The sequence below is a fragment of the Melitaea cinxia genome, chromosome 13 (assembly GCF_905220565.1).
Source record: "Melitaea cinxia chromosome 13, ilMelCinx1.1, whole genome shotgun sequence".
In the NCBI taxonomy this organism is placed as follows: domain Eukaryota; kingdom Metazoa; phylum Arthropoda; class Insecta; order Lepidoptera; family Nymphalidae; genus Melitaea; species Melitaea cinxia.
The window spans coordinates 10,184,712-10,256,800 of NC_059406.1; the positions used below are offsets into that span (position 1 = coordinate 10,184,712).

General features: G+C 34.2%; 2 protein-coding genes across 2 annotated transcripts; both read right to left on the reverse strand.

Annotated features, from left to right (window-relative positions):
• Positions 1 to 2,319: 2,319 nt before the first annotated feature.
• Positions 2,320 to 55,451, reverse strand: LOC123658894 (serine-rich adhesin for platelets). Its single transcript, XM_045594184.1, has 18 exons — positions 55,350 to 55,451; positions 27,888 to 28,079; positions 27,515 to 27,650; positions 21,525 to 27,423; positions 21,251 to 21,444; positions 18,884 to 19,010; positions 18,067 to 18,232; positions 15,118 to 15,274; positions 14,698 to 14,798; positions 14,007 to 14,351; positions 13,110 to 13,446; positions 12,621 to 12,847; positions 12,348 to 12,447; positions 8,341 to 8,489; positions 6,726 to 6,983; positions 5,209 to 5,378; positions 4,817 to 4,919; positions 2,320 to 2,804 (listed from the first exon to the last, which is right to left on the reverse strand). Exons 1-18 carry the CDS (start codon positions 55,449 to 55,451, stop codon positions 2,595 to 2,597), a joined length of 8,973 nt encoding a protein of 2,990 aa, XP_045450140.1. The 3' UTR covers positions 2,320 to 2,594.
• Positions 55,452 to 65,489: 10,038 nt separating this feature from the next.
• On the reverse strand, positions 65,490 to 69,133 carry LOC123658895 (nucleolar and coiled-body phosphoprotein 1-like). The gene is made up of 4 exons (XM_045594185.1): positions 68,876 to 69,133; positions 68,400 to 68,484; positions 66,520 to 66,587; positions 65,490 to 66,059 (listed from the first exon to the last, which is right to left on the reverse strand). The coding sequence occupies exons 3-4, from the start codon at positions 66,583 to 66,585 to the stop codon at positions 65,490 to 65,492; spliced, it is 636 nt and encodes a 211-aa protein (XP_045450141.1). The 5' UTR covers positions 66,586 to 66,587; positions 68,400 to 68,484; positions 68,876 to 69,133.
• Positions 69,134 to 72,089: the final 2,956 nt, after the last annotated feature.

Below are 72,089 nucleotides of genomic sequence, written 5' to 3' on the forward strand. Positions count from 1 at the left end.
ATATATTTATAAAAATTACTAGAACAACTAATATTTTCTAAAAATCTTATCTTAATATGTATGGGTATGCTTTGATAATCATAAAGAGTACATTTTTCACTAAACAAGGTTGTTTAAAAAGGGTGTGAAAAGATTATTATGGGGTCGGCAATGCGTCATCAGGTGGGCTGTATGCTTGTTTATTGTTGTTGATATTAAAAAGGAGACTGAATGTAAGTTTTAAAAAATCACATATAATCATAGTAAAAAAAATACACAAAAAATAATATGTACCAAATGAGGAAATGTCCAACTAATTATAACATTCCTTTCTGGGCTGTCTGGATGTACAAGATGAGTGCGGGCCCGCAGAATAGATATACCACAAGCAAAGCACACATTTCTATGTCCAGACACGGGCGATTGGGCTGGTACACCATCGGGTACTTGTTGTAGCATTCCAAAGCACTCCAAGCATATTCTACTATTAGAAGAAACCTAGAAAGAAATTAATATTCTTAATACTTAGTTTATTTTTAGCTACTAAGCTTATTACATATAAATACCTAACTCACTGATATTAATTGGATGGATTGGAGCCCAGCATAATTATCAATGTTTTTTACTATGTCCAAAATAAATACAGCACTAAGCATGCGCCATATTGTAATATAAAGGCTTTGTAAACTCCAATTAGTAGTTTCAGTTCCCTCTTCTAATGAAATAGTTGCCTCAGTCATAAAGTCTACGAGTTTTTTAATAATTGCGAGGCTGAATAGGTTATAAAAATATGTTAATACTTTTAACTTACCGGCGTTGGTGATACCCAGACACGAAGAATATTCACCATAGGCTCTGTTGCATCTTCCACCATGCGCCAGCGCTGGTGCGCCAATCTCATAGAGCAATTGATACACCGGCGAGTAACATCCATTGTCGTAGATAGGTATAGGTTTGGTTCGCAAACACACCGAAAGTAAAGAGTCTCTGTCTCAAATATATTTTCAATTTCTATAGTTCTAGGAGGAACACGAAGCTCAACTCGACAAAGAAAATAGAAAGAAAACAATAAAAAGCTCTGACACAATAACAAACGAACTTATTAGCACGAAAGTAGGTACGTCAGTAACAGTAAAACGAAATAGTTACACATTTGACTTATTTGATATCTTTTAAGTGAATATCGCATTATTGCCAGTTGTAGATCGATTATTGATTAATCGATTATGATTGACAAAACACTAAAACAGGATACTTTCAGATAGATTAATCAAATAAACTCATATTATTATCAAATAAAAATTGATTTTCTTTATTATTTAACATGTTATTATGAACTGCCAATTCGATATTTTAATAAAATAAATATAAGTGTATCGATTATATTTTGGTGAGTCGATTCGCTCGTACGAAAATTGCAATACTGAAGATTCAAATGTCAATAACAAAAAATACTTGGGAATTGCGAGTAAAACGGAAATGAATAAATTACTGCTTAATATGTGGATTCTTATCCGTCGAAGTTATGGCTAAGTATTTTACAATGGCTAGTGAAAATTAAAAACTTAGTTTTTAATATTAATTTGGTTTAGGCACAACGACGTGGAAGGAGGAAACCACCTATGGGCATTCCCCTTTAAATAAGAAACGAATCACATTACCCATGTTTGTAATGTACCTAATTTTATAATGCTAATTGATACTAAAAAAATTCTAACCTTTAAACTACACAGGCCTACAAAAAAAGTGCAAAATCGGAGTAAATAGCAAAAAACCAATTTTAATAGTTTACTAACGAAAAAAGTTTATTTAATCCATAGATATATAAGATGCTTGTGCTAAGTATACGGTAAGTCATATAAGAGCCGTTTGAAAGACCATAACTTAAAGTCGCTATAATATCGTTACTGATTTGGTGCTATATTTCTCTTGCACTCTGTCGTTTATATTCATAATATCTATTAGTTGTTTTTTTTTAAATATATATATGTATGTTTATGTATGTATATATGTAGTTTCATGCCTGTAAGTATGTCTATTTAAGTGTATGTATAGTTATATAATTATATGTGTTTACATATATTATTTTAAAGTACACCTCTATGCCGCTTTATTCAGAAGAGATCGCTCTTTAGAGATAAGACCGCCTTTTGTACATTTCTTTTTTATTATTATTATTTTTTTTTTCCTTGCTTGTTTCTTTTTCTTTTGTGTCACATGTATTGTTTCGGGTTGTACAATAAAGTATATTTGTATTGTATTGTATTATGCTAGTTCAAAAAAAATTCATTTGCATAAATGCATTCTTACGATTTTTAGCCATTTTAACGTTTTTTTGGAATTTACTCAAAATTAGGCAGTGTAGGGACGAAACGGACCCCAAATTCTGATTCGTCAAAGGGACAGAGAACTTTTTTATTTGTGGGCAAATGTTATTAATTGATTTTACTACTATGAGTCATTATAATTTTAACTAGTTTTTTTTAACGTTCATTACATTTCATTAAGTAATTAAACATTAATTCATTTCCATTCAGAAAAATTAAACCCTGTTTAATAAAATAGAGTAGTAATTTTTTTTTCATTTATTTAAGGTGACAGTAGAGATCCAAACGTTACAAAGTAATATGTGTAAGATGTACGACATAGCGACTCACCGCGTAGGTCCGTGTGAGCTTGAGGCGCGTCGGGAAGTGGTCGAAGGCGTAGGGCTTGGTGCAGAGCGGGTACTTGGGGCGCGACACGCGCGTGAACAGGCGCGCCGAGCGGTCCACGCGCAGCTCGCAGATGTACACGTGCGCCTCGGACGCGCCCACCGGCCGGCCCTGCGCACGTATCGATCTATTGTTACTACTTTCTACACTAGCTTCCTAAGTTCCTAGGCTTTGTTTCTTTTTTTTTTACATACCATAAAAATGATTAATAAACGCATTAAGGAACATACTAATAACTACGTGACCCGTTTTTAAAATTTTTTAATACCCTCCCCTCACCTTCGTAGTGGCGTACAAATATGGCGTAGTATTTGCTAAAACCCCTCCCTTCCCCCTGAGTTTTCACGTAGTAGTTCAGAAGTGTGGCTTAATATTTTTTTGCAAACAGAAAGTTTAAACAAAATATTTTGGCTCACGTTTGTCTTTAGCAATACGAAAAAGCGTGAGATTTTTCTAGAGATTAGTCAACTACACGACGAAAATCCAAGAACACTCTTCCCCCAACCAAGCGTGGTATTTTTAAAGACCTCTCCCTCCCTGATCGGATCACGTAGTATAGGTACATTCCCTTATCTGCCAGATAGTAAGTGATTACCGTAGCATATGGACAGTTTGGATACTTTAAAATTATTTGACTGTAATCTTCTATAACTTTGAGCAATTTTCCGGCCGGGCGGCTCCAAATTTTAAGCAAGATATTTCCTGCTGCCTTCAAAACTGTACACGTAATTTTACATAGTACTTTTTGATCCCGATATAAAAATAAATATAACTATTCATTGTAGACTTGAGTTATACAAGGTCTATATTCTATTTTTTTGAGTCTTATTTAGTAAACAAATATGGCGTACTTCCCACCACAGACAATAGAGTAATATTGTAAGCTTAGTAAAATGACACAAAGAGCAAATGAGTGAACAATATTAATAAGCCATAGACGAAAGTAAAATTCGTTTTATGTTCAAATTAATATTGAACGATACCATATTGCTAAAATTATTGCAAAACCCCATAATATATTGAATATTTTTGCTAAGAATTAGTAGAGGTACAGAATTACGAATATATATATATATATATATATATATATATATATATAAATCGAGTATCTTTATAAAACACAACAAATTTATATTTCGTTTATGCAAAATGATCGGTAAAAAAGACGTCACAAATAAAATTACATCACTATAGGGCGGCCTGAGTCTAGAAAAAAAGTCGACCCTGTTAATATTATTGTCACATTATTTGTATTTACTATGAATAAAAAACCTTGCACCTGCGACACACTCTCTCTAACATATAAAAGGGACTAATAACATTGTTCTCCACGAAGCTTTCATTGGGTAATCCTGTCTCATGCTAGTCTCAAAAAAAATCCTGTGAACTACAGTAAACTTTTATGCCATTGCTATGTGGTATACTTTAATATTATATGGGTTAGCGTTAAAAATGTTCAGGGTGAAATTGATATTCAAAAATATGCATAATATAAAAAAAAACCTTTACAATGAACACTGTACCATAAAAGATTGACATTTGCAATATTTCGTAAGCATTTTTTTGCGCTCAACATAAAAAAAAGAAAAAAAAATTAATAAGAAATCGCTTTACGGTAACATTATTTAACAAATCATATTTTGTGAAAATTTAAAATATAGGTACAGAACATGGCCTATTATAAAGCTCATTCTGTTCATTCACTTATACTTATTCACCTCTAAAAATATTATGACCACATCCCTATTAGCCTTTTAAAAAAAGATATTGAAATGTCATATTCAAAAATATTAGTTATCTGTACTCCCGAAAATCGTATTTTGGTAGTTTTTATGTGTTTAAAACGATAAATTGATATTTGTTTTTAGTGAAATAAATAGTAAATGGAGTTTTACAAATGTCCGTAAGCTGATGTGTTGTGAAAGTGAGTGATACATGCGGAAAAAACGTGATTACGAATGATAGGGGTTTGTTTACCAAATAAGACTCTTCCAAAAAAACGGAATATACGTAATTTGTGATGAGCAAACCAGAAAGAGTAAAGATAATCTGTACTAGATGTGTATCATATACATATATATATTTCTCTAATTCAGTAAATAATATTCAAGAAAATAACAAACCTTGCAGTAAGTATTTAGATCCATAACCCAACACTGTGACATTACGAGTTCTATGGGCACAGCCTCATACAAAGGGACTCTCATTACTTCATTATGGAAGAATCTGGAAAAGATATTAATTTTTTTATATACACTTTTTACAAACATAATTACACAATTCATTATCATCTAGAAAAAAAAAAGCTACCGAATCTGAAAACATTAAATTCATACACTGTTTAAAATATAATAGAAAGTTTTTAAACAAACATATTAAAAGTTAATAAACATACTATACATACATTGAAAAAAATACTTATATTACATACTTTGAAAAAAAATTAAATTAATTAATTAATTAATAATATTTAAATGATAATTGTATAAAGTTGAAACTTTTCTACTGTACTCACTTTCTAGTTGGTTCGTGGAAGGTCTCGTGTGGCCGAAGATAGTGATGTCCGTACACATATCTCTCTTGCGTGTCCTTGTGCTTCCACAGGCGCTCGACGCGAAATATGTCCAACTCGGACACCGGCACCTCGCCGATTGTTTGATACGTATGTTTACGCACTTCGCCTTCCTGCACGATTTAGTTAAATAATCAGAGAATTATACAATTTATTTAATATTAATTATAATTTTCTGTATCCAAAAGATAATAATAAAAACTAAATATATATTCAGTTCAGCCTATCGCAGTCTACTGCTGAACATAGGTCTCCGCAAGTTCGCGCCGGACATCCCGGTTTTCCGCAATCCTCGCCCAGCCTCCACCGGTAATCTTACGTAGATCCAGCGATTCAGCGGGTCAGAAGAAGTTCCACACTGCGTTTTCCAACACACGGTCCACTCCAGGACACGTCTGCTCCAGCGGCCATTGGTCGTGCGACACAGACCAGTCCACCCACCACTGCCACTTCAACTTGCTAATTCTATGTCGGTTACTTTCGTTGTCTCGTGGATAGTCTCATTTGTAATCCTATCTTTGAGAGTGACCCCAAGCATAGTCCGTTCCATTGCACGTTGAGCAACTTTAAACTTGTAAACTAGTCCCTTCGTCAGTGTTCATATCTCGGCATCGTATATTAAAACAGGCAGGATACATTGCTCGAAGACTTTCAGGTGAATGGTATAGCCTAGGTAGACATAATCCTAAACAACTTTGAAAAGGCTACCATCAACCGATACTGGTCTCGGAATTTATTGGTTGTAAACATAACTTTCGTTTTATCCAAGTTTGCCGAGACTGATTCGTTGAGATAACTCGCATATGCCACCCAGGTATTTGGTCTAGCTGAGAAGATGAGAGAAGGTTTTAAAGACATATTCGAGAGGTCGACAGGTCAACCTGCGGCCATAAATAGCTCAGTCGTACTCCGTCATCCCCCGGGTATCTCCCGTTCTTAAGCTGCTCGAGCGCCGCACTAATCTCGTCGACTTCGATATCGGGATGTCTTCCGAAAAATAGAGCAACAATGGTGCACGTGGATCTTCGGTGTTTCGAGTATCAATGTTGTGTGCGCTCGACACGTACAACTTTCCATAAAATATCTCGACCTTTTCTTAAATCTGAGGGCAAGTAAACAGTTGTGCCATCCGCTTTACTGAGCTTCACATGAAGGATTCTTCCCAAGTCTTTGGAAATTCTTGAACCCCTATTATGCTCTATAAGAGTTCTTATAATATATAAGTTTCCATATCCTCTTGAAAAGAACCTTCTATTCTAGCAAAGCTGCTTGAACAGCAGGCACAGCACTTCGCGCCTTGCCACATCAGATCTAAGGCTTCGGGAACCATTTTGGACTGCTTTGTTGACTTCAGCTAAAGAAAAAGCTACTCACAATATACGGCGAAATCAATCTAAAGGCAAGACTTGTTTGTCACTAAAAAAAAGATTACCATAATTCATATATTTACAAGTACATACCTTGCTCTGAGTAGACTCATCATTTTTGTCTTTCCCTTTAGCGATCTTAAGCTTCTTTCGATCCATCCGTTTAGTTTTAGGCGACTCGTTTTTATCTCCATTCTTCTGACTCACGTCTGGGTGTTTGTCATCTATGGGTATGTCTCGAAGTACGTACACCGTATCGCCTTGTCGTACTTGCAAGTCACCACGCATCAATGATAGGTAGAATTGATGACCCTCTTCCGTGTATTCATCAAGAGGAATTTCACGGTCAACCTAAATAAGACGATTTATTTTTTAATTTTATCACAAATAAATTATTGGAAATTAATATTCAAATAACCATAGTTATAACCATATACTAGTATGAGTAGTGTAGATCTAATATTAGTATAATATTTACTGACTGTAATTATTCTATGTAATATAATATAAAATAATAGGGGAAAACTATACAATTAAAAAACATATTGGGAAACACGAAGCTTTAATATAAACCACGGTACGACTATTCTTTAAAATCAATTTTCTAATATCGATAAAACTTATGACTCATAACTAAAAAAAAATGTCAAAGACGAAACGACGACAACAAGACAACTATTTTAATAACGGGCGTAATATCTATAACAAACGAAAAAACTAGCCAAAAAAATACTAAATTAGTAATTTGGGTAATAAATAATATTGTCAAAATAAATCGAAATATGCGAATCTTTATTGCTACATGCCAAAAGTTTCTAATTGCTGACGTTCATGACTAGAAGTTGATAGCAACAGAGCGAGAGAACAACGTCATTTATCACGAGTGACAGAAAAATAAAATACGAAGTCAGTGGTGGGGTATTTTATTAAAAAACTTTTTAAGCTTTGCTACTGGAATAATACTGATTAACGATTTAGTTAATAAGAGTTGAATAAAAAAGACTAAGCGTAATAAATAATATAAAATATTTTACTTTCTGCCATATATAATTCTTTTCGATAAAATTTACTGGGATCTAAAAACTAGATTATTAGAAAGCATTAGCCGTATGTGAAAGTAATATTATCATAATATCCTTTGTATTTATTAGTTGAACGCGAGAATCCTAAACCCAAAAAAAAAACAAACAACCTGCGACCTTGATCTGTCTGAATTTTTTTTTCCGATGCTTAATTTTCCGAAATTGAAGCAGATTATACCTCTATTTAAAGATAAAGATTCTGAAAATTTCAATATACTTTGTACAAAAATTACGTGATTTTTATTTATTTTAGTCTAAAACCTCAACACATTTTACCAAGGATGCTTACGGATTAAAAATTGGCACACAAAAACATGACTTAATTTATGATTTATGGACAACCTAAGTCAGTGTTTTAGCCAAGTATATGAAAGAAAGAAAGACGTTTATTCGGGACATCACACAAATCGCAGACAGTTTTTACACAAAAAGATGACAACAATTAAATAGAAATAATAATAAAGAAATAAAAAAAATTCAAGACCAGTAATATAGATTACAAAAAAAATCAATATCGTCAAAAACACAATAAATAAAAAAATTTAAATCTAAAATTTCCAAACAGTTATTTAAAAAAAAAATAAGCAAGTGTGTGTATGTGAATAAATATATGCGAGTGCGCGTACCGGCTTGGGGCTGCAGAAGTGGCAGTGGTGCTGGCGCTTGGCGTCGGCGAGGCGCACGCAGCGCGCGTGCTGCCACACGCCGCAGCGCCCGCACTGCACCATGAGCCCCTCCTCCACGTGCAGCCCGCACGCGCACAGGATCACCTCCTCTGGAACATCGCAGTATAACAGCCTTTAGGAAAAATATGGTATTTTCTAGTGTGTCTATACCAGAACAGACTTATCGACTAGGCCGTTGGTGCAATTTATAGTGAACCTGCTTTCTGCTCTGGGGGTTGGAATGGAGCCTATATATATCTAATAAATATATATATACGGGCCGTTTTCTAACATATCAGGGTTTCGATTACTATCCATCTTCGTAGATATATAAATAAAACACGCAGGACTCAGGAGATATTCTTCTTTGATTTATTCCAAGTTAAGGAGGTCCGATCGTTTCAACGGCTCGAACAAGAATTATCAATACCGGCGGGCGCTCGGTTTTTCATAACAAAATTGGGTGAGGCACTATTCACTCAACATAACACCTATTTATGGACCATAAAATATTTCACACTAATTTAGTATCTGTAGAATTTACTCAATTTTTTCAATCATTAATTAATTATAATAATCATTTCCGACCACGTGTTTTTCTTAAATACGCGGTTTCCCGCCGACAAATACTATAAATCAGAGGTTCAAAAATAAAGATAGCAAAAATATTGGTGGCGATAACAAAAAATATGTTCAGTACACTATATAAAAACTTCACTTTTTATCGGCTGCTTTACGTCGTTCGTTACGGTTGATTCGAGCTATTATTAGCAGTTATAATAACATTCTAAACTGTAGGTAGAACGAACATATGCAATATTTTAGAACTTAAATTCACATATCGATTTTATTACAAAATTAATATGCTGTTGCAGTCATTCAGACTGACTATAGTCGTCAGAAATAATAGGCCCGTTTGGACATGTCATCGGGGGTAAATAGCGAAGTAACCATACGACTCGGTATTCGATACTCAAGATAAATCGATTCAAGTTTGTATGAGTATTTAATCGATTTGATTATGTAAAGTGCATTTGTTTAAAGTTTTGATCCGATATTTAACTTAAACTTTAATATTGTAGGTTATTTGAAATATTACAATGGTTCAAAAGGTCCATTTGTATTTATTTTTAACCGACTTTAAAAAAAGGAGGAGGTTACTCAAATCGACCGTATATTTATTTTATGTATGTTCGGGGACAACTCCGTCGTTTATGAACCGATTTTAATAATTCTTTTTTTTTTTCTTGTTGGAAAGGAGATATCCCTAGTTTAGTACCATGATAAGGAAACCAGGATCTGATGATGGGATCCCAGAGAAATCGAGGGAAATTCTCGAAAATCCGCATAACTTTTTACTGGGTGTACCGATTTTGATGGTTTTAATTTAATTGAAAGCCGATGTTTATCATGTGGTCACATTTAAATTTCATCGAGATCTGATTACATTTTTTGACTATTTTTATTTACTTGACTATTTTTTCGTCTACCTACATTGTATTACTTGTCGATATAACCGAAGTCAGTTTTTCTACGTTTGTCTGCAAACACAATTATATATTTTTATGTTGTTTTCTAATGTTTAGACTAATTTTAATCATTATAATGAAACATTTTTTTCGGATTTCATCGCGATTTATTAGCCAAATCAAAATTTTATTTACGCCTTTGAGCACCAAGCTCTTTTTTCCTTAAAGATCACTGCGCAATATTTAATTACAATTAAAATCGAATAATGCTGGTGAAATTCAGTTATTAATTAATTACAGCACACATTAAAAATTTATATTTTAATTTATATTTATATACGCATTAAGACAATGTAACTGTTTTTGAGACATTTCATAATAATTAGAAATTGCATGCTACTATAAAGTAAGCACGAAAAGAATACTCCCAATATATTCTATCATATTATTTAACGCGCCAAGAATTGTACATGTTTTTTAAAAACACTTTATGTTATTATTATTAATAATAATAATAATATTCTTTATTGCACACCATTAAAAGATACAAACAACAGTAGTATTATAATTCTTTATTATTAATAATTCTTTTATTGTTTCTTACAGTTTCGTACCAAGTTACGTTCTAGGATATTTGTCAAATGTCAAAACGGGCTTCTCATTTTGTGACGACTATACAAAAACGAATTTTTAATTAAAATACTACGCTTTAGCCTGTAATATCCCACTACTGGGCATATGCCTCTTTCCCCATGTAGGAGAAGGATCAGAGCTTAAGAGCCATTTCACAAAAATCGGTAACAATCCGCGAAATTGTAATATTAAGACGTCGTTAATCTCAGTGTTGGATGCAATAATGTAATTTATATTCTTGAAATATAATAAAGCAACCTTTGTTGTAGTCCATAGTCGGATCAGAATTTTGATTTATATTATGTGTATAAAATTATTAACCTTTTCATCAGCCTCCTCCCTAGGTAAACGGTCGCAATGTATACTTTGAAGTCCTACTTTTCAATAACCTCTACGTTGAAACCATTTTAAAAAAATATTATAATATGTGGAATATAATTTTGTTGCACACTATCATAAATTTTTATTCCATTTGTATCTCTATTAAACGATAAAAAAAATTTAAAGTTACGAATATTTTCCAAATAAGTACAATTTTAAAAGCGATATTTCTCTTAGAAAACTAAGAAATTTTAACGTGATACAAAAAAAATAATTAAAAGATGTAATTATTTTTAATACATTTTATATTAAATAATAAAAAGATAGTATATATTGCCACGCATCAAGCCCAGTAAATCAGTCGAGCGCTAGCGCTCTTAGAGGTAAGGTCCACGCCAAATTCTGCGCAGCCGTCTCTTTCGCTCACACGCGCCAAGCGCCTGTTGTTATAGCGGATAAAACGCATTTGGTACTTTCATAATAAAATATAAATAAAATAAACATATTACGAAAATGACTGTAAAATAATATAATGATAATTTCTGTAAACAAATGTATAATTTAATTTTCTTTTCTCACACTATCAATACAAATGGGCATTTCAATCTGTTTGTCTTGTTATTTGTTAATTAATATGTTTGTCGGTGTCGATGTCATAAAATGCTATTTTATTCATATCGTAAATATTAGATTCATTCGTAAACTGAAAAAACTAAATCAATTTAAAAAAAATTGTTTCATAAAATTGATTTTTTATTTTTATTTTAAATTTATTGACTGTTGTTATATAACATACTTGAAATTTTTAACAAATTAATTATGTAAAAAAACATTTTATACCATAGTTATTAATTTTTATTATACATTAGAAAATGATCAAGATGGTCTTTTGGTTGTCACACTATACTTACTAGCACAAAGATCGCGCGGCTCGTACGATTCGCGCGATGCGACCAAATTTACCTAAACTTGCAGAGCGTAAAATTGTGAAATGGCTCTTAATCCACCACGCTGCTCCAATGCGGGTTGGCGGATATATTCCCTACTATGAGTAACGATCGCTATCAGGTGTACATGATAACAACCGGGACCGACGGCTTAACGTGCTCTCCGAGGCACGATGGGGACACCCATAAGGACTGCACAAACACCCAGACCATGGCAAATACCTGTATGGCCAATACAAATGTTTGTCATATGCGGGAATCGAACCCGCAACCGCCAAGCGCAAAAGGTACAATCCATGGCTGTAACCGTTGCGCCAACGCGGCGTCAATCAATTAAAATACTAACGTAAAGAAATTTACACGTTTTAGAAAGTGTTTACGACGACAATTTTGTTTTTACAAAACCTAAATGTTATTTATTAATAACGAAATATAAAAAAAGATTTAGTACAGAAAGTAACTTAATTTTTTTTTTCGTGCGATCTTAATAGCTTCGGTCTCGGCGTCTAGGCATTACGCACGAAGTAAAATAACCAAATACAGCATTTTTATAATAACATTTAAAATATTTTAATGTAAGAGATAACAGATTTCTTACCGGCCTTCGACTTTTGAATGAAACCACCTGGTAGAGGTTCATTGGGTCCAAGAATTTTGATCAAATACTCGGCGAAGTCCGATTTAGTGGCAGTATATACCTAAATAAAAAAATAGTAAAATTGATGATACTATATATTGTTTTCCGGTTTCAAAGCGATTTTAAATACTCTTAGTGAAAGTAAAACTATACATGCGCAAAGTAAAAATATATAAGAGCATTTTGTTTTAAATCTTAAGGCATGTCTACACTCACAGTTAATATAAAATTTACCTTTTTAAGATGTGTAGCAGCGGCACCAAGAGTTGTTAGTTTACCGTGCTCCCGTATAATACTAGAGAAGAAGCTGTTCATGTCGCTATCGAACTGTGCCACTGTTTCATACTGCCCGTTGTCTATATTGTTCTTTATAGAACTCAAATCTTGGGTACACACAGCATCCTTGGTTTGACCGAGTTTTAGCTTCATTAGTGGTGAGCAAACAGGTTTATCATCCTCATCTAAAAAGTACGTAGTATTAATTTTTTTTTTACAAAATATAATTTATAAATTAATACAAACAAATTAAGTGCTCTATAATAATTTGTTACTCTACTTTAGTTTATTCTTCTGAATGGACCGAATAATGTTATTTTCTCAATAGGACATTTCAATAGGACATCTCAATAGGACATTTTTTCAATAGGAAAATTATTTAAAAATATAGATGTAATGAACATAGCCGGTAATCATAATAAATACAAGTGTCACAGTTACACAAACCTTTAACGGCCACAACGGAATTGTAGAGCGCTTTGAACACTCTACCGAGACGCGTTTTCGTATCAAGCGTCGAGTCATCCTCCAATCGCGTTAGTTCCTTCACACTCTCCTCCTTCGAAGCGCGTAAGGTCTGCAGGCGCTTGAGGAACACCGCGGGGTTCATCGTGTCGGGGAGGGTCAGCGGGTTCACGTTGGTAACGACGGGGGCAGAGGGAGTGGGGGGAGCGGGGGGAGCGCAGGTAGGGGGGTTGGTTGCCACGGGGGGGTCAGGAAGCGCGGCCGGCGCTTCTGTGAAGGGGGGTAGAGGTAGTGATAAACGCTCGCGGATGCGACGAACCTAGAAGTTGTTGCACAATTTAATGAGTTTTCATCCATACTGATGTAAAACGACTGACAATTATGTTTATCTTTAAAAGAGGTTGTTTCAAGATCTTTTTTTTATGAATTTGAGATTCAATTTTCAAAAAACACAGTGTATTCTATTCATTGGTAAAAAAAAAACTATAGACTAAATGATATTACGCTACGATTCACATGAACGACGCTACAGCACAACACATTGTGTCTGTAAACGCGATAGGTGATCTACTTGCTACAAAATATTTAAACCAGTCTTCTTACATCTGAATACAATTTGCGATAAATAAGCTTTAAGTTACGTAACGTATACCACGTTTCAACTCTTGGATGCAAAGTCTTTGTTATTTTTATTAAATCATTTTGCAATTTTCTCTTTGGTGTAACGAAATTATCACAAAAAATAAAGTTCTCTATGTACAACTATGTCTGTATGCACCGATAGCGTACCTACTTTGTTATTTGATTCACTCCGTTATTCGATATACTTCGATATTACTTTGTTATTACAGTGCTATTTAATAAATACCAATGACTCACATTTTCCAAATTTCTGAATAGGAAACAGTGGCGTTCCTTGACTAAAGTCCTCTCCTTAGCCGTCAGAGGTTTCATCTGTGGCTCTTGCCACAGTTTATTTAGGTGTTGCTGGTATTTTAGTATTGTCATGTTTTTGATATCGCATGCGGACACACTGGGCTGTTCGCATTTCTTGTTACACTTGGCAGCTTTACGAGGGCGACCCACTCGAGCGCCTCCTGAGCTATTTGACTGGTTCGATGCATTTGATGGAGTTCTTGATTGCGTCTTGAGAGGTTGTTTTGTGATCCTCTGTGATTTTCCACCGATAACACCACGACAGTCTTCCGAGTCGCATTTGCATGGCTAAAACATTCACGATAAAGTAGAAGTAAACCGACATAATGCCTTATACAAAACGAAAGTTTTCAATTGGTTGAACCCGCAAAATTCAATAAATACCATATTATTTTTTCAAGTTATTAAAAGTATTAATCAACTCTGTCTAAATATCGATAGCAAAAATGTCAGACAGCTGGTATGTGTATGTAAAAAGTTAAAGGTTTATATTTAGCAACACAGGTAAAATTGCACATATTTTTTGGTAGTGTGTCTAAATGTGTTTGGTATGTCACATTACACAAACTATCAAGTTTAACTACTTATTATATCTATCTTTTATAACAACAATAGGTAATTTAGTTATACATACCTGGCCGACGGCTGGATTAAATAGTGAAAAGTTATAATCGTATGTCAGTTCCTCTTCTGGATCGATATCACGAAGTGCGAACAGCGCCATTCTAAATGTACCTGTTAAAAATGTATTATTTTTAATTACGTTTACTAATTATACATGTTGGTATATTTGTACATGCTAATCTCAGGAAATACTGGTTGGAATTGAGAAATTCTTTTTGCATTGGATCGTCCATTTACCAAGGAAGGCTATGTTATATTTTATTACATTTTCATTAAATTATAGCGAGTGAAACCGTGGGACACAACCAGTGTATGTTTATAAAATCTCCATTTAAACTTTAATTTTGTCACAAATTAGTGTCGTTATGAATAAGACATGTTATTTTTAAGACAATACTAAGTTTAATAAGTAACAGTTTACATATCTCACCATTTGAAGTCCACTTCTGCATTTCACAGTTAGGTCTGCAGGAGTGGTTTACGAAGCGACCGTCCCCTCCCATGCGGTGTCCGTCGATCACGAGCCCGCCGTCCAGGTGTAAGCAGTAGTGGTGGGTGTCGCGAGCGTAGCGTGTCGCCATACGCTCCTAGCGATTAAATTTTCATAAATACTAAACGTGTCTCGCGGTTTTATTACATGTTAAATTGGATAATCTTTATTCTTTCGTCTTAACTATAAGGACCTGTTCCACTGGTTTTGAGAAAAAATTATTCTGCAAATAAGTTACGAAAAGACTTGAACAGCGGGAGGTAAAATAGGCCAGTAGGACATTTTTTCTCCTCAATTAATAAGCCAAAAATTATAGATTCATATTGGCCCATAGAAATATCTCAAACGAAGTGTATATTTATGGTAAAAAAGAATAAAATATCAAAACACTTTTATCTATTGGTTATCGTCATCTGTCAAATAGCGTTATCCACATCTGATGAAAAATCCCAAATCAATGTCACTTCTGGATAATTTTGGTGTAGGAAATTCGCATCAATAGACATAAGTCTCCTTAACATGGTGTGTATTATAGAATATTTTGTGTTAAAGCCTAGTTATAGGTAGTCCATAGAATATAGTTGTCTATACCGGGTTAACAACACTAAGAAATTCAGCGTAAAGTTAGCTGCGTTACTTATTATGATTGGGAGAATCAGGCATAATCAAGAATTTCCCCTTCTCTTTTCTGGTCATAGCTCCCTATTATCTCACCTATTATCTTGGCAATGTATTTGTTGTTTCACTATTATAGAGTGTCTGTGACCACAATAACTCATGTACACACTCACATTTTACTTTGTCTTAAACTAGCCGACCCGTCCCCACTTCGTTGGGCGTTAATTATTATTATATTAACCAAATAACATACTTTAAAGAACAAATTTAATAGCACTTAAATAATAATATGTTGCTCTCGTGTATTTATTATTATTTTAAATTACAGAACCAAATAACAAACTTTAAAGAACAAATTTTATAGCACTTAAATAAATATGTTGCTCCAACGCCATCTATCAAAAATCGAGAAAACGTCGTCGATAGACTAAAATAAGACTAAATAAATAACGTCGAAAGACTAATAAATTGTTTTCTAATAGCGATAGATGGCGCTAGTTTATTTACCATTTTGATTTTTATTCATTTTGATTTTTTTTTCTAATAGCGATAGATGGCGCTAGTTTATTTACCATTTTTTTTATATTTTTACCTTTTTCTTTTTTACTGAATTTTTTGTTCAATTACAATAAAATATAGCCTATGTCACTCCTGAATAGTGTATCTTTCTGTTAGTGAAAGAATTTTCATTATCGGATCAGTCTTTGCGAAGATTACCCCCTACATACAAACAAAGTTATATACTTTATCTCTTTATAATATTAGTATAGATAATATTTAGTAATATTGTTCATGCACAGAATTTATATTGATTGATTAATAATATATACACCTACTAGCCGTGGCCCGCGACTTCGTCCGCGTGGGATTTATTCAGTCGTTACAAATAGTACTTCATTGTGATAATTGATTTGCAAAAATTAATATCTACACTACATATATTTGTTTTTTTTTTGTGCTTACCTATAGCTACTATTATATACTTTCATTCTGATGGCGGTAAAAGACTGCTTATAAGATGATAAACTTGGCACTCTATATTTACTTGGCACTTATAATTTCTTTTGCGCCAAACGATGTCATTTGAAATAGGCTATTGTACCTACGTATGTTGTTTAAAAAATGTCTAGATAGTGATAGTGGCGGCTCCTGAATATTGGGGAGACTGACTTTTCCTGAAGCACAGCACAAACCATTAGGTTCATCGGCCCATTTTTTGGCAGAACATTGAGAGCAGATCTTATTCATGGCTCTTCGTCGTTCGCAAATTTTGTTCAGCAAGCAGTTGTGAACGCTCAATACTTGACTCTCTTGCACACGATTGCGACGCGTATTCTCTCTGATTTGCAAGACGATTTTCAGATTTTGATGGAGACTCTCTATCACGACGTATTTTTATTGCCCTAGCCTGTAAACTATTTCTAGGAAGGTGAGATCTTGATCTTTTGGGCATTTTAAAATGATAAAAAAAAAAAACTAAATATTACAGAAACTAATACTAAATTATTTGCTTACATGTTGAACAGAAATTAGCCTTAAGTGGTGATTAAAAAATTATAAAAAATTCAAAATATTTTCAAGGAAAAATATTCGATATTGCACACAACCGCTGCGTAGAGAGGCGACCGCGCGAGTGAGCTGCGCGGCATTTTATTTTGTGACGTTGACGCGAAGTGAGACGCGACGACGACGGACAGTTGCTAGTTACCGAATACAAAGATAGAAAAATTAAAATATTTTGCTTAAATTATGTGGTTAATAAATAACGCTATAAAAAGTAGCCTATGTTCATCAGGGCTAATGTCGGCTTCTAAAGGTAAAAGAATTTTTCAAATCGGGCCAATATTTTCGGAGCCTATTCGAAACAAATAAACAAACAAATCTTTCCTCTTTATAATATTAGTATAGATAAAATACATATTTTTAAGAAATCTACATAATATGCCATGTGATCACAAACTTCTTACGTATTCGTTTATTGAAACATACTAAAACACAAAAAAAGAGACGTACAAAACCATACATTTTGAAGACACTAGACGCTTTTATCTCGTAGTAGTTATTAATTAACATAAATGCAAATTACTTATAAAATAAATCATATTAAGTTTTTAATCACCTATTTATAATATTTGAATATTTAAAAACAATCGTAATAAGAATTTAGTCAACCTTGAATTCAATTAGCATCAAGTATTTTAATGAATATATTAGATTAAATTATGTACGCGATGAGATACGTTATCAAATGTTAGTACAGTTGTATCTTACCTTAAACTCCTTATCGGAAACGACCTCACCGACGTACTCTAGTATGAAGTCTCCAGATTTTATCATGTGTTTCGTTCGTACGCCCCAACCTTTGTTTTCCGTCATGAATTTCTCCAATCCCGATGCCCATTCGTGACGTTGAATCCGCTGATTTTTACACTTATCACTGAAATAGCACAAAAACACTACATTAGAACCGAAAGTGTCTTATCTACTCACACTTAACCAGAGTTCAAATCTCTCGTTTAAAAAGGCATATTTTACTTTAAACTCGTTATCGCCAGTTCAGCTTATATTTTTTTACCCAGTTATTGGACATAAGAGAACATCATCATCATCACTTCGGCCTATCGCAGTCCACTACTGGACATAGGCCTCCACAAGTTCACGCCAAAAACGGCGTGAACTCATGTGTTCTGCCCATAGTCACCCCGCTGGGCAGGCGGGTTGGTGACCGCAGGGCTGGTTTTGTCGCACCGAAGACGCTGCTGCCCGTCTTGGCCTATGTGTTTCAAAGTAGTAGTTGGAAAGTTGTCCTGCCATCGGTCGGCTTTTTAAGTTCCAAGTTGGTAGTGGAACTGTGTTGTCCCTTAGTCGCCTCTTACGACACCCACGGGAAGAGAGGAGGTGGCTATATTCTTACTGCCGTAACCACACAGCATTTATATACACACTTCTGATCTTATACCATTTAAATTACTACATGATTGAGGAATTTCATTAAGTTGAAAGATTAATAAATAGTTTGAAATCTAGCACGAACAAATGAAAGACATAAAACGAGAAGTCAATCAAAGTAAATCACCCGCAAGGACACAGTTGTGGCGAGCACTCGGAGAACACGAGCCTGTTGATGCAATCCTCGTTGCAGCCGGACGAGGGCGCGCAGTTGCACGCGACACTCTCACACTCCTCGGTCGACGGCTTCACGTCGTAGTACACGTCTGGTAAATAACACAATTGTTGAAAATAACAGCTAATCTTCTTTTCGATTTTAAGCGTATATGTAAATATCCCGATCTCTTCTCTATAAACCAGTAGACTAGCCCCTATTGTGTCAATATTATTGTGTTTACTTGCAAAAGAAAAAGAAATATATTACAAGCACGATTTTTTCGATTAAAAAAAGAATTGTCAAAATCGGTACACACAGTAGAGTCAAGTAAATACGTATTATTAAATATAGCTCGAAAAGTACGGGTTAGATCTCAATTAAATTTGGATTCGACTAAATGACACGCACCACCTTTCGATTAAAAGAAAATCATCGAAATCGATCAACCCAGTCAAAAGTTCTGAGGTAACAAATAAAACATCGAATTGAGAACCTCGTCCTTTTTGAAAGTCTGTTAAAAATACAACATTTACAAATGTAGGCAAACAATAATCAATAAGACAGATAGAGCTGGCGAACAAAACGGTGAATACATCAAACTTATCTTCGTGCACGTTTTCTTTTAAATTATTTATTCGCGCGTCTAATACAATTTTCATTACAAATATCCATAGACACCACAATAGTTATAGTCTATTTCACATAGGATGGGTACGGTGACATTTGATATGTTCCAATGCACGCTCACTATTTTCAACAAATCGGATAAATATACATTTTTAAAAATCACCGATTAGTTTCCAAAGCAAATACTAATGCTTGATTAGATTGAAATTGTATTTAAATATGCGTTTTTACATTTTAAACAAAATAAAAAAGGTACAGAAAAAATAATAACCTAAAATTACAGGCATGAAACGAAACGTTTGATGATAGGGATTGACACGTAGTAATCGGCTAAAATAAATAATCGTAACGGCCATCTTGTGAAACGCGTCATCTCACTAACTCGAGATATCTCAATCAGTACTTTCGGTCTCTTGTATGCTTCCCGTGTTTTGGTTTTGCCAGTTGTTATAGTTGTATTTGTTGCTGTTTTATTGTTGTTAAGTTCTGTTATTATTTTTTGTTAGTTATTCATTTTGTGTGTGTGTTCTGTTCTGTAAAATGCCGAAAAGAACAAAAGAAGACAGTTTCAATCAATTGGTTGTCCGCTTTCGGGAATACTTTGAACGGGAGTGAGAAAATAGCGGTCCATTATTATCTGTCAACCACATAGTGCATCGAGTTGCACAGGCACTTGAAATTAGGCGTAATACAGTGTCAAAAATTACAGCACATTACAGCATTACACATACATTTCAGTCTATCGCAGTCCACTGTTGGACATAGGCCTCCACAAGCTCGTGCCAAAAACAACGTGAACTCATGCGTCTTGCCCATAGTCACCACGCTGGGCAGGCGGGTTGGTGACCGCAGTACTGGCTTTGTCGCACCGAAGACGCTGTTGCCCGTCTTCGGCCTGTGTATTTCAAAGCCACCAGTTGAATGGTTATCCCGCTATCGGTCGGCTTTATAAGTTTCAAGGTGGTAGTGGAACTGTGTTATCCCTTAGTCGCCTCCTACGACACCCACGGGAAGAGACGCTGGTGACTATATTCTTTATTGCCGTAGCCACACAGCTTAGTGTCAAAAATAAGTAAAGAAAAGTATGATGACACCAATATGGAAGATAATAAGTTATCGACTCCCAAAAAGAGGCAAAGGAAGGAGTTGCCTTGGAGTTGTTATGGCGACTTTTAAATAAAATTGGAATTCGATAAATTAAAGTAAAAAAACGGAAAAGTGCGTGAAAACTTTGTGACATTCTTAGAAAAGGCGAAAAACATTATGGATTGGAACAACGTAGTGTTCCTTGACTAGACATGGTTGAACGCCAATCATACTGTTGGCAAAGTATGGACATACGACACTGCTCATTCTTCGACTAAAGTACCGGAGGGTAAAGGCGGACGACTAATAATTTGCTACGTGAGCTGTGTAAATGAGTTTGTCGATAACTCATTTCTCGCGTTTAACACCACCCTTAAAATTCACTATAGCGGTAATTAATTTTTAATAAGCAGTTAATTTTTTTATTTTTTTTTTTTTTTTATATATATATAGTCGATTAAAGGTTAACCGCATTTGTACTCGATAATCGAATTACATAAATTAATCGTGCATGGTCACCTCACTATAGAGTTAATTTGACATGTGTCACTGTACCCATCCTACGTGAAATAGATAATAATATATTGCTATCCTTTTTGTCAGCCAGCTAGATAAAAGTAACGAAATTTTACTAACTTGTGCGAATTTTTTTATAATTCCAAGATGGTACTGGCTGATTATAATGTTGTTCCCACCAGATATCATACGGAAGAGTAAAGTATCGGGGCGATCGTCGCACCCAGCGCTCGCAATATGGCGGCGGCGCTAACAAACCAGGCGGGAACTCAGTTTGAGTCACCAGATTTTTTCCTTTCCCATCTGGTTTAGGACTGAAATAGTATTAATAGTAAGTTACTAAGATGTTCAACATAAGTTTAAAAAAATAAGTCATCGTTGATAAACCACTTACTCCTCTTTGTAATAGTCGGAAAATAGCCCAGCTACCAAAAACTTCTTTCTTAATCGAGGATTCTTTTTTGAGACTAGTGGTTTATCTCGACCGTCGACACCGTTGACTGGACTCTCATCACGCGACGAAGCAACGCGTTTCTTACAAATAATACTCTTTGAAAGTACATCGATGCTTTTCTCAAAATCAATTTCCTTTTCATTTAAAGGCAATGGATCGTTTTCATCGTGGTCATGAAGGGTATCAATGGAAGGCTCACGAGATTTAGACGTTATTCTACGACTAATCACCGTGTCCAATGAACTTTCCCGCGAACTGGAATGTATTTCATGAGTTTTTTTATTAACCGTACATGATCTCGATTTCCTTCTAGTAACTATACTCATCGATTTAGGGTTTTTTTCTAAAACGTTTTCTACATTTAATTTTTTACTTCCAATTTTTCTGGTCCCCGTCTTTCCATCATCAGCTGTATTATCAGAACTCCTTGTAAATCTTCGTTCGCTAGGATATAAAATAGCCAAACTTGACTTTGGTCTAAGGCCCACTTTGGTGTTTTTTTCGACATTTTTTCGCTTCGAAAATATTTCCTCAATTTCGTGAGAGGGTGACATGGCCCTCGTTTTTCTTTTCAGTCTTTCCAAATTATCCAAGCGACTATTACTTTTGCCAGCGTTCAAATTCAACAAACTTAATGGGATACTGTCTTCAGGATCGTTTCCAAGAGAACTAGTTAGTGATGGTATGCTGTCAGTTTCACTGAGAACTTCCCATTTGTTAACGTGACTTTTTACTTCTTTATCATTCTTAGTTTGTTTGAGTTGTAAAGATGGTGCTCTTAAAATCGACGAACCTCCGAGCTTTTTCTCAGTAGTTTTCTTTTCTGAAGACGTATTTATATTGTTATCTGTTGTAAAATCTTTTCCTTGTAATTTCTCTAGTGCAACAACTGTCAATCGACCTTGTTTCGGCAATTCATCTTTATTCAGAACAACTTTCAGCTCTGGTTTTTTAATTGTTGTACGTTCTAAGAAACTGCTCATAGCTTCACCATCTTTAGGTACCCTGTCGAAGACAGAATGGTCTGTATCTTCTGATGTAAAATGGTCAGAACTTATATTTAATGTACTACTTGGTTCTATTTTCTTCTTCTTCTTTTTAACACTAGGGAAACCAGTCCTGTTGATAGCTTTACGCCTTCTCGCTCTCTTCTTAGATGTTTCTAGAGTTTTATTTTCTGCTGAATTATTATTTTCAGCTATTTTGATATTTCCAGATGGTTTGTTAATTGAGTCCATTATAGAAATTTTTTCTGTTGAAATTTTGGATACTAACACTTTTGCCGGCAGTACTAACTTGCTTTCTCTTATCAAATTATTAGATATTTTCTTCTTTTTCTTGTCGTTGGCATCATCGCTTTCATTAATCAAATTTCTTTTAGTCTGACGTAGATTATGACCACTAGCAGTCTCTTGTATTTTATCAGACAAAACTGACGCTATTGATTCTCCTCGTTTAGGCCTGATGATTGGATCAGGTGTTTCCGATATTAACGCCAGAGGTATCTCCGATTCGGTGTCTATAGGAGCTAAAAATGCATTTGCACTTTTACTATCTGTACTTTTTACTTTGTTTTTACCTTTGGAACTGTCTACAAAAGCATTAACGCAAATTGATGATTTTGGTATTTGGTCTTCTAAATCAACTGAAGGTTCAAAAATACCAGTAGGGTTATCAACATTAACCACTACGGGCTGTTCCACGATAGGCTCGGCATTTTTTGATTTTTTAGTTTCTAGAACCTTACCTTTAGATACAGGTGACTTGATAACACTTGCTCTGGTATTAATCTGTGGAGATTCTTTACCTTTACTTTTTTCTTCTGGTGTTTTATTAACGCTATCAGAATTGTTCTTTTCTTTTTCTAAAATTCGGGATTCAATAGATTTTCTTATATTGTTATTTAAAAGTGTGTCTAAGACTTTTGTTGCTGCACTTGGATTAATTTTTGAAACCAAGTTGCTCGTGAGACCTTCAAGTCTATTCTTTTTTCTAGTCATTATTTCTGATTTCTGTGCAGGCGGGATTGAACTTTTATACAAAGAGCGGGCTGACATACTTTTAAGTGGATCTATAGGTGCAGTGTTAGAAATATTATTTTGCCCCGTAGACAGTTCTGCCACTTTATCAGATTTTTCAGATTCTTTTATTTCATCATTCGATGTGTTTTGATTGATATCTTTAGTAAGGCTTGTAGTAACAGTTTTGTCTTCAGATAGCTTTTTAGACAGAGACTGTACTACTTGATCTAAGCTAGAATGTGATATTACTCTATCAGCTTCCAATCTGTGACGTTTTTTAGGTGTCGCAATAGGTGCAGAATTCCGCAAAGGTGAAACCCTTTTCTCAGATCTAGGTGATGACATCCTATGAGGTTCAATTTTTGAAGACTCTGATTTAGTTTCACCCTCTTTAGATTTGGGTAAAGATTTCTCTAAGTCGTGTACCATTTTATGAACAGCTTTAAGTTTTTCAGACGTTTCGTAAATTTTTTTAGACAATTCTGACTGTTCTGGACTAGGTTTTTCTATACTAAGGTCTTCATCAATACTACTTGACAAAGACGCCTGAGTACTATTTATGGGTGTTGTATCACATTTGGAAGGTATTCTATCTTCTGTACTTACATTAGTTTTAGCCTTCGGAGAAGATTCACAATCCTGGGATTTGGATTCCTGTGTATTACTTATTATACTTTTAGAATTATCGCTACTTTTTTTCCCTTTTTCTGATATTGTTTTATGTTTTGTAGATTCTTCTGTGCCATTATTATGCATCTCTCCCATACAATCAGTTTCAGTACATAAAAACTTACCAGAGTTTAGATCGGCTTTTGAATTTTCGTCAAATTCAGCCGTTACTAAGCTTAGGCTCAACGAATTACTTGTTGAAGAATTTATATGATAGTGTCTCTTTTTCAGCGGTAGCTTATGTTCATTAGTATCTTTGCCACCTTTATTTTGTGATTCAGTTAATTGTTTTTTATGCCTTCGCTTAGACGTAGGAGTAACGATCTCTTGATTATCGGACGTTTTTCTTTTCTTTGAGGTTCTTTTAATAACTTTTGTTGTTGCTGGTTCTGTTGCAGGTTTTTCCTTATCTACTGTTTTTGCTGTAATTTGCGAAACATTTGTCATAAATTTAGGAGCAATTTGACATAATTTGATAAAATTTGATATTAGACTATCCATATCTTGACTAAATTTTTGATCAACTGAATCTATTGAATTGCGATTTGTACACGATTCGCGACATCTCGAAACTGATCTTGAACGATGTCTTCTCTTGCTACGATGTCTGTGGTGTTTACTTTCGGTTTTGATAGTAATTCTAGATGGTCGTTCTGTTTGCTTTAAATTTATTTTAGGTGGAGCTAACACAACTGTTCTTCTTTGCTTTTTAATATGGTACGTCGGTTTTATATGTGGCTTTTTGAAATTTAAGAAAACATTTCTAGACAAAGATTTGTTTGGGATGTAAGTATTTTTTGCTTTTTCAAAACAGCTCGGTAAAGGTTTTGATGTGTTTTCCTTTTTTGGAGAATCTTTTTTCGCTTGCTTTCGATTTTTCGGTGAAAGAGTTCGGTTAAAGTTTTTTAAGCCATCATCTTTTTTTGATGTAGACAATTTTGTACCAACGCAAATAGGTGAAACGCCAAACTTATGAGTAAATACTGGCTTAAGCGATGGCAAAGGACTTCCAATGTAACGGCTCTTTGAAGGCGATTTTAACAAGGTGTTATTATTATTATGACTTACTTTAAAAATATTGCATGTGGTAACTGGCTTCTGCAAACCACTAAATACAGGACCGGGAGCAAATGGATCTGAAGAATTGAGTCTAAGCACGTGCTTTTGATTATTTTTCGTAAAACCATAGTTATATTTTGATGGTAATGGATATTTTGTACATACACTGACATATTTCGGACTAGCGTTCGGTTTACGTAAATAGGTCTCGCATTCTGAATCACTAGAGCTGTGACCTAGAGTAAGACTACTGAATGTTTTATTTGATAATAGTAGTATTTCTTTATCAGAAACAAAATGCTTTTGATTTTTGTAATAGGATCTGTTTCTAACAGATCGAGTTTTCTTCAACTTCCGCATTCGTCTTCGCATACTTCTGACGCTGTAGTCTGTCTTATAACCAGACTTATCACTTTTGTACCCAGACTTATGATCGCTTTTATAACCTGAACGATAACAATCACTTTTATATCCCGATCTGCAACCATAGTCACTTTTATAACCAGATTCTATTAATCTACTACAACTTTTGTACGGTTTAAATTCGTAATCGCTTTTATAACCTGAAAGAATATCTTTGTACTTTGGGTTTAAATCAATTTGTTTCCAAGTTGGATCAAGTGGGTCATCAGCAGCAGCTTCATTTTCACTTTGATGATCTCGCCATGAATTATTTATGACTTTACTATTCTTATTACTTTTAGGTAAATTAGCGAGTTTGCTATTTACTTCCTTTCTTTTTGCATAAACGCCAGACAAAACTGATCTATTAGATGGTAAAGAATCGTCATCACTATCTGCAGAATCGAACTGATTTTTGTCCTTCAAAGTTTTTGGTGCAGACTTTGTAATCTTGGTTTTATTTTGAGGTTTTCTTCCTACTTTCTTCCTTGGTGGATATAAAACTCTATCAGTAGCGTATAGCATCCTATCTAATGCAGCTATATCAAGTTTGTGATCATTTTTCTTAGTTTTATCAAATTTACTTTGCTCTTGCTTTAGCGGAATAGGAGAGGGTGCCTCCGTCTTTATTTGTTTTATTTCATTTTCTATTCGTTTTTTCTGGAAATCACAATCACTTGAATCAGATCTGTTATGTGCCCTACTTCTTGTTTTTGATTTAGACCTTGCGCTTTTTCGCTCTCCAATACTATTCTCTTTGTGTGTGGATTTTCTACTATGTCTATTACGGCTCTCATCAATATCGTGTCTTCGCACTGGCGAATGAGTAGGGGAGTTATGATTAGATAAAATTCCAGAGTCTGGTGATACATTTGGCGGATCATTATTGTTATGAAAATCATTTATTACATTATCTTTTGTTTTACTTTGTTTTTGAGATTCAGTGTCTTTACTCTCGTATTCTTCCAGTTTTCTCACTTTACGAGGTCGTCCTCTTTTTCTTCTCGACTCTATAATGATATTTTTAACATCTTCCTGAGATTCAACAGAGTTTGTGCTAATAGTATCTAATTTTTGAGAATCTATTTGACTAGCTGAGCCGGTATCAACGCAAGCTACTGTTATCGGTGAGCTCTTTAATAGGTCACTTGCACTGCCAAGTTCTGAACCGCCAGACGTGATATCTAAATTCATAAAATCATTATTATCGACACAATCATCTAGACTTGGTGCACTTGGTATTGTCAATGCAACGGATTCGGTCACGGAAGTAATTTCTTCGAGCGCTTTATTGATTTGCGAAAGCTCTTCGGTTTGTTGTGGACTTAAATGCTGCGTATTACTTAAATAATTTGAAGAAATTGGTTGAATTTCCGAAAAATTATTTATTTGTCCTAGGACACAATCAGTGATTGTTCCAACTCCCTCTATCGAATTTGTTGTGATATTACATGATAAAGATGGAGTAGCAGCAGAATTAATTGTAGGAAGTGGAGCTGTACTACTTAACAACTGCGTCTGTGCAACAAACTGTTGTAATAAGCTTGATGCATAATGCGAAGTATTTTGATGGACAGCGTCAGAATTAGAACACTCGTTTTCTGATCCAGATGAGTCAGCAGTAGCTCTTTGTATTGCAGCCGTTACTAGCTGTGGGGTTAATTCCATTTCACTACTTGAGCCATCTCCTGTAAAAAATGACATGATTTTAATACATTGTTTATTTTATTTTATAAATTTGTGTATTACTAGCTAACATTGTACTTCTGACCGACTTACCATTATCTGCAATTGACTTGTCATCGTTGTTGGACGACGCATTATGAACAGAGAAGGTCGCGAAATTGGGCTGTTGCGCCGGCGCGCTCGATGTTTGTTCTGGAAATAGTTCCGCAAGGTCCGCATCGTCGATGACCTGTGCAATTTATTTCGGGTAAACTTCTTGCGTCATAATTTAATATTAGTATAGGCTGCAGGAAAATCATCAAGTATATAATTTCAATCCAGTTTTTAACTTCATATTGAAAGGTTGTAATATATTTTATGTCATGTTCTGGTTTTTATTAAATGTTCTGGTGATTACTTGTATATCGTTTCTATAATTGCATATAATAATGAAATAAGAATAACAAGAATAGACAAGCCACATTACCTGCAATGGACATGCAGCTGCGAGAGCAGCACTAGAGTCATCGGGTGATGTGTGAGCGGAGCCGCCAGCGCCGTCCGCAGTGTCGGAATCCGACGATGAAGATGACGACGAAGACGACGACGATGACGATGACGACGTCGAAGAAGATGTGCTACTGCCGCATGCGCCGCTCTCTGCAGCCGACGATGCGAACTGTAAATAGCATAGATAAAGAAATTTTGCTTAGCATTACATTAAAGTACACGCTGAGTTAACACATAAAACATGTTAATAAAAACGTAATAAATACATTTTTCTTATATTTTATTATTTCTTTTGAAAACCCTATCAAATACATTTTTATTCATAAGTAGAGACCCGCCCCGGCTTCGCACGGGTGCAATGCTGACACTAAATATACTACAGAATATCTTTATTTATAGTATGAAGCTAGCTTATAGCATGGTTATTAACATAATACCAACATTCAAATATGCGTCGTTAGATTACACATTGTTACAGAATGCGTTGAAGAAATAAAGGTTCACTGCTCGTTCCCCGTAGGTGATAGTGTGATAATTTGTAGCCTATATGTTGACCCAACTTCTTAATAATATACGTGCCAAATTTGAAGTAAATCCATGCAGTACTTTTTGAGTTTATCCCGGACATACATACAGACAAACAGACAAACAGACTAACAGACAAAAATTCTAAAAACTATATTTTTGGCTTCGGTATCGATTGTAGATCACACCCCAAGTATTCTTTTAAAAAATTATTCAATGTACAGTTTTGACTTTCCTACCATTTTATTATATGTATTTCATAATTAATATTCATAGTTGATATTTGATATAGACTGTCAACGCCAAAATAGACAGGAATTATTGAAATTAAGAGCCCGCTATCAATAAGTAGACATGGATTATGACACCGTGATTCAATGATGATAACTGCATTATCAGTACCAACTACTACGATAATGTTTTACTTCAGACTTTTCTTTTTTGTTTGAAAACAAATCGCGATTCCCTATTTTGTCTTTTTTTGAGTACAATATTTAGAATTAGTTATTATAAAACACTGCTAGAAATAACATACACACACGGTCGTCTGTTCTTATGGTCAGCAACTTAATGCTTGTGTTATAATAGGTAGGTAACAGCCGGCTGATAAATTAATGTTTCAGATAAGACAATTATACATATAATTAAAATTTTAAATTTATATATTTAAATTACTAAAAATATATATCTATGAACATAATTTAACGGTCAAAGGAGCAACAAATTCGTTAAGGACAAAATCAAAAGTCGATTTTAACGACAATAATCACTTTGAACGAGGTGCCATTAGCTCGGCGAGATTGATTTAGCGTAACTAGTACCGACAGTTGTTTCGTAAGAGCTCTCAATGGCCGCAATACTGCACCTTTACATTCGTAACAGGCTACACAAACAGTGCATTAAACCTAACGACCATTCATACGTTTCCTGTACATTACTAGAATTTCGTTTTATTTGCACATTAGTTCATCGTGTGTGACTGATAATATCGATGTTTAGCTGGGCGTTCGCGCCGGTCGTGCGCGATTAGTGGAAAGTATTCCTATATGTGCCAATAAAGATACTCTATGATACTGCATAAACTGCTCTACCTTTCCCAGCTAGCCTATGAAGAACGAATGTACAACTCACGACTTTCGATAACACAATGAAAGCAAGGGATTTACAGCACGCTTCTATTATTTGACTTGTCTAACACGGTTTATCTCCCATCTCTCTTTCACAGTTATTTGAAGCTAATTAAATTATGATAGTTATTCATCATTTATGTATGTTGTTGAAGGCAATCTAATTTAAAATACTAGATAAATATAACTAAAATAATAGGATATAATATTAACAGTAACATATATTTGTAGGATTTGGAAGCTTTATAAATTTATCGTGAGATTCAACAGCAACTAAAGAACTAGTTGTTATATGTACCATTAATTAACACATAGATTACGATTATTTTAGTTTAAACTTATCAATTTAAAAATTATTACAAGTCCGGAAGTAAATTACATCATGTGGCTAATAATGTTACCGACCTAATAACAAGTCATTTTGCGTTGTTGTTGAATATTAAGATGATGTATGAAGGGCACTAATCAATAGGCGGAAGGGCAAGCAGCCCTCGCAGTGCAAGGGGTTGAAGTGTCGTGTGGCCGGCGGTCTTATCACAGCTCGCATATCAAACACCCTGAACTACCCCACACTACTAATACGGGGGTTGTTTTCACACAAATACTAGAAATATAATATTACCTTGTACAATTTCTTTATTACATATTTAATTTTTAATTTTGATATTAACATTTTTAAATCTATCTATATCTATTTGGATCTGCCACAAAATATTAATTACATATATCAAACTTTTTATAATTTTTTTCTTAATACACATACGCTAGACATGTAATAACAACAGCGAATACATGTTGTATTTTATTCGTACCTATCTTTTTTCTACATTGGCACTAAATAATCCATAATATAAATATAATGAAATTTTAAGATTTCTTATCACACAGTCAAGAAAAGTACTCAAAGACATTTAATTCTTTGTACTTTAAAAAATTAACATCATAAACATCAACGGAAAAATAAAATAAAATATAAATTTCAATTAATATTTTTTTATAAAATTTTAATTATAAATCGTGATAATTTACTTTTAGCATTCAAAACGTCTAAGGCGAAAATATTTTAAGATTAAACATTTTAAAATTCGAAATCCATAAATAAATCCCGCAATTACAGGTAAGACAAATATGAATGACATCTATAGGAAACGTCTAACAATTGAATCGACAAAAGGGTAACGGTGCCTGTACGTAAGTCAGACGGCGTCGACATGAATATCACATTAACGACCTCGTGATCTACGGAGATTTATATCTGACAGCAAATCAAACAAACAGAAAACGTTTATCGAAAGCTTTCAAAACGTTTTTGTTTATGAAAATAGGTACACTTTATTTGTCGAGAACAAATCTAGTACAACAACGACACGGATGCATTTATAATCGAAATATAATTTAAACGTTTATTTTTACGAATATTAATACCTATAACACATTATATTAGTTCATATTTTCTATTAATTAAACTAGTGGGAGTACTAAAACACAAACAGATTGGTACATATAATAATTTGAAAGTTAGAGATTAAATTGTTAGTCATGGAATTATCTTCATTGTCAAAACTAAAACCAAGTCGCTTATACGGCTTTATAACTAAAATAAATTGGTTTTGTATCATGAGATCTATTTAATAACAAAGGCTTGACCAAATTTAAATCGAAATATTCAGTGAGTAGTAATTTTTTTTTCAATTTCTATAAATAGCCTAGAGCCCAAGTGAGAGAATCGTCTCTACTTTACCACTGTAACAATTTCCATTCATGGGCCATTCAACTTCTTAAAATTTAAACGTTTAGAAAAACTTACGTTACTTTTTCCAGCTAAAATTACTAACTACATTACAAATTCGAATAAAGGATTAATTATTTTTACCTTTGCTCCAAAAATACAGTTAATACTGCGGCGTCAGTATGGAATTAAATTGATGGCGTTATTATGAAACAAAATATTCTCGTGTACGAGTGTTCGAACAGCCAATTAGTAATGTAAACGTACATACGTCACCATAGATGAGTAGAAAAAAAAATTAAGCGTTTGCAATCACAAAGAAAAACAACTTTCAAAAAGATGTCTGTACCTACGCATCACAAAATAAATCTAAGGAATTATTTGCACGAGTCATCGACCCGACGCCCGAATGTCGAGAACAATACTAACTAGTAATGGAACACTAATGATTGCGTATCGAGGTTGATCTTAAATCATCTTGTGTTCAATAGAATTCACAACGAACGACGGTTAGTTTCATGGATTAAAAGGTCCCATTGTCGGAGCCGCTTATGGTATTACTGTTACCATGAGATAAGTAGCTTTTATCTACACAATTAAATTAAGGTTAATATTTAAAAAAAATTTTTTTTTGGTATCGCAGTGGAACCCATTTACAGGTTATATACAGGTCGCCCGGGTAGGTAGTCCTAGACCGTATGTCGGCTTCAGCGCTTGGGGGTGCAATACCGACCAAATCCCTGCGGGAGCCTTCAGCCGCTTTAATTTGAGGGCCCCGGATCTGCAGGCAATAGGATCCCTCCAGCGACAGGCATTATTCAAAATTCTGGGCTATCATAATTTAACTATATTGAAATGAAATTGCTGTGTGGTTACGGCACTAAAGAATATAGCCTCTTTTCCCGTGGGTGTCGTAAGAGGCGACTAAGGGATAACACAGGCCGAAGACGGGCAGCAGCGTCAAAACACATGAGTTCACGCCACTTTTGGCGGACTGCGATAGGCTGAAGTGATGATGATGATGATGATGATGATGATGATGATGATGATGATGATGATGATGATGATGATGATGATGATGGTGGTGGTGGTGGTGGTGATGGTGATGGTGATTATGATGATATCGAAATGATGATAACACAAAAGATACTTCGTAAGACCGTAAAGATCAAATCTACTTACAAATGTATGTTTATAATAGGCCAGTAAAAATAGAATTTAACCTCACACTAAATTTCCGATCCACTTCTTTTATTGTTACCATTTAGTAGTTATTCAGACCATAATAGTAGAGAAAAAAAAATTGTATTTATTATTTCCCGCAAACTTTTTTAGAAAACTTACCGTTTATGTAATGACTGGTTTTATTATTATTATTTCAATATTTTAAGAGTTATCGACCGAGATAACCGGTTCATTAAATGGGCCAGAAATAACGGTAAAATTACAAAAATGTTTCCAGGAAACAAAAGATGCGAATTTTATTCTCTACTATAATAGTCTCAATAACTTTTACCATAAAGTGCGTAGTTTTCGAGATCATCATTACAGCCTATACAGTCCACTGCTGGACATAGGCCTCCACAAGTTTACGCCAAAAATAACGTGAACTCATGTGTTTTGCCCATAGTCACCACGCTGGGCAGGCGGGTTGGTGACCGCAGTACTGGCTTTGTCGCACCAAAGACGCTGCTGCCCGTCTTCGGCCTGTGTATTTCAAAGCCAGCAGTTGGATGGTTATCCCGCCATCGGTCGGCTTCTTAAGTTCCAAGATGGTTGTGGAACCTTGTTATCCCTTAGTCGCCTCTTACGACACCCACGGGAAGAGAGAGGGTGGCTAAATTCTTAAGTTTTCGAGATATCAGCCAAAAACTTTTTTTTCAAAATGGCGCTTGAAACTCCACATGAATCTGTCAGCAATATATGGTTTTACTAGCAACCCGCTCCGGCTTCGCACGGTTGCAATAACTATCAATGTTCCTCTAGTATATTACGCATGTATTATAGCTACATATAAACCTTCCTCTTCAATCACTATCTACTAAAAAAAACGCATCAAAATCCGTTGCGTAGTTTTAAAGATTTAAGCATACATAGGGACAGAGAAAGCGACTTTGTTTTATACTATGCAGTGATTGTTATTTTCCTCGCTAGAGAGCTCCAATAATAAACGCGTGCGATCGCTGCTAAGTTCAAACTGCTATAGAGTAGACATGTCGATTTAAAATCGATTAATCGAAAAATCGATTATTTAGAGTAATATAATCGATTTTTCAGATCGATTTTGAACCCTACGTCGATTCAATGAATCGATCCATGAACCTCCCGAATCGGACCGATCCATTCAAAGAACTAGCGATAATCTTCCTCAATTGGCTGCGGTATTTAGTTTTTTTTTAATTTTTTGCTGTTTTCGGACGCAAAAGCAACTGGTAGTACTTGGTCAATAATTTGAACGCGTCATAGAGTAAATATTTATGAACGCTTCCGAAGGTGGCGTTACTTGCGTTAAAAAAAAAAACATTTTATTTTTCTATCCGGCTGTCAAACCTAACCTATCTAAAAAATAAAAACCTAAACCTATCTAAATTTTATAAACATAAAATTTAATTAATTTATTAACCGACTTACAAGTACTTAGGCGAGACTAGAAATTTAAACTGCCACATTAGTTTAGTGGTCGCAAGCACTACTGCTGAGCAAAAGATCCTGGGTTCGATCCCCAACTCTACCTATTCCTTCGAAGGAATATAGGCGTGATATTATGTTTATTAATTTAATAATACTTCTATCCAATTACTTGTATTTGCAGTAAATGGTCATCAATAATGTCCTGTATCTTTATTAGGCAATTAGTCATGTTTGAAATTGGCTCGATTAATCGAAAATCGATCTTTTAATGCTCGATTTAAACAAGAATCGATTCTAGTATGTCCGATTTGAATCGAATCGGAGATCGATATTTTTTTAAATGAATCGACATGCCTACTATAGAGAGAACCGCGGCCTCCGACGCGCTCTCCCGCCACCCCGGCCGGTCAGAACCGCCGTAAACGCTACGTCCCGCAATTTTTAAATCTGTAATATCTTCGAAAACATTAATTTAAATCATATGCTGTTAAAGGCCATATAGATCTATATTAAATCAACAATGTATTTAAGGCATTTAATTAGATAAGGATTAATGCTGTATTGGTTAAAATCGCTTCGAAAATTAGTCATTATTTGTCGTAAAAAGTAAATGACAAAAAAATGTTATTGTGGGATATCCATAAGGGATAGACATATACCATAGCGGAGATTTCTGTAGACCTTTTCAATGCGTACAATACTTAGTACATTATTTTGATAAATCTCGTAGGGTTCAGCCTGCGTTTGAAATGTAAGCGGAAAAAATTTAATTATTTACGACATCACATTAGAAACCTCAAAAATAACAGTATTTCTCCACTATTTAATGGATGTTATTATACATATAAACCTTCCTCTTTAATCACTCTATCTATTAAAAAAAAACCGCATCAAAATCCGTTGCGTAGTTTTAAAGATTTAAGCATACATACGGACATAGGGATATAGGGACAGAGAAAGCGACTTTGTTTTATACTATGTAGTGATGATACTCAATAAGTGATCCTAAATATAATTAAAAAAAGATGGATTGGAAATTTAGTGCGAGGTTGACCAAAAAAACTGATTTTTACTGGCCTTTAAGGAGTTACTTATTAGATGATTAAAAAGTCTCCCCAAGTGTGTTAACAAAAGTATGAATAGTTCGAATGCTGAACGGTCAAGGAAGGCCGTGAACTTGACTGAGACAGACAATCGAACGTCAGCGCGGGCGCGGACATCAAAATAATAGCGCGGAAGGGCGAGAGAAAGGCCGATCAGCGATATTTGCGTGCGCGCATTGTTAGGCATTCACCGTGATACGATCGAATCTCTCCGAGCGAGCACTAAAGATGTTCACATGCATTAACAATGACTAATAGCGATAGTTGCGTGAACTATGATTTAGTTCCGTATTAACTATCCGTTACTTTAAGCATAATGGTAATATCAATTCAGTAATAACAGACTTATTTTAAAATTAAATTGTACAATATTTTTGCTCCCGAATAAAATAATAAAAGCTATTAACCAGAACACAATAAAACATTCCTTCGTGAATCGCAAGTTGTGATCGTTTCATAATACCCAACAGTTGCGCCGGCTCGGCGAGCTAACCAATCGCTACATACTATTAGCCTCACGTCCGAAAGATCAATCAGAATCTCAATCGACATTTCATTCTACTTCTTACCTACAACTGCAAAAAGATCTCAATCCCACGCAACTATCGGTGGTTGCAATATTTCTGCAAATGCCCATACTATACCGCGAGGCCGCACACTCGCGTAATTGGTAACAATTATTAAGAGAATTTATATTCGATAAGTTGACAGATCGTGCTTCAAATTAAATTGAATTTCAGTTGAAGTTGAATTTTAGGCATGACATATATAAAAAGCCGTTTTTTATAATATAATGATGCCGTCGAATAATTGCCGGCTGCCGGAAATCTGTGTTCTGTAATTTAGTTATTCACTTCACACTCATTTGCCGATTGCTTTCGGACAAAGAACTGTGAAGTAGATATAATCGAAACGATTATTGTTACGGCGTTACATCGAGATATTCAGATTTGAATGTTTTCCACTTAAAATTCAGTGGTAACAAGTAGAAGATAAAGTAATCTTATCGCAATGCACATAATCACCGGTTTACATATACGGATAGCCCGCATCGAAACGAGTAATCGCGAAACACGCCGTTAATAGACGATTATTTTCAGTTTTAGTTTTTTTGTCGTCAGTTAGTAGCACCTACGCATTATTAGAACAGGGCTGTAATCTTTTATATTATTACAAAATGTTAAAACTTAAATTATATATTTTTTACATAAAAAATCACATACAGCATCTAAATTAATAAAGGAAAGAAGCTTCATATAAATTTTCGCCTCAATTACTTTGAAACAGCACCACTGAAATGTACACAATACTGTAGGCATTGTTGCAATAATAGCACATGTACGCGCGCAAACAGGACTAAAGGTTAAATTAATAATTGGCAGCCCTGAATGAAGGCGGCTATCCGGTGGCGGTTGATTGTACTCATCAAGGATTTCTGCACTCAAGGACGTTAGTTGCTAGACGATTGCTGTCGAACGCCTCTTATTTTTTCTCCCCAGACACATTTCGTTTTTGTCTCGACTCATTTATATTCATGATACATATCGACGGTTAATCCTTATTGTTTTATATATCTACTGTTTAGTTACAAAAACATAATGCAATCAATCTATCGGAAAACTGGTGAAGCGCTGAACATTAATTACTCTTGCTTATTATTTCTGTGTATAAGATGTAGGCAATGACTATTAAAAAAAATTAAACATTAAAAATTCTTCGACGCGTTATTAAAATAAGATATTGGTTCGGAACATTTGTGGCAGCAAAACGAACAGGGAATCAATGCTTGAGTAGGTTTATTTAAATCACTTTTTGTACACACGAAGCACCAACAAAAACTATAGACTGTTCGTCTTTAAGGTCACTCACCTCGATAGACCAAATGTGCAAACCTCACTGTCTTGTACAATTTTTTGTGGCATATGGCCAGTTCACGGTGTACGAGCAGATGGTAAATAATTACGATTAGTCTTTTTGTCTCCATCTCAGATAAGCCGCAGACTAGTGTATTGTATACACTACGATCCTATCATTACTCGAACAATGCAGTTACTTGACAGGCTAACCGACGAATCAAAGATGTATGTAAATATACAGCACGTCAACAAAGCTCATTGCAAGCCCAAAAACATAAAACAAAATAAGGACAAGGACAAAAGGACTACCAGTCGGACCCATCGCACGTATGAGAGGATAGCGTATCCAGTCTTTAATTACTTTTATTTACGTTTCAGATAAAATATAGCATTTTTATGGCTCATACGACTTGGCTTGAATAAACAGAAGTAATAATTACACAGTTGCTTAAGCGAGAGCGTAATTTTCGAGCTCAGGCGAGTCATGATACTGACATTTGGCGTATTGAATGTATTATTACTACAGGCAAACTGGTACGCCTATGACATTATTGATCCATTGTCAATTATTTTTATTATATAAACTGTTAGCATAGTCGTTATGTAGAACGCTTTAAAGTAGGTAATGTTTATACTTAAATGGAATCCTTTATATACTTTGAAATGTTGTTGTTATCGTTATCTTGATGTATGTATGATGATTAATTATAATTACTACTTAAGCTATGCTTGTACCATCCATATTTATTAATATTATTTTTATTACTAATAAATAAGTCGCTATCATTTGTGAATTGATAATTAAGTGTGACCCCTAGTATAAATGACATTGTATAAAGTCTCAAACGTTATTTAAGTATTTATTTTTTACAAATTTTAGATATTGTCTGCATTTTAATTATATATTATAATGTACAAGTGATAACACGAAAGACAAGCTGAGGTAACAATAAAGTATTCTCAGAGCGTGTTTACGATGTGCAAAGTGGGTGTTTCGTCTAGAAACCGCAACCTAATATTATATGAAATGTGTGCATGAAATGTCTACGATGAAGTACACATTATAAATATTCAACAAGAGATTATCAGTCTAACTATATAAATTGTATAATTTAATTAATAATTTGATGTAAGCGTCTGTGAGTTTTTATGAACACTAAATAAACATAAGAAGTTGAAATTCTACATTCAACTACATTTTATATTTTAATATTTTTGTTTGTAGTCATTTCTTATATGATTTTATAAACTTTAATGCATCAAACATTTAATTGCTAATATGTCGATATTATAAGAAACACACTATACTAACAAGTCATAACTAAATAGTTAAAAAAAAAAAATTGAATATTGAGTTTTTAAATGTAAGTGAGTTTGGAATATTTTTTATTATCAAATATGTTTTCGAAACGACCGGTTGGTATATGAATAAATTAATTGAGGTATTAAAACTACAATCGAAGCTGCCGAATAATTAATATTATCGGAAACACCGTACCTGTTAAGATAACTAACCGTCGCTAATACCAGAGATCAAGCAATTGTTGTTAAAAAAAAGTGATGGGGCTGCCAAACTGGTGTGATCATCAATTCGCAAATAAAACACGTGTTCGTTTGATCGAAGCAGTTTGCGCTACAATTTTTACTTTATTCACATCGTCAAAAGAAACAAAAACCTCATTTGATATGCCCGATCTTAATTTAAGCACATTTTAAAATGTTTGTTATGTTTTTATAACCCTACCTGGGGTCTCTAATTTTTTTTATAAAACTACGATGTTCATAATTATTTTAATTTCATTCAATTATTTCGTACTAAATCTTAAGTTCGTAGCTCGCTATGTTTTTACAAGTATAACTTTTAACCTTCCTTTTCATATTATATATTTGGACCGAGAGCCAAGAACTATTTAAACGCTCAAGTTTCTCGACGAATAAATTGTGAAACATGTTTGAAACATATAAAGCTAACAGTCGGCTTGATAAAGTATTAAGTAACTTATTGAGCCAACTATTAAACACTTTTGATTCAATTATACTAACAACAAATTATATCTTATTAAAACGCATCGCGCCAGCGTTGAATCGTCTCTATATAGAGTTGACTATTAACGTGGTTAATAATAATTTTAAATTAACAGAGACACTTTTCAGCAAACATTCGCAAGACATGATGTCACTCTGTCACATTGTGAATCCAAGTGCTGCGCGACGACGAAATAAAAACACCATGATGTTGTTTACGGTCGTCATCGAAATCATTTTAAAGGACACGTCAACACAAAAAGAGGACAATGAAGTATTAATCACAAATTCGTGTCCTTAATATATATATATTTTTTAATGTAAGTTATATTATAGTACATAGCGTTAATTCTTTAGCGAAACGTTTCGACACATTTTACACCAATTATTACATCAGGTACGTAACCATTATTTTCACCTTATAAATTATTTACATACGAGTATAATAATTGTACTACACTATACATAGTTCTAATTTTCTTTCTATACACAATATGATTATAAGAACGTGTTCGACATTAACCTAAATAAAAATAATTAGAAGTACAAATAAAAAACTTAAAACACAGCCGTGTATTTAATCACAGTAAGAATGTGCTTAATATACGCGCAGATACAAGCTGTTTTGTAATTTTAATACCATTAATGTGAAGTGGAACAACACATAGAGCCACTATGTCGACAATTTGTCAGTTTTTATTCATGAAAACGAGTATTTATTAATTAGATATATATTTTAAATTGTATTTCGTTATTTTTTTAGTGACTATAACAGAACAGTACCTAATTAACTTACGTTGTCGAATTATCAATATTCTAGAAGTTATGATTCGTTCCAAAAATTTGATTAAAGTTAATAAATATTATGTATTATATGTGTGTATATATATATATATATATATATATATATATATATATATAGGTATTATATGTAGTATATTTACTTATTTTTATAACATATAGCTTGTTAACTCCATGCCAATTCTTTATCAACTATTTGTACACTTCCCTACCGCTTCTCATTTTATATGTATACCCTAAGGTTGTCTGGAAGAAATCGCTCTTAGCGATAAGACCGCCTTTGTACATCTTTCTTCGTATGTATCCCTTTTTGTAACATTTCTTTGTAGTGTACAATAAAGAGTATTTATTATTATTATTATTATAAATAAAGCATTATAAACACGTTTGTAATAAGCCACATACACATTTGTAATAAGTTAAGATAAATCATTTTATATTGCACCGATTGCATCATTTATTAATAAGAACTTTGAATGTTTTTCGAGACACAATTGTGAATATTAAGCGGCTGGGTGATGACCAAGACCATCTTGACGATACATGCCGTCACTTTAAATATATACCTACAACAATGTCGTTAAAACGAGACATACGTGATATCGAAACGAGGTTTTTCCTGTGACTCGTTTAGCATTCACAAAAAAATATTTTTTTAACTGTGTTTACATTTCAAAATTTAATTTTTACCACCTCCAAAAGGGTAATCATTGAGCTTTTATTTTTAACATATTTTTAAGTAAATTATGCATTCATCGACTATTAAATAATAGGAACTATTCTTTACTATCTAGAAAGGCTTTCAGCAAATCTTGAGCTTTTATCGAAATCGCAGTAAAAAATTAAAAACTTTTTTTATATTTTGAGAACTTTAAAAAGCAGATATGTTTTAAATGTATGAAACATGTTTAAATTATTCTCTCACGAGTACTAGTAGTAACTAGCTCTTAGTACACATAAGGCATAACATTTTGATCTATCTTATCCGGCCCGACCAATAACCGACAAGTAAATTACACTACAGTTGAAGGAAAACATCAAAACCATCAGATAATTCAGTAAATCGTACGGTAATAATGTCATTAAGTAATTCAAATATTACATGTAAACGTTATATTTACCTACAACTTAGAAACTGTTCTCATTCACGTTAATAAACAAAAATCAGAAGAAGTGGAGTACCTAGTTAATACATTCGTCTTCTAATGTACTAAAAATAGTTTTAATTCAAGAATCAAAATTTTCTTTTTTTTAAGATGATAAAATTCATTTTTTTTTTTATATGTGATTATTCAATTTATTTCTGGAAATGATTCGAATTATGACAACAGCGAAAAAATTACAGTGGTCTAAAGCTTTTTAAGTCTAGAGAAAAGATGTGTTATTAAGCATACTTTATCAATAGGTTATTGCAAATTTGTATATTTCTAGTGGATATACCAAAAATATGTTTAACAAGGAAGCTCTAGGCACGTCAATGTTTACTTCTCCACTCCTACACCTCGTAACGTGATGTTTTATATCCTATAGAACATGGAAGCCTATATGGCGACATACAAAGTGTATTACATAATACTAACGCTCGGTTTCTGAAACGTTTGTCAATAATTGTGTTTGCAAACAAACGAAAAAAAAACAGACTTCAATTACATCGACAAGAAAACAACGTAGATCGACGAAAAAATAGTCAAGTAACTACGTGTTATCAAAGATTACTCAAAAAGTAGTTATCAGATCTCGATAAAATTTAAATTTGACCACATGATAAACATCAGCTTTTGATTAAATTAAAAATTATCAAAATCGGTACACCCAGTAAAAAGTTATGCGGATTTTCAAGAGTTTCCCTCGATTTCTCTGGAATCCCATCATCAAATCCTGGTTTCCTTATCATGGTACAAAACTAGGGATATCTCCTTTCCAACAAAATAAGGATTAATAAAATAGGTACATCCAGTAAAATGTTATGTGGTATAATACAACGTAGGTCGACGAAAAAAGCGTCAAGTAAAAACGCATTATTAGATATAGCTCGAAAAGTAGTTGTTAGATCTCAAATAAATTTAATTAGGACCAATTGACACACACCACCTTTCGATTAAAAAAAATTGTCAAAATCGGTCCACCCGGTCAGAAGTTATGATGTAACATACATTAAAAAAAAAATACAGTCGAATGAGAACCTCCTCCTTTTTTGGAAGTCGGTTAAAAAAGTATAGGTCTACCAACGCCGGTTTCCGAAAGGCTGATAAAAGTAAAATTAACAAATCGGGTAATTTTATTATTATGTTTTTAAACATTCTACGTAGAAAATAATTGTTATCCAGTTAATTCGCCGATATACACCGATTAGTTGACCGAGTATTTGACAGACGTTTGATCAATGATTATAGCTTAATTCGCGTTCAGAAACCCAATTCGAGAGTCAAATTTAAAAGCTATGTCAACTGACATTATAATCAAATTTAGTAGTTTAACATTTCTGCGTTGATCAGCCTTTCAGAAACCGGGGGTAAGACTATGCTCTATTACTATTACCCAAATTACATAGTTTATAAATTAAAGACGTTTAATTTATGCAAATATGAAAACAAAACGATCTTAAGGACATATTAACTGGTATGTTGTATTGTCACATAGCATCAATTATCGTAATAAGTCGTCAATAACACAGAACAGAGCCGTTTATATGTTTTATTACATAGTAGACAAATCATATGGGCACTTGAGGATTGCCTCGGGCGTTCCAGGCGGGCAGGCACCGATGCACACCGCTCCTACTGTGACCTGAAGAACGGTTACCGACTAACCTATTGACTCGTTTGACCAATAGGCAGTGTTATTAATCTGATTACTTTACTATGTTTACAAAAATACTCTTTTTTAAAATTATTTATTTAATTAAGCTTTACGTCAAAATTTGTATCGGACCTATTATTTTATCTGTAAAAATTAATTCTTAAGTTTTGTCTCATACAAAAGATGACTAATCCACATAAACTTTTCAAATACATATTGACATTTCCCATGTGTAGGTTACAATTTGTCAACCTAGCATGATGACAAAGTAAAACTTCGTACCGCACCAGCGGCGGCGCCGTGACTCAGAATTAGGCGCCCGGTAACCTGCGATCGTAATCTACAAATCCTGACCGAACTAATTAAGGCGTACATTAGGGCGCGAAATGGACGGAAACCAACGACGGCATTCGTACCCTTAATGTATTAATGCATTAGAAATTACTATTTATAGTGGGGAAACACTTGTTTATGGATTAGGTGTATAATTATGAATATTTTCAAGCCAGAATTTTTATTTTATTTAAAACACAATACTAAGATGTAATTGATTTCATTTCTACATTCTTACTTCTAAATAAAATAAATTAGCTATCAATACATCCGTCTTAGTTTCACTGGAGTTAATTTTCGATACTTGCCTTACTTTAGCTTATGCATTTAAGTTTACATTTACGGTTCATGCATAGATACACTTTTGAACATAGTATTACATATCTATTTAGAATTTGAATAATCCTCTTCCCGTAGGTGTCGTAAGAGGCGACAAAGGTATAACACAGTTCCACTACAACCTTGGAACTTAAAAAGTCGACCGATGGCGGGATAACCGTCGAACTGCTGGCTTTGAAATACACAGGCCGAAGATGGGCAGCAGCGTCTTCGGTGCGACAAAGCCAGCCCTGCGGTTACCAACCCGCCTGCCCAGTGTGGTGACTGATGGGCAAAACACGTGAGTTCACGTCATTTTTGGCTCGAACTTGTGGAGGCCTTGGTCCAGAAGTGGACTGCGATAGGCTGATGTGTATGTGTTAAAATTATGTGCTTTTTATATAGTGCTTACATATGCAAATTCAAAAAATTAATTTCATCTCATTCATTTGAACTAGAATCAGGAAAATTTATTTTTATGTAAAACGGGGAAAGAAAATCACGAAAAATAAATAAACTCGATACATCAACTCAATCAGACAAATTAGTTGTATTGTGTATTTAATACGATTCATCGTAGATTTATTTATACGACTATTACTGATTCTGCATTCCAATCCTCAAACCGGCAAATAATGATTTGCGATAAGTAGTAATCGCATGAAAGCTAACCAAGAACTGGTCGCTTTCCTAAGCTGCTGTGAAAAGGGTGTAAGTCTCGACGGGCACTGAGAAATCATATTTTATACGAGTATATAGCTTGTTAGTAATGAAGTACAGTGCTATGCATAACATTCACGACGTAGTGGCAGTATTCCCGGCGATGACAAGATAGCAGACCGCAACTTCCTTATCCGTTACGCGATATAATCGCCTAAGAAGTAAGAACGTTGTCTCATTTGAATAAGCAACGACTTGAGAAGTCCCGATCTAAATATATCCCTTGACGAAATAGCATGGATTCTTATGAATTCATTTCAAAATATGAAATTTAAATCGGTGCATTGATTACATAAGACCATTTGGAATAAATTACAATACATTAGTAATACATTTTAAAAACATTTACGAAACGAACCAGTATATGAACACCGATAATCCCATTAATATCCGCTTGTAGCATTTACGTTGGAATTCTCTAGAAATTTTCCCGGGTTCCCGCGAGGTTCAGATCGTGACTCCGCGTCGCGTTCGGCGCAATTTGCTTACCCATACAGTGCCGTTCTAATCATGTGTAAAATATTACCGTACCTCGTCACTGTAACACTGAATCAGGACGGCACGTCAAAAAGTCACAGCGAAACATTTTGAGATTAATTGACTGCGATACTCGCTGCACGATTACAGTTGTTTGCACTCTTGGATACTTTGAACGTGATTGCTGGCCTGGTAAGCGAATGCTAAATACGTAGCGTAATGGTTCAAGCCATTTTATAGATATGCAATAAATGTGTTCAAGACCGAACATAAACAAACAATTGACGGCTATAGTGTAAAACTCGGTAAAATGGTCGGTAAGTAATCATCTGAACAAGTCTTATAAGAGCGTGGAGAATCGACGAGATCAAGTTGAACGCGTGAACCCAAGTCGGCGAGTAACTAGACGGGTATTAGTACGAAGGGCTAGAGGGCCGAGGGCCTATTAGAAGAATAGTAGCGCGGTAAAGCATAAGATCATAAAGTCTCACCTACAATCAGCTAAAAACCGTAAACCTGACCTACCATTAGCCAAACTCGAAATAAACATTTGAAAATTTAATAGTCCTGGGTTATTTTAACTCTAAATATATGAAGTAGGTACCTAGTGATTACGGTTAAAATAATAATTTTAAAATATTTTTTTGCATTGCAGCAATCCTCGAATAAAATATAAAGTATAATTCTATTAATACATATTCAATTGCACACTGCCTCAATGATCTTTTGTTATAACAATGAAGTAATTAATGTTTAATTACTAAACAATTATATAGGATAATTATAATGACCGCATTACCATAATACCCTCTTTATATTCGATGACAACAAAATTACAATTAAAATCTGCTCTAACGTAAACAACATTAGCACATCTTTTAAAATACAATTATCTTTCTTATGATTCGACAATTGTAATTGCTCGCAAACGAAAAAAAAACCGACTTCAAATACATTGACAAATACACGACGACGCGTTAGCGCAGCGGTCACAGTACAGACTGTTGCGCTGGCGGTCGCGGGTTCGATCCCCGTTCACAACAGATATTTGTATTGGCCATATAGATGTTTGTCGTGGTCTGGGCGTTTGTGCTTGTGTATTGTGTGTTTTTCCGGACCCCCAAAACACGAGAGAATTTCCTACTGGGGGCCGTTGAGTGTGACGCGTTTATTTATTTATTTATTTATTTACAAGTAATACGTTAACGTAAGTAGCCGAAAAAATAATGAAGTAAATGCGCGTTATCAAAGATTATTCAAGAGAACCTCATCCTTTTTGGTAGTCGATTAAAAGGAGATTGTTCTGTTTTATATTGCCCGAAAATACCGTAAGATTTTGAGTGAGATAAATATACGATACAATCTCTGCTATCTTAGAAAAAAATAAATTACATTTGATAGTACACATTCACCGATACAGAATCATATCTGCTCGAATTTATAAATTAACAAAAGATAAAGGAATTCTTCACGTAAAATTACGTCTAATGCTTTGTTTAAGTATTAAAGGGAAGTAGGGGTACTGCATTCCCACGCGTCAGTCGGCACACGCGGATACGGTGGTTCCGATCGCCGCCGCCACTAATTGAGAAGATGCGTCCAAGGACACCTCGATAACGTATACTTAAAAACGATAATGATATGATATTACTTTATACCCTGATTTGATTCACTATAAATATTTTTGTAATTCTAAAGTCCTAATTGTGGCCGTTGTCGTATTGAATGCCCTGTTAAATTGGATCAGCGCTTAGTCTTAAAACAAGCTACTATAAAATGTTGTATAATTGTTTATTTACACGTTCTGTTAGCGGCCTTTGCACATATAAATAAAATATCCAAAAGTATGTGAAGAGAAACAGTCTTATGATTTTGCAACCCAGATGTTAATGTTGTAAAATATTTTACCGTAACTATACCTACTATGTTCTTGAAAATAAAGTAAACTAATATAGGAATATACACAAATAAACGTGAAAAACGTATCGTCTACTCTATTACTATTCACGATAAGTGACATAGCATAAAACTATGCTGAACTTGAGATTCGTGTGGGCGGCAATCGGCCAGCACTATCTACCAATGAACTTCGCATACTTCATCGCAATTTACACAGAAAGCAACTAATAAACTTCAACACAATATAAACAGCAATTTCATTTTATCATCAAACATCAGGAAACTTATAAATATAAATAAGTAAGTACGTCTATGAATACATTCATTGGTTAGTAACGATTTAACAGACTATAATATGATTGAGAGAACTCCGATTACCCGATAACAAATAAAATCATTCAATGAAAGGCAGTGGCAATTGCTATAAATATCAATACAATCCATTGTTGCAGCTCTAATAAAAAAAAATGAAAAATATAAGAACCATAAAATGTCATAAAGCGTATCATATGAGGAATTGAGTAGTACAAATATTGAACCGGTTCAAGGTGAGCGACGTAAATGTACAAAAAATTCATCCAACTGAAATACTTCCTTGTTAGTGGAAAGATATTTTAAACGTCGCGACCGTAGAATAATGCATAAAATAAGACTTCGAAGTGGAAGTAAACAGTGGTCAATTACGGTGTAGCGCCCGGCTTTGTAGTGGGTTCAGAAACAATCGAAGCGGTGCGATGGGCGAGATACCGACCCATAATAACTCTAATGGTAAGATAAGACCGCCACTGCTCGACTACAAGCTGTACCAACCGCACAAATGTACCAACATTGTGCGTACACTATAATCACCTGTGGTGTCCCAAAGATCTTATGTATCGGTTCACTTACATGCTTTAAATCATAATAATTCTATTTAAAGTTACTCTACAACGTAATTTTGGAATCTACTTGCCCCTATACCTATATTGATGAAAAGAAGTAGCGGTATGGCAAGCGTAATAAGAGCGGATAGCTTCCTATCTAGTTATAGTATTTTAACGCGCGACGAATACTTGAGACCAGTTTATGCCGACAACCATGTAAACTATTTATTCCCGAACCTTGTTTTGCATTACCCGATCAGTAGCTAGGGCTGAATAAATAGTAGTAATAGCTTATAACAGTCTTTGCTCGTAGATGGAGCATACCATAATCATTAATTTTAATTAGTAGGTATGTATATCAAGAGTATTGAAAGCGAATAAAAAAGTAGAGCATTTATTTGTCAACTCATCAAAATTTTAGTATCAAAATATAACAATAACATTAAGCGTGGCAAAATGCTACAATATTACATGATAAGTGATCGTGCTTGCAGCGTAGATATGATAACAGGCGATTTATATTCCATACTCCTCGAATGAACTTCTATGGAAACAGGTATATCATGCTTGTCAGCCCTATTGAAGCGTGCAGTTGTCGCAGGGGCTTTATTAAACGACGCAAAACTAAGATGGCCGTTGGACCGGCTTATCCCGATTCCCCGTGCGCCTACTCGTACTCGTGTCGTTATTACGCAGTAATCCTTGGTACTACCAACTTGACCACTTAAATCCATAACACCTTAACACTTATAAGAGATAAATCTCACAGTAACAAATTAACCGCCTACTCTGACCATAAAGTTTACGTGTGAAGACATTAGAGGACATTTCTTCTGAGGAGATAAACAAGATAAATAAAATTTTACAATTACGTAAGATCCTTGGGCCGACGAAAAACCGATGACCTTAAAAAGTAATCTTATAAAACGAAAAAACTATAAACCATGAGACACCGCTAAATACAGTAGAAGACCCTCATAAATATTTAATTGGCACAAGAACAGCCTGATTGAAAGCATTTATTAATACAAAAGGCCCGTATGAGGGTCGGCGAATTACTTATAAAGGAGACCGATTGAATATAAGCATGCAGTAATGCTGCATTTAATCGATGTGAACAAGTGTGAGCGCTAACGTCACGAAAACACATACAATCAAACTCCATTCCCTCACAACGTTTTCTCGTCTCGCTTTACGAATCTTTCATACTTTGACTACGCAACTATTATGAAAGTCGAATAGCTAAAAATCATAAGTAAGTTTTCAACGCTAACCATGTACTTCTCGATAAAAAATTTAATTGAATCATTAAAATCCGTCTTTCTATTGGTAAGTAGAAATTCATAACGAAGAATCTAACCGGTTTTTATATCGACTCAGCGCGAAGTAAGCCGATGTATCGTCTAATGATTAAAGTCAGAAGCGATCTTTAACATTGAACTTGAAAATCCATTTCTCGATTAAGAATCTGCCTAAAATTGAGTATGTGGTCGTGAACTTTTTGCGGATGTCACCAAAAGCCGGCAGTCGCCACGTTAAAGGTGTCCAACCGGTTTAAGTTACCATCTCCATCTCCTCCCACCGCCATCATAAGCGCGTCTGCAAATTCAACACTCGTCAAATATCGCAAAATGCAACCGCTACGGGTGAGTCGCACCGACATTAATGTAAGCACGCACCTTTTGAATTAGCGTCGCAAACGTTCGTTTATAAGCCTCCATTATTATGAAGATTCAATAGTTTTGAAATACAATTTTCATTTTAAATATATACTAGCTGACCCCGGAAACGTTATTTTGCCATATATTTTATTAACCTTCTCAAGCGCCATCCCCCCCCCCATAATTTAGGGGTATGAAAATATATGGATGTTGTTCGATTTTCAGACCTACCCGATATGCACACAAAATTTCACGAGAATCGGTCAAGCCGTTTCGGAGGAGTTTAACTACAAAGTAAACTACTACTAAAAGGTAAATATTCAGCATGCTAAAATATCTCTGTCTATGAATATTCAATAATTAATAATTAATAATAGGTACGTATAATATCAATATATATATATTTTTATATTATTTAATGTTAATCGACGTGTATGACAATGAATCATCGCCATATTTAGATCTCACTAACGTATTGCATAATCGGTCATTGAAGTCGTTCGCGACGAGAGCCGTTCTGCAATAGAGTATAATGAAATAACACACAGAGAACAAGGAAATATAAACGGAAATATATTTTATTGCGGTTCGTTCACGACATCTGATAAGGTAAAGATTGATAACGACAAACCATTCAATAATAGTCAGGAAGAGATGTAAATTGAACAAGTGGGGTACCGTAATCTCGTTAAAGCTATTAGATACCAAGATAAGATCTACAAGGCTTTAACGGCGAAGCACATCAATCAGATGCGAGTCTTAAGTTTGCCGGCACATCGCATTCCTCGATTTTCTTTTATAATGATCTAGTTATGCGGCAAAAAGTCCTATTACCAGGAGTAGTAATGACAAATGTCCCGAGTAGAAAACGACGTTATTAATAGATTCATTAGTCACCGCGAGTTTCAGCGTTATAAAAACACGAATCTAGAAGGTGATTTACAGCATTATTAAAATAATGAATTCAATATACCAATGCTGTCTTCAAAAACCTCTATGTCAAAAACACATTCTGATATGTTATATCTCACAATTTAAACGAGATAAACGATGATGTGAAAAGCCGTTAATATCGAATATCCTTGAAACGATCAATGACATCTATTAATAACAACAGAAAATTTTAAAATTTTTTGTTTAAAATATTTTTATGAACAACCGGATTCGTGATTTTATAACTATATCAATAAAAAGCGAACAATAATGAAGGTCAACTATCAAAAAACAGATCGCGTTATCAGAATACATTATACGATTAAGCGAAATATTTAGAATAGTTGCTTTCATTTATTACTATTCTGATGAGTAAATTCTTCAAAATAAAAAATTCCATAAAAAATAAGGTTGATCGTAAGGTTTACTCATTTAAAGTTACTATTGGATCCGAAAGTTAAAGTCGCCCACATGCACACACGGGAATCAATTCTTATTGCATCTTTAATTGAGGATTTCGTACATGTATACAGGATACTCAACATAAAACGAGAGGCCAGCCTATTACGTTCCTGAAAAAGCCCAAAAATTGTTATTTCTTTGGTTTTACTAATAAATCCTGACTTACGAATATGATTTAGTAAACATAACGATTTCAATAGTAATAAATTATTTTTTAGGATATTAGAATATCGATACCTATTTGTACTTCCAAGGTTTTAATTTAAAGACTATTAACAAATGTGAATTATAAATATAAAGTACAACGACTGTGGATGATAAGCTTTTGTAAGTGGACCACCTATCCTGGCGTAACAAAATGAAGACATCTTGGCTTTCCAACAGGGTGTTGGGTGCTTTTGGTTTTAGAGCTCGAGTCCTACATCTCGCACAGTATCTGCGTTTTTTTGCGACAGACAAAAGGTTCGCGCCTCCGAGGGTTTAAAAATACTGTAGTGTTGTTTTTAGAAATAACAGGTGGAGTCAGAACTTGACTATTGTAACGTATCGACCCAAAATCTAAAATAAACCAATAAGATGGGTAAGAATATATATAGAATGCTGAATCATTATAGAAAAAAAAAACATCCGAAACTAACTAAATGTCGCTAGATTATAATTGGATAAATCCGAGGGTTGAGAAAAAAAACTTAGGTTTTAAAAATAAACGGGATACTATAACAATACACACATTTTATGTGGAATCAATCGTTTCATAAGAGATACACGATCATTTATGTGGATGTATGCACACACCATGTCTAAGTCTAAACACGCGACGCGGTCACGCTCGCTCGATCACAATTTCATGGTCAAACGAAGCAAATTTGATCTGTCTATTACTTGACGCTTTGTTGGTTAGCTTACAAACAATCACATTTATATAACGTAATCTTTGCGAATATCTCATTTTATAAATAGGAGCAAAAACGAACATTTTATTTGTCCTGATTAGTTTAATTCAAAATAAACAATTATAACCCGTTTATAGTGATTATTTTCATTTCTTCATTTTCAAGATTGTTGTAACTGGTTATTAATTTTACTTACAACTTACTAGCTGTGACCCACGGATACACACGCGTTAAATTGAGAAAGAAAATAGCATTCCTCTGTAAATGGGCCTTCCAACACATTTTTTTGTTAATTCGAAGCAGTAGTTCCCGAGATTATTGCATTTAAACAAACAAATTATTCGGCTTAATAATATAATAATAAATAGCATTAGTATAGATAGCATTTAAAAAATAATAGAATAAATGCGGGATGGATGAAATGGCGCCAGGTCTCTGGAACAGCTTGTGATCCACGAATGCCCCTTAAACTTAAGGGGAAAATCTATAAAACGATCATAAGACCTGTCGTAATGTATGGATCAGAATGTTGGGCAACAAAAGTGACGGATGAAAGAAGAGTGCACGCAGCCGAGATGAGAATCCTAAGATGGATGTGTGGAGTAACGAGGAAAGATCGGATTAGAAATGAGTATATAAGGGGAAGTTTGAAAGTAGCACCACAGTACTAGCACACAGTACACACAGTAGAGAGAGAAAATGAGGAGCAATAGGTTAGCGTGGTATGGGCATGTAATGAGGAGGGATGAACGCTATGTTGGTAAAAGAATGTTAGGGATGAATGTCGAAGGACGAAGAGCGATCGGGAGACCGAAAAAGCGATGGATGGATTGTGTGAGTGAGGATATGAGAAAGAAAGGAGTAAGCACTGAATCGACGAATAATAGAGAGGAATGGAAGAGAAAAACATGTTGTGCCGACCCTACATAAATGGGATAAGGGCAGGAAGATGATGAGCATTTAAAAATAACATTATTATTAATTTTCTTACACATACAAAGGTTATAATGAATTGTTATTATACCCGGGACGAGTTTGCTTTAACTAATTTATTTAAAAAAAGTTTAATAGAGACTTGTTCTATTATTTTATTCTTTATACACAGGTAAATTTAAAAAAATAACTATATTATGTGTAATTTTACATAATGTCTAAGACTCATTGAAATTGACGTCACATTCGTATTCACTTATTAAGGTTGGCGTCGCGTCTAATGAGATTTATGTCGTAGACGCGATTATAGGGTCATTGCGCCTGTTCGCGTCCACCGCCCAATTTGCGTCCATTTTACGGATCTCACTTTGAAAAGTCTCGAAATTAAGTATACTAAGATGCCAATAAGTCGAAAAATAATTACCGGCTAATACCTCAATGTATAAGAGGCACGTACGCATAGACAAAAGTTCCGTGCATCCAAGCAATCCTGGGTAAAAAAAATAGTTAGTGAGGGCTGTTCAACAAGAGAGCGCGAAGGCACGGAATAATGAGAAGAAAATAGTGGGCAGCGGTTCGTTTGAAGGTGAGTCTTTTATTGTTTTATGTCTATTTTGGATACATAGCTGTTTCTAGGCGTTGGTTATGATAAAAGGAATTATAATAATTATGAATTTGCTTATTTTTTTTATAGTTAATAGTTAAAATAAGGTGGACGCGAACTGCTACACCGAATTTATAAAACTTCCACTTTGCGTCCGCAGTGGACGCAAACTATACCTAAAGGGATTAATAATAAAACTAAATCGCGTCCATTTTTTAAATTAATTCTATAAGTTTAATACATAAAACTAAAAGTTTAATACCTATTCTACTTTGAATGAAATAAGTAATTTCTTTCTTATTTTTTTCTATTTAAGATGAGTTCTTTGCAGATAAGAAAGAAGAAGGAAAAAAGAACATACACAAAGGAAGATTTAAGGGAAGATTTGCATGAGATCCAAGAGAAGAAGAAATCGGTAAGACAAGCACCTATGCAAAAAATATGCTATTTCGATATTGGACAAAATCAGTGGGTGCAGACCAAGAGGGTACAAAACTTATCTACACAAATAAATAAAATTGGAGTGTCTGTTTGTAATATTAAAGTAACACCTTTTTACTAAATGTATATTGATTTATACACGGTACATATACCAAAATAAGCAATCTCTTTACTGTATGATGCCCTAATAAGAAGTCAGCTTGAGTATAATGCGGTAGTATGGTCTCCACATGAAGTCAAATACAGTCTCATACTGGAACGTGTTCAAAATAAATTCACCAGGTTTCTTTACCATAGGCTTTATGGCGTGTATCCCTTGATGTATCCAACATTGTTTGTATTGGGCATGGTTGGATACAACAAGTTGGAGACTAAGAGAGAGCTGGCTCTGGCAACTTATATTTTAAATTATTCCGCGTTGTTGTCAATAATCCAGGGGTACTTCAGTGGATAGGTTTGAGCGTACCCGATAGGTATCATCTACAACGAAGACAGCGACCGAGCTTATTTGCAGTACCCCACGGCAGAACCGAGCAAGTGCGCAACGGCCCCCTTGCTCGTTCAGTCAGAACGCTAAACTTGGTGGCTGAAACACTAGACCTTTTTTCTTGTTCGTGGAATGAATTCGCAAAAGTTACTTTGTATATAATATGTTATGAGAAATGAATTTAATATTTTTATATTTATTATTGTTTTGTTTTTAGTATTATGTTCAAGTCAGCCAATTCTTTTTTAATTATAGTTTACATTTTTTTCCTTTCGCTTTTTGTCTCCTTTACTATGTCTAATGAATTGGGTTATGCCTGTAATATTAGATGTAAGAAAATAAATAAATAAATAAATAAAAACATTTTTTAGAATTTTTGTCTGTCTGTTTGCTCCGGCTAATCACTGAAACGACTGGACTGATTTTGACGTTACCATCTAGATAGCTAATGAAATAAGGAGTTAATTAGGCTACTTTTATTTAAGAAATTTATTTATTTTGTAATTCTACGAACAGAACAAATTTTTTTTTATTATAATTATAATTATAATTCCACGCGGATGAAGTCATGAGCACAGCTAGTAACAAATAAAACCAAGTAACGAAGAAGAAAAAAGCGGTATTATTAATATTTAATGCGAATGGAGATATGTGTGCACCTCGTATTTGGTTTCCATAATTATTATTAATCAAGGCTGATCTTTGTGGTGCTGTGTGTTGTTACGGCATCAAAGAATATAAACACCCCCTCTTTTCCCGTGGGTGTCGTAAGAGGCGATTAAGTTCCTCTACTACCTCGGAACTTAAAAAGCCGACCGATGGCGGGATATCCATCCAACTGCTGGCTTTGAAATACACAGGACGAAGACGGGCAGCAGCGACTTCGGTACGACAATGCCAGGCCTGTGGTCACCAACCCGTCAGCCCAGCGTGGTGACTATGAGCAAAACACAGGAGTGAACTTGTCAAGGCCTATGTCCAGTAGTCGACTGCGAAAGGCTGCAGTGATTGTAATTGCAGGCTGATCTTTAGCTTGCTTACATTCCTTTAAAATTCACAGAACAGATAATTGTTAATTTTTAAAGGTTGAATTACTATTTACTGACTACATAGGTTGTACACAGGTTAATTTGTTTTTTAATTTTAAGTTCTATCAATGTTTAGAAGAATAAATAGGTGTTTTATTTTCTTTATAGTGATTTATTAATGTTAATGTGTTGATTTTTAAATAACTATAATTCTTCAATAAATAAATTATTAAAATCCAATGTCTCTTTAGATTATCATAAAAATATCACCTCTTTATTCCTTTTCTAAGCTGGTGGACGCGAAGTGGTCCAGCGGGTGGACGCAAATTGGATTTTATGGACGCAAACTGGGTAAATCGCCTAATTCTGACGTTTGTATTTAAATAAAATAATAACAAGATGTTTCGAACATAACTGAAAATTAATCTTTAAATAGACTATATAATGAACACAGTAAATAAATTTTTCATAGAAATTAGCGCGGGGTCATTTTTATTTTCTTCTTCAAACTTGCCAACTGCACTAAGTGGACGCGAACAGGCGCAATGACCCTATACGAGCGCGGTGAATCTAATCAAATTTACTCTTTAAAACGTTGTAATAACGTATCAAGATAAAGAATTCTTATATTGGTCAACGTTATTGTGTGAAACTCGTACATAAATAATGAACAACGAGATGCGCTAATTGACGTTAGACACATGTGCTGAGAATGGTAAATATGTAATCGACACGGTCGAGTTGTCTCGACGAGTTGCGTGCGCTATTACCGTGGGGTGTTCAGTTCGCACCTGGCAGTCATGCTGGTCGTGGTAGGAGCTGACAAGCTGACTGACGTACTCCCAGACCTCGCCGGGAGCGGTCCAGGCGGCGGAGGTGGCGGCGTGCCGCATCATGCCCACATCACACTGCACCAGTCTCACTTATCACTCACACACTATTCTAAACGAAATAGTTACGCTCTCGCTCACGTCCGAACGTTGACGAGCTATTTATATTGTTTTATCCTCAATCACGAGCAACTGGGTCGCGATCTACATAGCAAGCTACGCTAAAATCAGTTACAGTTTGTAAACAATTAATTAAATATCTACGCTCGATTTAAAATAGAAATAATCCTTAATAAAATTGCAAAACTACTCGATATTTGATTTAAACTAAATCAGCAATGAAAATAAATGTTCTTATAAACAAATATTTTAAAAACAAATCACTATCACAACGAGCAAATTTTTTAAGACGATATAAAAAAACTTTATAAAATAAATCGTTCAGAACAATATTATCGTTAAAATATTTCTTAAATACATAGAGTAATGTATTCAGATGAATAAGTAATTAACAAAAAATAACAGTAATACAAAGTAATCGAAGAAAGAAACAGATTCAAACGAGCAAATTCATTGGAACACAAGAATGAGTCTGATAACGCGTGACCTTGAGACGCGCTAAGCGTGAGCCGTGATAAGGGAAATTCGGCGGTCGCGACACGCATCAGTGCTCTCTCGTCCGCTTATCAAAGCGTCATGTTTGTTTTGCACAACACTAATGTAGGTGGGTAACAAACATAATAACATATACATAGTGATCACTAATTAGCTATTACTTGAAGTTAACTATTACTTGAAGATAAAACAATTACGTTAACTTTTATTACGTAAATAAATAGTAATTTTTTTTTACTACTGTTTATTGTTTACATATTTTGTAGCATATAAATTTTGTAACATAATAATATATTTATTTACATTCACAGAATTAGTTTTATAATTTTTTTTTAACATAAACATTATTATCACAAGCACTAAATCACATCAGTCAAACGAATCACATGTGAAGTGTAAGCGCGAGTAAGTACGCGTACGCGCGCACAACACGCATGAGAACGAGAACAAGAACGAGTACGACGCGCGCGCGCCTCGCTGCGAGTCAGCTAATGACCGGCGCGACGCGTATTCGCGACCCCCACTCCGCCACTGTACGCGCTATCAAACCAGTTTCCGTGAAAAATTTTAATTCCTCGGCTCGGGTGACGACCGGTCGCGCTTTCCTCGATCGGCGTCCTCCCCCGCAAGGAAAAAGCGCAGCACCCCTGGGGCGCACCGGAAATGCACGGCCGGCGCCCGGCACGCGAGCCGAGTGCACCCACCTCCTTAATTAAATGCTGCACGCTGCACACCTACCCTAACCGCCGCGGCACGCTCTACCACCCGGGCTCACACAGCGACACCTTCTCGCTATCACTTTTGTTTATTGTTCGCGAACAACGCGACGAGAGCTCTCTCGAAACGAGAACTGACCGTCGCATTCCACGCACATTTGTTATCGCGACGCAAGTCTTGCATGAAATATTCATTATGAAAGCGCCACTCGATTACTAATGCCTCAATTGTCTAAAATTTATAGTCGAACTTGATGTTCAGAGAGTCAGAGCAATAAATCTCTATGTGGTCTTCATCCGTCAAAGCTAACAATGAGCATTTTTATTTGGTTTCGAAGTGAATGACCTACTCGCAGATTAGTAATGGGTGCTTAAACATATTGATCACATTTTCCATATATATATATATATATATATATATATATATATATATATATATATATATATATATATATTAGTATATTTGTTGTTGTCCACAAAGTAATTATATAACAATATGTTTAAGTAGTACTTATTGTATAGCAGACTCATGATAAATAAGCGTTAGTAATTCGAATTCTGTTAGACGATCTGACTCACATATCGCATCATATTAGCAGGATGCAAAAATAGCAATCTAGGGCGCGAGTTCTGGCCTCTAACAACTATTTCTTGTAACTACTAATACAATTACTTATAGTATCGCATATTTCCGAATTTTTTATTCAATAACTGACGTAGGGTTCGATACAACCTTCGATGCGCATCAGGTTGATATGTATGGTTTCCTAATACTGTGCATTATGCAGGCTACGGCTATGTCATATTAATTTAAACTTTTATTTTATAATTTTTATTTTTAATTGTATAGATAATGAAAATATAATACGCCTTACGATTTATCTTCTCTTTTTTAAATCTGTTAAAATATATTGTTAATTAAATTTAAAAGACAAACCTAAATGTTGGAAGCTATATTTTTTGTTCCTATAGGGACCAATTAATAGTTAAGTTTCTTAATATTTATTGAATTAACAGTCATTCGAAGCGATATCATTTAGTTGAACGAGATTTATAAAAGAGGTATAATTTACATTAAACATATCATACGATGAATTTTATTAGAAACAGAACTAGTTTCTGTGTTATTTTATAAAATAGGTCAGTAATGAAATCACTGGTAAACTTTCTCTTTAGGTTACTTACAAAATAAAATTTATTCGCTAATAAAAGATAAAATGTATAAATAATAACTTAGTACAATGAAAAAAATCTATATTTTGAATCTGAATTTTAATCAACGTTGCTTATATGTGACCTATTTGCATGGAAAAAAATAGTTAAATGTGCAGAAGTTAATCTCGATGTCTGGAATATACGACCTGCGCGTTTTCATCTAGTCACGTGGAAAACCACGTGCAAGTATTGATTGCTACATTTTCGTGACCTTGCATAATAATAATAATCCTTCAGAATCAATTCAATGCACATGTATGTAAGTAGAAGTAAAATTTTCGTCCAAATATTGTGCGATGCTCTATATTTAAAGCTACTTTTGTTATCGCTTTATAACGCTGATATACCACATTTCTTGTAAGTTTGACCCTGTTATTTATTTTGACTTAGTTAATTTAACCTACTACAGTTATAAAGATAGTCCTGTGACAGGCGATCAGCGGAAGATTATATTTATTAAAAACACAAATTGAAACGTAAATATTTATTGTTATTTATTAATTGTTATCCTTTGTTTTATGCTACATGTCTAAGAAAATGTAAATGACCAAACCAATTGTTAACAAAATTAATGCACAATGCAAATGACACATAGACAATTACTATTAAAAACACACCCAAGAGATACATTGAACAACGTTATTTTGATACAAATATTAAGATTATAAAAATTAAATCGTATTCACCCTATTTTAACTAACAGTAAAAATACAGCAGGGTCCTTTATTTCTCTAAATGTAATCATCCCATACCTATACACACACTTCACGTGTGGTGAACAAGAATGAGACCTAACGCAATAAAATGTATATATGATGAATTATAACAAAGAATTTCTGGTACCTTTTAATTCCGAATACAAGGTACCCTTTCTGTTAATAAAAATTCCCCTCAATTTAAACCGGATTGAATATTAAATAGGGTAAGACAAGTTAAATGCACACTTATATAACTTAACAGATCGAGTCGGCGATGGTTATTATTCAAGTGATACAGAATATAATTATTATGTGTGAATAATAATTTTTCGTGCAAGCCAGCATCGAAAAACATACGAGTTTCGTACTCCAGTAATCAATACGAATGTAATTTAGTATATAACATACCAGCTTATACCCGCGGCTTTGCTCGCATTGACTTTTTTTAAATAATAAGTATATATTTTTTAATAATTGAAGGTATTAACATATTACTTCTAATACCTTGAATAATATGTGTACAAAGTCGCATGATGATCGGTTAAGTAGATTTCGCGTGAAAGAAATATTAAGGGTGTATAAAATAATAGAGATTGGTCGAGAAGTCTACATAAGAAATGATGTAGAAAATTAATATGATTTCATATCCTGCAACTAAATACAGCTTTATTCTGTACTAGTTTTGTCGCATATTTTTTATCTCTAGTAGATCTTTGTTATCTATTTCTTTTAAATGCCTAAGATCCATAATTTTCCTAATTTCTGCTACGCAGTTTTTCATTTTTTTTAAATTAGAACTTTTAATAAAAAATTAAGTTGCAAAATTTTATGCAAATTGATTCGACCTGTTAAAAATTACGAGGGTGTAACAGACGGGGAAACACAAAATGAAAAGTGTTCAGTATTTGACTTCGGAACTCTAAACATCAAGATTTAAATTCGAACGTTTTCCACAATGCATCAACTTGATTTTTTTTAAGGAATACATTACAGGCTAAACTGACAATGATGCCGATGAATGTATATTATAATGTGTATATAAAGCGTTATTTCGTATAGAAAAAACTCATACTTGTATAATTTATGATATTTACTTATGTATTTGCTAAAATTTTAAACGCTTTTAATTATTTGGTTTTTTCTTATTTTTTAACGTCTTAAAATACGAACGAACGATTCGAGCCGATCAATAAAAACTCAATTAAGAGAAACAATATGACATATACATGCAAAAAAACTGTAAATTAATAGATATTTATAAAAAATTTTTTACCCATTTTTATTTAAAATTGTTAAATCTACAAAAAGCCATTTTAATACCTTATTTCTCTATCTATAATCTATAATATATATAAAAGCGAAAGGTCACTCATCACGAAATCTCCGAAACTATAACACCTACAAACTTGAAATTTGGCAGGTAGGCTCCTTATAAGACGTAGGCATCCGCTAAGAACGGATTTTACGAAACTCGACCCCTAAAGGGGTAAAACGGGGGTTGGAAGTTTGTATGAAAGTCCTCTGTTTTTGAAGTAAGAGACTTGAAATTTAAAATGTAAGCTCTATAGATGGTGAAAAGGTGTCCAAATAATGTATCTTTAGAAATCAACTCCCTTTTGGGGTTAAAACGGGGGATGGTAGGTTGACTCACTCATCACGAAATCTCTGAAACTATAACACCTACAAACATGAGATTTGGCAGGTAGGCTCCTTATAAGACGTAGGCATCCGCTAAGAATTTTACGAAACTCGACCCCTAAGGGGGTAAAATGGGGGTTGGAAGTTTGTATGAAAGTCCTATGTTTTTGAAGAAAGAGACTTGAAATTTAAAATGTATGCTCTATAGATGGTGAGGAGGTGTCCAAATAATGTATCTTTAGAAATCAACTGCCTTTTGGGGTTAAAACGGGGGATGGTAGGTTGACTCACTCATCACGAAATTTCCGAAACTATAACAGCTACAAACTTAAAATTTGGCAGGTAAGTTCCTTATGGGGCGTAGACATCCATTAAGAACGGATTTTGCGAAACTCGACCCCAAAGGGGATAAAACAAGGGTTGGAAGTTTGTATGAAAGTCCTCTATGTTTATGAAGTATGAGACTTGAAATTTAAAATGTATGCTCTATAGATGGTGAGGAGGAATCCAAATAATGCATCGTAATCTAGATTTAAAAAAAAAGAAAGTTCACTGACTTACTCGTCATGAGAACTCAAAAATCGCTAGAGGGTCCATCCATCCAGGATAGAGAAAGATGAAATTTGGCAGGGAAGTAAATTATAGGTAGTAGACGTCCGCTACGAACGGATTTTGCGATATTCCACCGCTAAGGGGGGTTTAATTGGGGTTAGCATATTTGTATGAAACATATACAGCAGCTATAAGTTCGCCTGATAGGTTGTTTATACTGCAGCCTCAAAATAAAACTAAGAATGTGGTGTATAGAGAGGTTTTATAAAAACATCTTTTAAATTATACAAAATTATGCCTTTTAAAAAGTTACTCAATGTTATAAGCATTTCAAGTGACTGAAATAAAAAAAATAATTTGCGTTAAACATCTTAATAGTAATGCATATCTTCATAACCACGCGGACGTAGTCGCGGACAACAGTTAGTGTATTATAAAACAAAGTCCCCCAAAAGTGTATGTGATCGATTCCCTCAAAATCTACTTAACGGATTTGCATGCGGTTCATGAGGAAGGTTTACGTAACGGCTAAGTCGATTTTGATGAGATTTTCACTAAAAGTTTGCCGGGAAAACTTTGTAACACACTGATTTTAACGCGGGCGAAGCCGCGGGCACAGCTAGTTAGAAATATATATTTTCCTATGCTATATATCATGTAGCTGCAGAAATAGTTATTAAGTGTTAATGTGGAAAAAATATGCATATCTAGTTGCAAATTAATACAAATCTAAAAAATTAAAAAAAAAACAAAAAACCCGCCTGCGTGAAGAACAACTAATAGAAAATCAACTGAAAAAGCTGGAACAAGATAAAAATTCAATACAAAGTCAGCGAAATAAATAGAAACAATATCAAAAATTTTGTGCTGTACATTTAAAATATATTAATACGGTAGTCTTTCGAAACTTTATGCAACGTCGTACATAACATGCAGTCGGAGACATGCACAAAGAGAGAATGATTTGACTTATCCTTCAATTTCATGCCTCCGACTGCATATTATCTACGACGTTGCATAAAGTTTCGAAGGACTACCGTATTAATATATTTTAAATGTACAGCACAAAATGTTTGATATTGTTTCTATTTATTTCGCTGACTTTGTGTGCATATTGAATTTTTATCTTGTTCCAGCTTTTTCAGTTGATTTTCTATTAGTTGTTCTTCACGCAGGCGGGTTTTTTGTTTTTTTTTTTTAATTATTATTTTATTTATGTCTTTTTAGTCAGACAAATTACGTAATCGGTTCAATTCATTAAAACAGTTTACATCATGTGGTTGATTAAGTATTTTTTTAGGGTCAAGAGAACTGATAGCAAGCCCGGAGAAAGATCTCACTCTGTTCAAAGCAACGTAAGCCTGACCTTTAGCAAATAGGTGACTGCTTAAGTCAACAACTATTAGTTTTAATATAATGAAATTATTATTAAAATTATTTGTTTGTATTTGGTATTATGTATTTGTTATTGATTTTATTAATGTAATTGTAAATTGGTGTGACATTTATTAATTTTTATTTGTAATTTTAATTGTATGTTTTTTTTAACCATTGTATTTTATTAGAAAGGCTACACCCCGAAGTTGATCGTCGCCTAGGAGGCGAGTTTGGCATGGTGTAGGCGTGGGAAATAGCAAAGTCCACATTTTTTAAACTTTAATATTGTATTTCTTTATTAGTATTACGGTAATAATAATCATGATATACCTTTTTAAAATCCTTGTATTGTGCCCTTCAATTTGATACCCATATTGTAGTATTCGAGAAAAAAATTTTTTTTCATTAACTACAATGGCTTCGCGCAGCCGCCATGTTTGATTTTTTTTTAATGTCACCTATCTAAGAACACTTGGGCAGCTAAGACAAACCTAACGATACCTCAATTATGTAAATCCGTTCAGTGGTTCTGTAAATATGAGGTAGTAAAGAATATTACATACAAATATACATACACACAAGATACGCGCGAAAAACATAACCCTTCCTTGGCAGTCGGGTAATAAAAGAGGTCGTAGTTGATAGAAGAAAAAGAAACGAACGTTATAATAGTTTCGTTTAAGTGATCCAATATTTTTGAAATGCAGTAAAACAAGAATTTGGCACGTACATCTTAGTAACGGAGTTTATAAAAACAAGCATACTAACTATGATAGATGGAATAAGGAATAAAATGTTAACTGTTTCGAAAAGAATTAGTTACTTTACCCCAACAATGCTTGGTTCTCAAAGGTACATGCCTCGTTTGTTCTTACTTCAGCCTAGCTATTCAATTGTCGATTACTATGATTCGTTTTACGGATCTCCTTATTTCAGATTCGATCGAGCACAGTTCTATGAATAAACATTGTCTCTTAATTCTTAAGCATTTTTATGAGTAACAATGAAAACATTATGAATAACACTACCCTCAAGTAGTGTTGTGTTGTGTTGTGTTTCCGTGGTGAATAAAGTGAGCTCTTGGGGAAGATCATTATCAGGTGTATATGATAGCAAACGGGATCGATAGCTTAACGTGCTCTCCGAGGCACGGTGGGGAGAATCACAAGAACAAACAATCAGACCTGAAATAAAATTTGTATTACCACAAATTATACATTCCGAGCGGGAATCGAACCGACGACTGTCTGTTTTAGGCGCCGGCGACACGACACACGCACCATTACACCAGAGCGGTCGTCAACGGTAAGTACGTATAGTAATTTATAATTATAACCATCATCGGCCTATTAGTCCACAATTGGACGTAAGCCTTCCCAGGACACGCCACATAACCTGATCTAACGCTTTTACTATCCAATCACAACCTCCGTCGTCGGTCCATACGCCGGAGGGCGTCGAAAACTACGTTTTTCAAGCCGTGGTCACTATTCGAGAACCCGCTTACTCCACCGACGATCTGTTCAACGACAGATGTTACCAGCCCACTGCCACTTCAGTTTGCTACACTTCTGAACTATGTATGTCAGTTACTTTCGTCTTATACCGGATAGTCTTATTTTGTAGCCTTTTCAAAATCCAATCTGCTCCGGCGGCTGGAAAGCGTGAAATCTTGATACCAAATGAGGATCCCCTAGAACAGCTAGTAGATGTGACTCAGTAGCGTGATCGGCCGACAGTTTTTAAGAAGATTCGTGTTTCCTTTCTTGAGCCACTACACCTTTACTCCACGCCTTTGAGGTAGTCCTAGTGTTTAGCACTGAGTGAACCAACCTCTTAAGCGCCTCAAGCATGGGACCAAAAGCAGAACATACCATGCAGTTGATTTTCATGAAATAGGTGTTTGTGCTTGTCTTACGCGTGTTTCCCAGCGCCTGGCTGTGTGAGTCATTTATGTCAAAGGAAATCATTAATCATCAACAGTTCAAATCATTTTTAGACACATTTAGTGACAGAATTTACTACTTATTGTCATTTTTTATATCATTAACACCTGTCCATAATGAGCCCATTGGGCCCGGCCCCATGTCCACGGCACGGCGCCGGCACTGTAACACGACACGACGCCGTTGCCGTAACACGGCACGCCACACTATGGGAAAGCCCCATACAAAGCCGTCTGAAAACCGTTTCACGAGAAAGTCGTTGTTGTTATGGAATAAAAATAATAAATTAATATAGTCAAATAAGCTTTCTTTATCCAATTTTTTTTTTTTTTTTGTTATAATGTATATAAATAGGCTTCAAAGTTAACTCATGTTCAATAACGTAATTTTGACGCAATGCGTTACTACAATTCAACGCCACATTACTCGAAAGTTTTTGATATAAATGCATAAGTATTATACATTTTTTAAATGCTTATAATCTCTTCTTAACGTTTCGTAATTAATATTATATATATTCGTTTGATAAAATAAAATTAACCAATATAGTTTAATATGGTATGTTTTTAGGGTTAATTTTTTTTAACGAGACGTTTACCCGTTACCGCTGCTTGCCGCTGTCGAGATATTTGATGTATTAAGATCTTTACACATTAGCTAACGCAAGGAGAAAAAAAATTGCACATATTTGCACTTTTTGTCACGGTGTCAAAACATATCGCGAGGTAAAAATCATTATTTTTTCAATTTCTTTTTATTTCTCATAAAATTATTTGGTATCTATTAAGGTCAAATTGATAAAAAGTTCATTACAGTGATGAGTATTATTAATAGTTTTTTTCTGGTTTTGATACAGTTTTGACCACCTTACTTGATAAAATATGGTCACTTATCTATTAGGGTCGAATTAAAAACAGGTTGGTTATGGGAAGAGTGTAAATTATTATTTTCTTATCTTTTTGCACATAGCACTATTTCATTGGCCTATAAAAGGACGGCGAGCCCTGAAAAATTCACAGTTGTTGGTCAGACAGTCAGTTGCCCTAAAAAGCAGTTAATACCTTTTTTCAAATATTCCCAAAAGTTAACTGATTTGAAAAATGGGTGAATTTGTTTGTAGCAAGCGAGAATTGTGTAATTTATTGATAAATGGGAATAATATTTCTATATAGACTACTTACAAGAAAATTTCAATTTGTCACCAGAGGATATGGCTACTGTGGTCTCTTACATTCAAAGAAACTTGGTATCTAAATGTAACGAACGCTGGAGAAATGCATCTTGGATAAAAGAACGCTTTGAAAGTAAGAACGTCATTTGGTTAGATGGTCAATTTCGTGTTCGTTATCGTGTGTTAAAATAAATTTCACTACTCACCTTTGAGCGCGGTCGTCCCACTCCTCTCTTCACATTTGTATCATTGTTTGTTTCATCACTTTTAATCTTTTTCACGTTAACAATAGTCTTCAAAGAACATGACTTTTCCTTACTTTTAGCTAAGTCTTTCTCACAAGTTTCTTCATCACTATCACTTTTTATAATATTTTTTGATTTTGTTTTTTGTGGTGAACATTTAGACGGCAAATTCTTCTTAACAGTTTTCAGAGGCAAATCATCTTCGCTCGATGAATCAGAAGAACATTTACTACATGAATCCGAGCTTGAACTGCTCTCAGAGACTTGTTTTTTCACTGGTTTATCTTTTGGTGACTTCGACGAAACCTCATTTGGTTTCTTTTTAACCGATGGCTTGACAGTTTTTTTAGGTGTTGATTTTCGTGGTGGAATTGCAGCAATTTTTAACTTCAATCCAGTGTCACAAGATGTAACCGAGAAGTGCGGTTTCCGCGTGTTGCTCTGTTTATTACCAGAACATTCCCAGTCACTTCCTGATGATCCACTGGAAGTACTTTTCTGGAAGTAAATAAAAGACAGTATTAACAAAACATCTATGTTTGAATTATTAATTTTATTTTTCTATACAAACATACATATTTTTTTTTAATGTAACTAGGTCGGCAAACAAGCTTATGGCTCACCTGATGTTAAGCAATTATCATAGCTTGTAGACGCCTGCAATACCAGAAGCATCACAAGCGCGTTGCCGACCCTATCCCCAATCCTCCCCAGGAGCTCTGGTCACCTTTCTCACCAACAGTATTATTTAGCTATGGTCTTCTGTAAGGTCGAGGTGCTACCCTAGGCAGGTTGCTCCATATTTTGGGCAGGTAATTTCCTGCTGTGCCCTACCTCAGTTAAAATAAGTCATAACATACAATAATATTTATAATTTTAAATATAAGCAATTGCAATGCAAATAGACAGATAATATACTGACATACTAATCTCATTCTTACTCATTTATTGAACTAACCTCGGAATCACTGTTTGAATCCGAATCACCACTTGAATCTTGAGTTTTTGGCACCTCTGTGCCCATTTCTGAAACAAATATAAAATAATTTAAAAAAAAAGTAATGAACTCATATCACTATGGGTTTGTGCAGTGGTCACAGCAACTGAACTGTTATAAATATGATCCTTGCTTATGAATTTTTTTTGTTCATATGAACTTAATTAGCCTACACAATTATACTTAGTATAATTATGTAGTTTTTATCGTAATAAAAAGTAAAAATCATATTTAAGTTTTTTTATACACCCTTTTGAATCAGCATGTAATGATTTAAATACAAAACACACAGGAACAAATTTTATTGAATATTTTTTTCGATATAAATACATAAGCAATTTATTCACTATTATTAAAGTACATTATAAAATTTGACTCAAACTATACCTTGAAATGTGATTATTCAGTGTACACTTTTTCAACTATTTGATGGTAACAATATTTATACATATATTTTTTTTAAAATCTAAAATCTAAAACCACTATAGTCGTCACAAAATAAGAGGCCCGTGTTGACATTTGACAAATACCCTAGAACGTAACTTGGTACGAAACTGTAAGAAACAATAAAAGAATTATCAATAACAAAACGTGTTTTAAAAAACACGTACAATTCTTGGCGCGTTAAATAATATGATAGAATAGGTAAATTGGGAGTATTCTTTTCGTGCTTACTTTATAGTAGCATGCAATTTATAATTATTACGAAATGTCTCAAAAACAGTCACGTTATCTTTTCTTTTTTAATGCGTGCTGTAATTAATTAATTACTGAATTTCACCAGCATTATTTGATTTTAATTGTAATTAAATATTGCGCAGTGATCTTTAAGGAAAAAATGAGCTTGGTGCTCAAAGGCGTAAATAAAATTTTGATTTATCTAATAAATTGCGATGAAATCTGAAAAAAATGTTTCATTATAATAAAATATATAATATAGTTTTGCTAATGTTTAGACAAATTAAAATTTGTCTAAACATTAGCAAAACTATATAAAAATCTAAAATAAATACAAATTGACCTTTTGTAAAATTGTAATATTTCAAATTACCTACAATATTAAAGTTTAAGTTAAATATCTGATCAAAATTTTAATCAAATGCACTTTACATAATCAAATCGATCAAATACTCATACAAACTTGAATCGATTTATCGTGAGTATCGAATACCGAGTTGTAGAGTGGAGATGGAGTTAGAGAGTGGTTACTTTGCTATTTACGTCACGATGACAAATTTCCAAACGTGCCAATTATTTTGTGACAACTATAATAATAAATAAATTTCTTTTTTTTTTTAATGATTAGAAACTAAAAAACCAATACTTTAAAAACACAGAATTCAAATGGCTATTGGAAACTAATTAATAAATAAACAAACAAATGGTGTAGTTTAGTTCTAATAAATACACACAATTATTGTCATTATTTCAAACTAAAAATCAAAAAATATATAATAATTATGCAAACATGTATAATATTAAAATACTTAATCTTATTGGAAACTAAAGTTTCAAAGAAGCTTATTAGAGCAACAAAAAAATAAATACATGTAAATTACATATATACAATTATTTTTGTTATTAGAAATACAAAGCTAAAACTGCAAAAAAAGTTGTTATTAGAATTATTAGTTTTGTCTTATCTCTAGTCATCAACATGAAAAAAAAAAAGGATTATAAGTTCATGTTTCCAACAGTTATGCATGACACTTGTTTAGTACTACCAAAACAAATGTATTCATATTGCCTAATACAACTAAAATACGTTCGACATCAAATTTTTGGCTGTTAACTAGCTGAATTAATATCTAATGACGCTACTAGATGTATGAGGTACTTACTTCAAGGTTGGTCAAGATGTACCAAAATACAATACAATGTATTTCTTCATTTCACTCACAGGGTATGCATATACATAGCAGTAATCTGAAATATAGGTAGATTACGTTACTACACAATAATATTACTGGAAAACATACAGATTTCCAGAAATTTGTATCGTTTTCTCAACTTTTCTCCTACAACTTCAATACTAATTTGTCCGTATGACAGATCTGACGACACTCGTTGGACCAGTTTTATTTCACCATGTAACTAAAAACTCGGTTTCATACAGTAGAAGCACAAAATTTTAGATACATTGCTAATATAGTTTAACTTGACGCACTATATCAGAATATATTGGGTTTAACGGTTTTTACGACGTTGGCGCCAAATAAATGTATACGTTTACATAAATACTTGAAATTAAAACTATATTACTCGATAGGTTATACAGTTTGACCCGCTACATTTATTAATAAATATTATCACTAACCACTTTGATTTTCTCCAATAATACACGAAAAAAACGAATCACATCAGCTAAGCACTTAAATTTTACTTTACTTGGCCACCATGTTTACAAATCTTTCGCATAAAAATTTAGGTAGGTACAAAACTACAAAGGGAGAAAGCTAGTGAATTCGGATACTTGTTCCTTCCCTCTTATGGAAATTGCTCGTGTAAGAAAGAGAACCTTATCATAATAATAGGTTCAAATGCGGCGCAAAATGGCGTCAATGATCTATATTATAAATATACCTACTTTATTTTGTTATAACTTGTACAATTATGTACAGATAATTAATATTTTTTATTATATTATATTCCTTGGTGTATATTTTTTTTTTGTACTTGTTATAAAGTAAATAATCGAGTTTTGTATAATTTCTAGTTCTGTCAGTGACATCATAGATCAAGTAAAAAATATAAAAAAGAATATATTTTTTAAACTTTTTATTTGTTGAAGTTATTTTAACAAATATAAAGTATTGGTTGGTATTGACGGGCACCTTTGGGCAGGTTTCAATACCAACTCCACCCATTTGACTCCATCCAACGCCGGGCAATTCGCATTGTCGACGATCCCAAACTCACGGAGGATTTAGAACCTTTAAGTACATGCAAGCTGTGAAATGACCTTCCTCCTGAGGTTTTCCCCGAGCGCTATAATTTAGGGGTTTTCAAGCGTCGAGTTTATAGGCATCTTTTCCTAAAGGCCTGCAACGCACCTGTAACTCCTCTTGTGTTGCAGATGTCCATGGGCGACGGTAGCCGTTTAACATCAGATGACTTCGTCTGCTCGTTTGCCCCCATTCTTATAAAAAAAAAACTAGGGTGGATTTTCAAAATAGCAAATTGTGAGTGTGATTCCACTTTTTAACTCAAAAAAGAAAAAGAACTTCCATTATGTAAAAATGGCTTTAGATTATTCTTTATACATTTAGTTATAACTTGCAAGTAACAAAATAATAAAATAATTATGCTAAAATATAAAAAAAACTTGAAATATTGTCCCAAAAATCATTTACCTCTCCAATATTTTTACACTATATTCGTTAAATAAATAAAACTCACTAGTTTGCCCGAATTTCGTTTTATTTTATTCTATAAGTAATAAATAAAGTCTAAACTGAATAATTTTGGAAAAGGCCTATGATAGAGTGGTGAGGAATGAATTGTGGTCAGCATTGTCCGTGTACGGTGTGAGCGGCGCACTCATGCGAGCACTACAATCTCTTTATAGGGATTCTAGTGCTTGTGTGAGGATAAACGGGGCATACACTGAATGGTTTAATATCGAAAAAGGTGTTAGACAGGGATGTGTAGCGTCACCGTGGCTGTTTAACTTGTTCATGGACAATTGCTTGACAGAGTTAAAAGAGAGTGAAAGTGGGTTGAGAATGGGTGAGTTACTCGTCAAATGTCTTCTCTATGCTGATGACCAAGTACTACTTGCGTCCTCGGCCGAGGAGTTGCAGGAGATGGTAACTGCTATGAGTGGAGCTTTTGTTAGAAAGGGAATGAAGATGAATGTAAAGAAGACGAAAGTGATGGTGTTTGAAAGAGATGAGGTAGTGACAGACTGTAATATCGTGATTGGAGATGAAGAAATTGAACAGGTGAAAGAGTTTGTGTATCTGGGTTCGAAGTTTACAAGAGATGGAAAGTGTGAGAGTGATATTGAAAGAAGAGTGAATGCAGGAAACATGGTGAACGGAGCTTTGAACTCCTTTATGAGCAGTCGGAAGGTGTCTAAAAAGGCTCGTTTGGCTGTGCATGAGGGGGTGTTGCTTCCGACACTCATGTACGGAAGCGAAAGTTGGGTATGGCAGAAGAGACATGAAAGCAGAATAAATGCAGTTGAGATGAGAGCGTTAAGAAGTATGATAGGAGTTAAACTGAGTGACAGTATGAGAAATAGTGAGATAAAGAAACGGTGTGGTCTGAAAGAAGATGTAGTGACAAAAATTGAGAAAGGTATGCTGAGATGGTTTGGTCATGTCGAGAGAATGAATGAAGAACGACTGACGAAAAAAGTGTATAAGGCGAGTGTGAGTGGAAGTGTTGGAAGGGGTAGACCTAGGCGGACATTTCAAGACCAAATCGGGGACGTCTTGAAAAAAGGCCAGGTCAAGAGTACCCTAAACCGACGAGCATGTATGAAGGGAATAATGAAAGTGGATGAAGCGAAACAAGTATCTAAGGATCGTAGCAAGTGGAAAGAAGTGGTCTCTGCCTACCCCTACGGGAAAGAGGCGTGATTATATATATATATATATAAACTGAATAATCATTAGCTTTCTTAAACATAAATTTTCCGTTTCGTTTTGTTTTGTCATATATTGTAACATCATTCATCGTGTAATTCTAGATGAGGTGAATGATTTCTCTTGAGGAAAATGCATAGAGCAACACGGAGGGGAGTAGCCATTGCGTTTGTTACCGATACAAAACTGTCTGTCATTTTTTGCGGGGGGAAATTACACACATGCACACTTTACCTAATTCCCACACAAAAATAATCGTCTGTCACTACGGAACTCACACTTACATTTTTCACACACACATAGATACATTCTATGTCACTACAGTATAATGACACGCCGCAACTACACTGACAAGTTGCTCACAGCCGTGGTTGTACCAACTGTCGATATGCATTATCGATAAATTCAAGTACTCGGTTAGGGAAATAAGTTTTTTAAAGTGATACAAATCAGCTTTCTATTAAATTAAAAATCATCAAAATCGGTCCACGCAGTCAAAAGTTCTGAAGTAACATACATACATAGATGAAGTAAAAAAAGTAGATAATGCGCGGCCTTTGTTGTTACTGAAGCCACAAAACTCGGCTCCTTCAAGTAAACACACGCGCTCACGCACACATATGCATCAAACTACCCTTATTTTCGTTAGTATCTCACGGGGCCTCGTACAGTAACTTTGCCTATAAAATGCCGTTCTTTTGTAATTAAATGGTGCAAAAACAATACCAAAGTGAACAAAAAGTCTGAAGAAATATCGTTTTACACGTAAGTACATACAAAACTTTATATTTTTTGTTATTCCAAAATAATATTGAGGTTATTCGGAACTTATAATTTCTATGCCCCGAAATGACGTACCAAGGGAGTGTTACCAGTAATTCTTATTTCTATTAGCCGAAAACGCGGGTAAGTAAATTGTAGGCAGTCATAGAAAAATAA

What these genes read in the sequence shown, in the direction of transcription:
- LOC123658894 (XM_045594184.1), bottom strand. Translation starts at nt 55,451, where the DNA reads ATGCGGCACGCCGCCACCTCCGCCGCCTGGACCGCTCCCGGCGAGGTC. An exon ending in CATTCAAAAGTCGAAGGCCG is followed by an intron (nt 8,490 to 12,347) that starts GTAAGAAATCTG and finishes GCGATGTTCCAG; the next exon opens with AGGAGGTGATCCTGTGCGCG. An exon ending in ACTTCTGCAGCCCCAAGCCG is followed by an intron (nt 6,984 to 8,340) that starts GTACGCGCACTC and finishes CGTCTTATTTAG; the next exon opens with GTTGACCGTGAAATTCCTCT.
- LOC123658895 (XM_045594185.1), bottom strand. Translation starts at nt 66,585, where the DNA reads ATGGGCACAGAGGTGCCAAAAACTCAAGATTCAAGTGGTGATTCGGAT. An exon ending in ATTCAAACAGTGATTCCGAG is followed by an intron (nt 66,060 to 66,519) that starts GTTAGTTCAATA and finishes ATTTACTTCCAG; the next exon opens with AAAAGTACTTCCAGTGGATC.